This window comes from Pongo pygmaeus, chromosome 1 (genome assembly GCF_028885625.2).
Source record: "Pongo pygmaeus isolate AG05252 chromosome 1, NHGRI_mPonPyg2-v2.0_pri, whole genome shotgun sequence".
Classification (NCBI taxonomy): Eukaryota; Metazoa; Chordata; class Mammalia; order Primates; family Hominidae; genus Pongo; species Pongo pygmaeus.
In genome coordinates this window covers 179,167,469-179,239,557 of record NC_072373.2, presented here as the reverse complement: position 1 = coordinate 179,239,557, position 72,089 = coordinate 179,167,469, and the positions used below count along the sequence as shown (strand labels likewise).

The following is a 72,089-nucleotide window of genomic DNA, read 5'->3' as shown; positions in this document are numbered from 1 at the left end:
GGGCTCAGTCCCACAAAACTGTCCTCTCCTTCCCCCTAGTTGTACCTCCAGATCTCTGAAACTTCTGACTGACCAGCTTCAAGTTGGGGTTCCCACAACCCTCACTTTGGGTTTGATTAATTTGCTAGAGTGGTTCACAGAACTCAGGGAAACACATTTACCGGTTTATTAGGAAGGATATTTCAAAGGATACAAATAAACAGCCAGATGAAGACGTACACAGAGTGAGGTCTGGAAGGGTCCTGAGCACGGGAGCTTTTGTCTCCATGGAGTTGGTGTTGATCACCCTCCTGGCACATGGATAAATTTTTCTGCATCTTCCTGTCAGCCTCCACATGTTCAGCTCTCTGGAAGCTCCCTAAACCTTGTCCTTTGGGCCTTTTATGGAGACTTCATTGGTTGTCCATGACTGAAGCATGTCAAAATGTGATTGGACAAAAAGGATATGCTCTAAACCCAGCAAGGCCTATCTGTTCAGATTCTTCTTGGCCTCTCTGTTCAGTATTCCTTCCTCCAGAGTATGGTACATGACCCTCTCTGAAATGAGGGTCCTAAGACCCACAATGAGAAAGGTAGGGGAATATTAGAGTCCTGTCTAGGGGCAGGTGAAAGGAGGGCAGGAGAAAGAAAGATTCTGTTTCCTGAAACACCCAACATTATATTATAGAAAAGACTATAACAAGGGCTATGGGAATTATGAGCCAGGACCATGGACAAAAACCAATATATATCATAATGCCACACGTGGACATTTTAAAATCTCAGAGATGTGTCTGTTCTTAAAATGCAGCTGGGGTCCTGGCTTTGAGGTGGAAATAATGCAAACAACTGTAGATGGTGCAGTGTCACAAATGTGAAGGCCAGGAAAACACTGAAGTATTCCAATTATTTTGATATGTGTGTCCTCTAATGGCCAAGAGTAAAGATTCTCGCTTTTTAAAATCTTTGACTCAGCACTTTGGGAGGCCGAGGCCGGCAGATCACCTGAGGTCAGGAGTTCGAGACCAGCCTGGCCAACAAGGCAAAACCCTGTCTCTACAAAACTACAGAGATATTAGCCGGGCATGGTGGTGCACACCTGTAATCCCAGTTATTCAGGAGACTGAGGTGGGAGACTCGCTTGAACCCGGGAGGCAAAGGTTACAGTAAGCCGACATTGTGCCACTGCACTCCAGCCTGGGCAACAGAGTGAGACTCTGTCTCAAAAAAAAAGAAAAAAAAACTTTGAATTATCACCTTGGTTAAATGAATCACCATTATTTTACAGTAACTTGTGATCCTATTTTGAACAAATGTCTTCAACCTTTGCTATTTGACAAACTTTTTAAAATCAAAATTTCAAAATTCATACTTTTGACCTCAGCCTAATTTTGGGGGATATCAGGGCCCTGGAAGTCCATATCAGGCTTATTTGGTATATAAAAATCATACAGGAAGCATTGTCAAATATGAAATGGTGTTTAACTTTCTTCAGGTTGGCTGGGCACGGTGGCTCACACCTGTTATTCTAGCACTTTGGGAGGCCAAGGTGGGTGGATCACCTGAGGTCAGGAGTTTGAGACCAGCCTGGCCAACATGGTAAAACCCCATCTCTACTAAAAATACAAAAATTAGCCGGGCATGATGGTGGGTGCCTGTAATCCCAGCTACTCGGGAGGCTGAGGCAGGAGAATTGCTTGAAGCAGGGAGGCAGAAATTGCAGTGAGCCGAGATCATGCCATTGCACTCCAGCCTGGGTGACAGAGCAAGATTACATCTCAAAAACAAAAAAACAAAAAAAAAGATAGGGCTGGGCGTGATGGCTCACGCCTGTTATCCCAACACTTTGAGAGGCCGAGGCAGGCAGATCATGAGGTCAGGAGTTTGAGACCAGCCTGGCCAACGTGGTGAAACCCCATCTCTGCAAAAAGTACAAAAATTAGCTGGGCATGGTGGCAGACACCTGTAATGCCAGCTACTCGGGAGGCTGAGGCAGGAGAATCATTTGAACCTGGGAGGCGGAGGTTGCAGTGAACTGAGATCGGACCATTGCACTCCAGCCTGGCGGGGAGGGTGAGACCACTAACCCCCCCAAAACAAAAAAACTTTCTTCAGGTTATATTTGTATAAATACGTTATTAATATGTGTTCCAAAATTCCATAAGATTCCTAAAATTCTGGTATGTCTTAAATCAGTAATAATTGTGATTATTATGTTAAATTGTTATATGCCACATTTTTTTTTTTTTGAGATAGAGTCTTGCTCTGTTGCCCAAGCTGGAGTGCAGTGGCACAATCTCGGCTCACTGTAACCTCCACCTCCCAGGTTCAAAGTGATTCTTCTGCTTCAGCCTCCTGAGTAGCTGGGATTACAGGCACGCGCCAGCACACCTGGCTAATTTTTGTATTTTTAGTAGAGACGGGGTTTTGCCATGTTGGCCAGGCTGGTCTCGAACTCCTAACCTCAGGTGATCTGCCTGCCTCGGCCTCCCAAAGTACTGGGATAATAGGCGTGAGCCACCACACCCGGCTGTGATTATTCTCAATTTATTGCAATATAGTTATTTGCATAAACTCAATAGAATCTGTTTTATTTTGGAATAGGACACAATTGGAGACACTGGATTTACCAAGGCTTTGACAGGAATATCATATTTTTAGATATGCCCAGGCTGCTTTAAGGAATAGAGGTTAAGGCCAGGCATGGGCCCATGCCTTTAATCCCTTTGGGAGCCTGAGGTAGGACAATTACTTGAGATCAGGAGTTCAAGACCAGCCTAGCAACATAGCGAGCCCCATGTCTACTCAAAAAATAATTTAGGATGGGCATGGTGGCTCATACTTGTAATCCCAGCACTTTGGGAGGCCAAGCAGGATTATCACTGGAGCCCAGGAGTTTGAGACCAGCCTGGGCAACAAAGTGAGATCTCATCTCTACGAAAAAATGTAAAAAATAGCTGAGCAGGGTAGTGCATGCCTGTGGTCCCAGCTACTCAGGAGGCGGAGGTGGGAGGATCGCTTGAGCCTGGGAGTTTGAGGCTGCAGTGAACCAAGATCATGCTACTGCACTCCAGCCTGGGTGACACAGTGAGACCCTGTCTCAAAAAGAAAAATAAGTCTGCGCACAGTGGCTCACATCTGTAATCTCAGCACTTTGGGAGGCCAAGGCAGGCAGATCACTTGAGGTCAGCAGTGCAAGACCAGTATGGGCAACATGGTGAAACCTTTTCTCTATTAAAAATACAAAAATTAGCCAGGTGTGGTAGCAGGCGCCTGTAATCCCAGCTACTCGGAGGCAGAGGCAGGAGAATCGCTTAAACCCTAGAGGTAGAGGCTGCAGCGAGCCGAAATCACACCACTGCACTCCAGCCTGGGTGACAGAGAAAGACTCCATCTCAAAAAGAAAAGAAAAGGAAAGAAAAGAAAAGAAAAAAGAAAAGAAAAGAAAAATAACTTTTTAAATAATTTTAAAAATATTTTAAAGGAATAGAAGTTGACTTTATAGAGCTAATAAAACGTCTGGAAAGACTGACATGGTACCTTGTCTGTGCAGCTCCTTTACAAGTTTTCTGTTTTTGCAACAAGAAAAGAATGTCACTTTCTGGCTAAGCACAGTGGCTAGCGCCTGTAATCCCAGCACTTTGGGAGGCCAGGGTGGGTGAGTCCAGGAGTTTGAAATCAGTCTGGCCAACATGGTGAAACCCTGTCTCTAAAAATACAAAACTTAGGAGCGTGGTTGTGCATGCCTGTAATCCCAGCTACTTGGGGGGCTGAGGCAGGAGAATCGCTTGAACCCAGTAGGCAGAGGCTGCAGTGAGCCAAGATCGTTCCACTGCACTCCAGCCTGGTGACAGGCAAGACTGTCTCAAAAAAAAAAAAAAAAAAAAGTTCTAGCAAAGCCAATTTAAACTAACCTATATGGCCAATCACTATTCTTGCTGCACTTTATGCAAATAATCAGGCCAAGTATATTAAGACTAAAACTTATTTTGCAAATTAATTGGTCCTGCTATGATTTATCCTTGCTGAAAATGGGAAACTAGAGAGAGAAAAATTATGTTTTAGAAGAAGACTATAGTCCACCCACTATTTGATTCTAGCCCTGTTCATTGTTTGTGAGTTTTTGTTATTTGCCTACAATATGGATGAAATCATAAATTCTTTCCTGGCTACAAGTCCCTATACAATGTTTCCAAATTTTTCTTCCACTTTTCTGACTTGGACGCAATACAGTTGCTACCGTCTTTTTCCCGAGGCCCTCCAGGCTGAAGCTCATATGTTGTGACATACAAACTGCAGGCAAGAAAAACCTGTCAGATTGCCAGCATCTACTTCCACTTTAACTGAAGATGCTTCAAGTCTTACATCCAGACAACTCACCCAACTGCCCTGCAGACTCTAAGGAAACTGGTTTATAGATTGTACCAAACATTAACCTTTGTTTTTCTTCTGTTTGAAAGCCCATCTGCGATGCCATCTTCTGATATGGGCAGCTTTTAGTGTGTGAAACTTCTAGGGAAGTTTCTGACAGGGTAATGTTGGGGCCAGGAAACCAATACCACAAAATATGGCATTTTGACATACTGAACTGAAGAAGCCTCAAGGTCTTTCTGACCTTCCCCCAACATGCACATATACTGTCTCACCCAAAGTCCCTATCTGCCTAACATCCAGACTCTCCAAAAGGAACAATTATTTTTTCTTCCCTTCCCTATAAGACCAAGACTGTAATCACACCTGAAGCAACCCCTTCACAAGATAATGTACAAGTTAATCTCTGTTCCCTGATTCATTTATTCTCCCTAGCAATGCCCTCAACGGAATTCGTCTTCCCCCTCTCACAACCTGTTTTGCCAGAATAGCTTACAAGTTTCTGAATCACACTGCGGAATGGGCAATCACCCCATGATTCTCCCCATGTACGCACATTAAATAAATGTGTATGCCTTTTCTCCAATTAATCTGCCTTTTGTGAGCTGATTCTTCAGTGAACCTTTGGAGGGCAGAGGGGAGGTTTCCCTTGACCCGTAAAGCCTCAGTGTATCTGATTTACTCTGTGAGAAGGACCACTGAGTTGTAGGCAGAGTTCCTGACCCTCCAAATTATAAAAACGAGCTTTTTAATCCAAGCCTCTCCAAGCAGAAAAAACAGCCATCATTGAATAATCTTTCAAAATAGAATGTCCTATAGAAAATATACATTCGCCATAAAAATAAGGACTAGGCCATGCATTCCTTGGTTCCCACTGCCACCACCCTAGTTCAGGCCCCAATATTAGACCATCGCAACTGAGTCCTAACTACCTTTTCTCTGCCTCCAGTCTCTTCCATTAGTCCATTTCCCCTTGCCGCCAGATTGCTGTTTCTAAAACACAGAGCTAATCATATGACTCTCTTGACTAAGAAAAACAGAAAAACAACTTCAGTGGCTCTCACAGCCTACTGGATCAAGTACAAACTCCTTTGTTTAGTATTCAATGTCCTCCATTAACTGGCCCCAAACTACCTCCCAACACACACACACATACACACACACACGCATACACATACACACATTCTTTCTCTAAATTTCAGCTTCCCTGAATGTTATTCTTAGAACACAGCGAACTTTCATGTCATCAAATATTTGTATGTGTTTTTCTCTCTAAAATGCCCTTTGGCCTGCCAGTCTTCTCTCTCTCTCTCTCTTTTTTTTTTTGAGACAGGTCTCACTCTGTCACCCAGGATGGAGTACAGTGGTGCCATCTCAGCTCCCTGGAACCTCCGCCTCCCAGATTCAAGGAATTCTCCCACCTCAGCCTCCCAAGTAGCTGAGAGTACAGGTACACGCCACCATGCCTGGCTAATTTTTCTATTTTTTTTAGCAGAGTCGGGGTTTCGCCATGTTGGCCAGGCTGGTCTTGAACTCTTGCCCTCAAGTGATCCGCCAGCCTCAGCCCCTCAAAGTGCTGGGATTACAGGCGTGAGCCACTGCGCCTGGCCCAAGTCTTCTCTTTTTAAGACCCAGTTTAGGCTTGGCACTAATATAAAAATTAGACGGGAGTGGTGGCCCACGCCTGCAGTCCCAGCTACTCCGGAGATTGAGGCGGGGGGATAGCTTGAACCTGGGAGGTGGAGGTTGCAGTGAGAGGAGATCGCGCCACTGGACTTCAGTCTGGGTGACAGAGTGAGACCTGTCTCAAAAAAAAAAAAGACTCGGTTTATTTTACTGCAGTTTCAGAGTGAGAAAAAAGAAAAAGATCCAGTTTAAATGTTCCTCCTAATGGTTAAAATTATGATGTCTGGTCCACCTGGGTCCAATCCAGGATTACTTAATGGGTAACCTTGAGCAAGTTACCTAAACTCTCTTTCCTTTAGCTTCCTCATTTATATAATGTGGGAAATAATAGTAACTACTTCTTAGAGTTGTAGGTCATAAACCAAATAATACATGTAAAACATTTAGAACAATGCCAGGCATCTGATTAGAGCTCAATGAATGTTAGCTCTGATTTAAAATAATGATAAATTAATAATGAATAAAGAAATAATACATAAATGCCCTATTTCCTGAGAAGATTTTATTTATCCAAAGAAATGTAATAATTTCTATCACAATACATTCATAGTTTATACTGCTTATAACATTTACTTTCACATCTTTTCATACAATTTCTGGAAGATAGAATGTGTTAAAAAATTATTTGTTTAAAATGAGATCGTATTTACTATTCAAGGTTGTTTTTTTTTCTTTCTTTCTTTAGAGATAAGGTCTCACTGTGTCAGCCAGGCTGGAATGCAGTGACATGATCATAGCTCACAGTAGCCTCAAGCTCCTGGGCTCTAGCAATCGTCCTACCCCAGCCTCCCGAGCTGCTAGGCAGGTGTATGCACCACGCTGGATTTTTTTTTTTCTAGAGACAGGGTCTCACTATGTTGACCAGGTTGGTCTCAATCTTCTGGCCCCAAGTGATCCTCCCATCTTGGCCTCCCAAAGTGTTGGGATTATAAGCATGAGCCACCATGCCTGGCTCGTTTTTTTGTTTTTTTTTTTTTTTTGAGAGGGAGTCTCGCTCTGTCATCCCCCAGGCTGGAGTGCAGAGACACAATCTCAGCTTACTGCAACCTCTGACTCCCAGATCGAAGTGATCCTTCTGCCTCAGCCTCCTGAATAGCTGGGATTACAGGCGCCTGCCACCATGCCTGGCTAATTTTTGTATTATTAGTAGAGACAGGGTTTCACCATGTTGGCCAGGCTGGTCACAAACTCTTGACCTCAAGTAATCCAACCACCTTGGCCTCCCAAAGTGCTGGGATTACAGGGTGAGTCCAGCCTCTGGCCAGGTTTTTTTTTTTTTTTTTTTTGAGATGGAGTCTCGCTCTGTCGCCCAGGCTGGAGTGCAGTGGCACAATCTTGGCTCACTGCAAGCTCCACCTCCCAGGTTCACGCCGTTCTCCTGCCTCAGCCTCCTGAGTAGCTGGGACTACAGGCGCCCGCCACTACGCCCGGCTAATTTTTTTGAATTTTTTTAGTAGAGATGGGGTTTCACCATTTATTTATTTATATTTATTTATATTATTTATATTATTATAATATTTATTTATATTAAATAAAATAAAATATTTATTGCTTTTTTTTTCTTTTTTTTTTTTTGAAACAGGGTCTCATTCTGTTGCTCAGGCTGGAGTGCAGTGGCTTGATCTCGGCTCACTGCAACCTCTGCCTCCCAGTCTCAAGCAATCCTCCCACCTTAGCCTTCTAAGCAGCTGGGGCTACAGATGTGCACTACCATGCCCAGCTAGCTTTTGTATATTTTGTAGAGATGGGGTTTCACCATCTTGCCCAGGCTGGTCTCAAACTCCTGGTCCACCTGCCTCAGCCTCCCAAAGTGCTGGGATTACAGGAATGTGCCACCACGCCCAGCCTGCATACCTAATTATATAAATTCTATGTTCCTCTGGTAATCCAACAAATGTCTACATGCCATCAGAAGTAGCCCAACCTACTTCAACTAGTCTTCATTGGAACTAAAAATCAGAGCTATAAAGGCCCTTAGAGTTCACCTAACCTAGCCTAACACTGCTGAAGTTAGGGAAGTAGTTCTAGAGAGGAGACACTGACTCAAAGTCATGGAGTATTTCAGTCATCCACTGCTATGTAACAAACTACCCCAAAGCTTAGTGGGTTAACCCAACAACCATTTTATTATTTCTCGTAATTGTGTGGGTCAGGTATTCAGTCAGGGCTAGGCAGGTCACTTCTGCTGTTCCACATGAAGTCAATTGGGGTCACTGCATGGTATTCACTCACATGCCTTGAGCCTTCACTCATATTCCTTAAGCCTTGGCAGCAGTGGCTGGAAAGCTGGCTTCATTTAGGCCCTTCTATCTCTCCATGTAGTTTTAATATGATCTCTCCAGCCAAGTACGTGGTGGGCTCCAAGGGACAGTGTTTCCAAGAGGCAGGAAATAGTAGTTACCAGTCTGAATTTCCTGGGCTTGGAAAGTAGCGCAGTGTCACTTCTGCAGTATTCTGTCGATCAAAGCAATCACAGAGCCACCCAGACTCAAGAGGAGGCACTCCTTGATACTCTTACCCACCTGTCAATGGTAAGAGTATCAAAGAATTTACAACCATCTTTAATCTGTAACAGTCGGCCCTCGGGCCACAAATTATTTACATTCCTCGCACATACAAAATATATTCACATCTTCAAAGGACCTACCCAGCAAAATTCAGCACATTACAGCATCAGACTCAGGATCGAGGTCCATGATCTCATCATCTGAATAAGTTCCAGATGTGGAGGTGGGCTCCTCAGATGTAGTTCCTAGGGTGTAGCTTCTTCTCAACCTGAAGACTTGTGAACTAAAGAGATAAGTTATCTGCTATCTGCTCCTTATATAACCAGCTATAATGGTGATAGAGGCATAAGAACTGCAATAGACACTTCTGTTCAAAAGAGGTGGTAGCCTGGCATGGTGGCTCATGCCTGTAATCCCAAGACTTTTTTTTTTTTTTTTGAGATGGAGTCTTGCTCTGTCACCCAGGTTGGAGTACAGTGGTGAGATCTTGGCTCACTGCAACCTTCACCTCCTGGGTTCAATCGATTCTCCTGCCTCAGCCTCCCAAGTAGCTAGGATTACAGGCGCCTGTCACCATGCCCTGCTAATTTTTTGTATTTTTAGTAGAGACGGGGTTTTGCCATGTTGGCCAGGCTGGTCTGGAAATCCTGACCTCAGGTGATCTACCCACCTCAGCCTTCCAAAGTGCTGGGATTACACACGTGAGCCACTGCACCAGGCCTGTAATCCCAACACTTTGGAGGCTGAGGAGGGAAGATCCCTTGAGCCTAGGAGTTCGAGACCAGCCTGGGTAACATAGGGAGACTCCATCTCCACAAAAAAAAAAAAGAAAAAAAAATTAGGCCGGGTGCGGTGGCTCACGCCTGTAATCCTAGCACTTTGGGAGGCCGAGGCAGGCGGATCACGAGGTCAGGAGATGGAGACCACCCTGGCTAACACAGTGAAACCCCATCTCTACTAAAAATACAAAAAATTAGCCGGGCGTGGTGGCACGCGCCAGTAGTCCCAGCAACTCAGGAGGCTGAGGCAGGAGAATCACTTGAACCCAGGAGGTGGAGGTTGCAGTGAGCCAAGATTGCGCCACTGCACTCCAGCCTGGGTGACAGAGCAAAACTCCATCTCAAAAAAAAAAAGAAAAAAATTAGCTGGGCATAGTGGCACGTATCTGTGGTCCCAGCTACTTGGGGCAGAGGTGGGGCGTACATCAGGAGGATCGCTTAAGTCCAGGAAGTGAAGGCTGTAGTGGGTCGTGACTGTGCCACTGTGCCCCAGCCTAGGTGACAGAGCAAGACTCTGTCTCAAAAAACAAAAACAATAAACAAAAGAGGTGGTGGTGGGGAACAAAAGCACACGGCAGTCACTGGTGCATAGAAATTCTGAAATCTAGCTAGGCATATTTTGCCAGTTCTGCTCCCTACAGATGATTCTCTGTGAATTTTGATTCTGCCCTCTGAGTCATCCTTCCTTTTCCATAACAAATAGCCCATTTTTGTAGCTGAGCAGTTTTCTTAGTCTGCTTTCTGCCCTACTAGGCCAGAGGAGGAGAAAGGGGGGGATCTAAAGACCTCTTCATTTTGTACTATCTCAGTAGATTTCAGGCCAAGCTAATGTAATCTTTGTAAAATTTGGGGAGTTTCCCATATGTCAAGTTACACTTCACTCCATTAGCAAAGCACCACACCCACAAATGTCTTTCAAATAGCCTTTCTCTACCTTGGGCCTCCTGTAAAGCTGCTGCGGCACCACAGCAGTAAGACTCTGAGAAACTCAGTTGTTTAGCACAGAAGGTCTACAAGGCACAAAATTAAGTTCCTTATAATTTTTTCCTTAGAAATGATTTTGAAAGTATCTATGAGACACTGCCTTAAATCTTTCTGATTTCTTAACAGAAGGTTTTACATTGCGTGCTTGACTTGTCTTTGCCCTGTGATATCATTTTACTGGCAACACCACGGTGTTAATTGTTACCCTAAGGCCATTTCTTCCTTTTTTTTTTTTTTTTTGAAGCCAGAGCGTCTCAACCTGTCACCCAGGCTGGAGTGCAGTAGCGCAATTTCAGCTCACTGCAACCTCCGACACCAGAGTTCAAGCAATTCTCATGCCTCAGCCTCCCAGGTAGCTGGGACTACAGGCGCACACCACCACACTCGGCTAATTTTTTGTATTTTAGTAGAGATGTGGTTTCACCAGGTTTCCCAGGTTGGTCTTAAACTCCTGGCCTCAGGTGATCCACCCACCTCGGCCTCCCAAAGTGCTAGGATTACAGGTGTGAGCAACTGCGCCCGGCTCCTTTGAGATTCTTATTTGAACTAGAAATATTACCCTGGGCCCTTCTCATATCTCATCATAGCCAACTAGGAAAAGACAGATGACACTGTACTTTCTGCCTGGAATCTCCCCAGCCAGATCCATAAGTTCATTAGGTACCTTTCTATTTTCCATGTTACCTCAAGGGACAGCATTGCCAAACTTTCCTCCAGCTTCCAATAACAAGTACTCACCAACAATCTCCTCTAGGCCTTTCCAGCATGCAGTAATAGACTCCTCAAGACCGTTCAGATCTCCACCCATTGCTCAGTCCCAAAGCCAATGTCATATATTTTGGGTTGTTATGAAACCACCATTGCAAAATTGTAACTGAGACAATGAAAGAGAGCTGACCTAACCAACCCCATCTTGCTTCTAACCTTCAAGCAACATGGAGTTGGTTGGGTCACATCTCCAAGTTATTCATTCCTGGGCATAGGCTGAACTAATTTTGGGAGGAACTTAGTTTATAGTTTTGTTTTGTTTTGTTTGAGACAGAGTCTCGCTCTGTCACCCAGGCTAGAGTGCAGTGGCGCAATCTCACCTCACTGCTTCCGCTGCCTCCAAGGTTCAAGCAATTCTCCCTGCCTCAGCCTCCCAAGTAGCTGGGATTACAGCTGCCCGCCACCACGCCTGGCTAATTTTTGTATTTTTAGTAGAGGCGGGGTTTCACCATGTTGGCCAGGCTAGTCTCAAACTCCTGACCTCAAGTGATCCACCCACCTCAGCCTCCCAAAGTGCTGGGATTACAGGCATAAGCCACTGCGCCTGGCCATAGTTTATAGTTTAAAACAAAGATGATAACAGCCCTTTCCCAAAACAAACTTCCTTCTTGTCTGGGGACTAGACTGCCTTTGTAGGACTAACAGATTAACCACAAGATTACAAATTATGGTTTAGGAGTCCTGCAGCTGGAAGCTACAAGATTCTGACCCTCCCTAAACTGTTCCTAAAATCAGTGCTTGAGATATTTTGCAGACCCTGCACTTGACGGATCAGCTGACACCACCCGGATTGATAAAATGGCTCATATGATCTTGTGGCCCCCAACCAGGAACTGACTCAGCTCAAGAAGACAGCTTCACTCCCTATGATTTCATTTCTGACCAGACCAATCAGCACTCCCGGCTCACTGGCTTCCCCCCACCCAACAAGTTGTTCTTAAAAACTGATCCCTGAATGCCTGGGGAGACTGATTTGAGTAATAATAAAACTCCAGTCTTCCGCACAGCCGACTCTGTGTGAATTATTCTTTCTCTATTGCAATTCCCCTGTCTTGATAAACTGGCTCTGTCTAGGCAGCGGGCAAGGTGAACCCATTGGGTGGTTACAGTTACAGAAGCACCCAATTTCCAGGTGTCAAATTCTGTTCCAGATATCAGTTATTGTATAACAAACTATCCCCAAACTTAGTTGCTTTATTTTAAAAAATGTATTATTTCTCTCAATTCTGTGGGCCAATATTAGGGGTGAGGCTTGGATTGCCCATTCTTCTGCCCCACCGGGAATTAACCGGGGTCAGTTGATGGTATTCAGCTAGCAGTTGGGACAGTCCAGAGGTTCCAAGACTGCTCCGCTTCCATGATTGACATATTGGCAAGGACAACTGAAAAGCTGACTCAGCAGGGCCCTTCACCCTCTCATGAAGGCTAGGCTCAGCCAGGTCCTTCTAGTCTCAATGCCTATCCATGAGGTCTCTCCAGAAGAAATGTCAGATATCTTACATGACACCTAAGGACCCCAAGAAGCAGTGTTCCAGGAAATAGAACGTGGAAGCTTTTAGTCTTTTAAGGTCTGGGCTTGGAAACTGAAACAGCATCATTTCTACCGTATTTTATTCATCAAAGCAGTTACAGAGTCTGCTCAGATTCAAGGGGAAAAGATAACTAGCTGGGATAGCCCACAGTCTAATAAGGTGAGTAGATATCTTGAAAGATAATGCTAGATGCTAATAGAGAGGTGTACCAAATGCTGGCAGAACACAGGACTAGGAAATATCTATAGTGGGGAAAAGGGAGGATCAGGGTGGGCTTCCCAGAGAAATGACTATAGTGTTGAGTTTTAAAAGATGAAGAATACTGGGTGTGGTGGCTAATGCCTGTAATCCCAGCACTTTGGGAGGCCGAGGCAGCCAGATCACTTGAGCTCAGGAGTTTGAGACCAGCCTGGCTAACATGGCGAAACCCTGTCTCTACAAAAAATATAGAAGTTGCCCAGTGTTCTGTTACCTATTGTTCAAACACTAAGCAAATCATTCTGCTTCTCTGTACTTTTCTTTCCCTGAAAGCTCCAAGGACTGTCCCTTCCCGTCTTGGAATACAGGGCCCCATTTGTCAAAAATTAGCTTGACAAACATAATATTCTATCCACAACTTTGCCCTCATTTTTCTAATTTTTTTATTGCACAAACTATTTTGAAACAATAATATTAATGAGAAAGAGAGAGAATATTATTGACAATCCTCTCCTATTGAACCATTTTGATTTTTCTGTATTACCTTGGTGACCATTGTCTCCAAGTCCCAAAATTCTAGTCTCTGTCAACATGTCATTTTTTCATCGTTTTAATGAGAGAACACATTTCATTGTATTTTCTGTATTTTTAACTAAATATTATATCCCAATAAAGTTTTATGTTTCATTCATGCATATAGCCAACAACTATACAGTTCCTACAATGTGCTAACCTTTTTTTTTTTTTTTTTTTTTTGAGACAGGGTCTATAGAAGCTCATCATTAACAGAAAAAATAAAATAAAGGGACAGGGTCTCTCTCTGTTGCCCAGGCTGGAGTGCAGTGGCATGATCACGGCTCACTGTAGCCTCAATCTCTCAGGTTCAAACTCTAGGGCTCAAACAATCCACCTTTTTCAGCCTCCAGCATGGCTGGGACCACAAGCATGTGCCACCACGCTCCGCTAGTTTTTTTTATTATTATTATTTGTAGAGACAGTGTCTCCCTGTGTTGCCCAGGCTGGTCTCCAATTCCTGGACTCAAGCTATCCTTCTGGCTTGGCTTCCTAAAGTGCTGAGATTATAGGCATGAGTCACTGTGCCCGGCCTTTTTTTTGTTGTTTTTTTTTTTTTGGAAATGGGATCTCATTCTGTTGCCCAGGCTGGAGTGCAAGATCATAGCTCACTGCAGCCTTGAACTCCTGGGCTCAGGCGATTCTCCTACTTCAGTCTCCTGAGTAGCTGGGATTACAGGTGTGAGCCACTGTGCCCAGCTTAGACTATTTTAGATGCTGAGGATTGCTAGTAGTGAGTAAGAGAAGGCCCTTGCCCTGTAAGCTTAATTCCAGTGGAAGAGACATGCAATGAACAATTCATAATAGCAAAATGTCAGGTGTTATCAAGAAAAACAAAGCAAGGTAAGAGAATAGAGACTGACATTGTGAAGTATGACCATTTCAGAAAATAACCTCATGGAGTGAATATATGATTACTGTACTTAATCACTTCTCTATGATTGAATAGATTGTTATTTTTGAGATTGTCTTCAGTGAACATCTATATACATAATTATACATATTTTTCCTTATTTTATTTTTATTTTAAAATTTTAAAATTTTATCCCATGTGGGAAGCTGAAGATGAAAAATAATTAAAATTTTCCCCCAGGGAAAGGACTACGGGCAGTTTTAGCTCCTGATTTTTGCTGCAGAATACTGTAATCACCATAATTAATATTTTAGATGTCTAAATGTTACCAAGAATTTAGATATGTTCTATGTGTAGTTTTCCAGTGTATCATGACATTTCTCTCTACTATACCTTCACTCAAGCTCTTCTCTCTCCTTAAGTCCTCCGTCTACAGTCAGTCCCACCCTACCCAGCTGCTCTTCCTCCTCCTTCTCATACAAAACTTGAGTGTCATCTCCTCCAAGAAGACTTTTTAACTCCTGTAGATCAATGTTTCTCAAACCTTTTTTTTTTTTTTTGAGATGGGGTCTCGCCCAGGCTGGAGTGCAGTGGTGTGATCTTGGCTCACTGCAACCTCTGCCTCCCGGGTTCAAGCGATTCTCCTGCCTCAGCCTCCTGAGTAGCTGGGATTACAGGCGCGTGCCACCATGCCTGGCTGATTTTTGTTTTTTAGTAGAGATGGGGTTTCACCATGTTGGCCAGGCTGGTCTTGAACTCCTGACCTCAAGTGATCCACCCTCCTCGGCCTTCCAAAGTGCTGGGATTACATGTGTAAGCCACAGTGCCTGACACTTTTTTTTTTTTTTTTTTTTTTGAGACAGAATCTCGCTCTGTAGCCCAGGCTGGAGTGCAGTGGCATGATCTCGGCTCACTGCAATCTCCATCTCCCGGGTTCAAGTGATTCTCATGCCTCAGCCTCCCAAGTAGCTGAGACCACAGGCAAGTCCCACCATGCCCAGCTAATTTTTGTATTTTTGGTAGAGACAATATTTCACCATGTTGGCCAGGCTGGTCTCAAACTCCTGGCCTCAACTGATCCTCCTGCCTCAACCTCCTAAAGTGCTGGGATTACAGGCATGAGCCACCATTCCCGGACATTCTTTTTTTTTTTTTTTTTTTAAGACAGGATCTCATTCTGTCAGGCTGGAGTGCAATGGCCCCATCATAGTTCAGTGCAGCCTCAACCTCCTGGACTTAAGCTCAACTCCCAATGTGTTGAGATTACAGGCGTGAACCACCATGCTTAGCCTCTGAAACCTTAATGTGCATACAAATCATCTGAGGATCATGGTAAAATGTATATTCTCATTTAGTCAGTCTCAGGTGGGGCCTGAGAGTTTGCATTTCTAACAAGCTCAGAGGATATTCAAATTAGTGCTGATCAACAGAGCATCCTTTGAGTAAGAAGGCCTTAGAACAGCAACTCTCAAACTTTCCATTTTTGGATTAAAAAGTATTGAGTTCCTTCTTTTCCCATATGCAAAAGAAGAAAAGAATAAGAAAATGTTTTGAGAGAGAGACAAAAAAGAAAAATATTGAGAGGCCAGGCTTGGTAGCTCACGCCTGTACTCCCAGCACTTTGGAAGGCTGAGGCAGGAGGATCACTTGAGCCTAGGAGTTCAAGACCAGCCTGGGCAATATAGTGAGACACTGTCTCTACAAAAAAAATAGCTGGGCATCGTGGCGAGTGCCTGTAGTCTCAGCTACTCAGGAGGCTGAGGCAGGAGGATAGCTTGAGCTAGGAGGTCAAGGCTGCAGTGAGCTGTGATCACGCCACTATACTCCAGCCTGGGTGACAGAGCCAGCTCAAGCCCCTGCCTGTAAAACAAATAAATAAAATCTATTAATATTTATCTTATTAGAAATCAAAATTGAGAAATATAAAAATATTTATTTAATCTGTTTAAAAGTAATAAATTAAGCCCAATAAATGTTAAGATAAATAACATGTTTATGAAAAATAACTATATTTTCCAAAACAAACAAAAAAGTTCTACATTTCTGCAATATCACTTTAATATCTGGCTCATTTTCTTGGAGAAATATGCCAGCAAAAAATATTTAATAATAGGCCGGGTGTGGTAGCTCACACCTGTAATCCCAGCACTTTGGGAGGCTGAGGTGGGCAGATCACTTGAGGTCAGGAGTTTGAGACCAGCCTGGCCAACATGATGAAACCCCGTCTCTACTAAAAATACAAGGAATCCAAGGGAAGTTGATCTGATGTGGAAAGACATAATGTTACTGCTAGATCAGACACTAACCCCAAATGAGAGAAGTGCCACCATAACTGCAACCTGAGAGTTTGGCGACCTCCGGTATCTCAGTCAGATCAATGATAGGATGACAACAGAGGAAAAAGCAACTAAGTCAAAAAGCGAAAAGGGAGCTTACTAACTCAAAAATCTTAAAGTATGGGGCTATTCTGTTAGAAAAAGGTGATTTAACACTAACCACTGAAAATTCCCTTAACCCAGCAGATTTCCTAACAGGGGATTTAAATCTTAATTACCATACAAAGTTCCGACCAGACCTAAGAGTAACTCCCTTCAGGACAGGACGGATAGATGGCTCCTCCCAGGTGATTGAGAAGAAAAGAAACACAATAGGTATTCAGTAATTGATAGGGAAACTCTCGCAGAAGCACAGTCAGAAAAATTGCCTAATAATTGGTCTGCTCAAACCTGCCGAGCTGTTTGCACTCAGCCAAGCCTTAAAGTACTTACACAATCAAAAATCTCTATCTCAATCCTGACTCAAAAGGTTACCTACAACATCTCTGAAATGAATTTGCATAAGAACGGTTGTTTATGGGAATGCATCTTGATGGGGCAGCTGGGTTGTTATGAAATACTCAGGAACCCAGCCCAGCTCTAGGACTCACCCCTGAGCACAAAGGCAATGTTGGGCACGCTGGTAAAGGATCACTAGAATCCAGCAGCCTGGACCTTTCTTTGTGGTCAAGAAAGACGGGAAAACAGGTGCAAGACTGCTACATCGGTAAGCGTAACTAATCCGATAAGCAGAGGTCCATGGGTTGTTATGCACCCTGGAAAGGAATAAGCATTAGGACCATAGAGGACGCTCTAGGACTAATGCTCATCAGAAAATGACTAGGGGTGCTGGCATCCCTATGTTCTTTTTTCAGATGGGAAACATTCCCCCCAAGGCAAAAACGCCCCTAAGATGTATTCTGGAGAGTTCGGCCCAGTCAGAGTGAATGTACCTTTTTCTCTCTCAGACTTAAAGCAAATTAAAATAGACCTAGGTAAATTCTCAGATCACCCTAAGAATTAAGTTAGGACAATCCTTTGATCCGATATGGAGAGATATAATGTTACTGCTAGATCAGACACTAACCCCAAATGAGAGAAGTGCTGCCATAACTGCAGCCCGAGAGTTTGGCGATCTCTGGTGTCTCAGTCAGGTCAATGATAGGATGACAACAGAGGAAAGAGAACAATTCCCCACAGCCCAACAGGCAGTTCCCAGTGTAGACCCTCATTGAGACACAGAATCAGAACACAGAGATTGGTGCCGCAGACATTTGCTAACTTGCGTGCTGGAAGGACTAAGGAAAACTAGGAATAAGCCTATAAATTATTCAATGATGTCCACTATAACACAGGGAAAGGAAGAAAATCCTACTGCCTTTCTGGAGAGACTAACGGAGGCATTGAGAAAGCATACCTCTCTGTCACCTGACTCTATTGAAGGCCAACTAATCTTAAAGAATAAGTTTATCACTCAGTCAGCTGCAGATATTAGAAAAAAAAAACTTCAAAAATCTGCCTTAGGCCCGGAGCAAAACTTAGAAACCCTATTGAACTTGGCAACCTCGGTTTTTTATAATAGAGATCAGGAGGAGCAGGTGGAACGGGATAAACGGGATTAAAAAAAGGCCACTGCTTTAGTCATGGCCCTCAGGCAAGCAGAATTTGGAGGCTTGGAAACGGGAAACGCTGGGCAAATCGAATGCCTAATAGGGCTTGCTTCCAGTGTGGTCTACGAGGATGCTTTAAAAAAGATCGTCCAAGTAGAAATAAGCCGCCCCCTCGTCCATGCCCCTTATGTCAAGGGAATCACTGGAAGGCCCACCGCCCCAGGGGACGAAGGTCCTCTGAGTCAGAAGCCACTAACGAGATGATCCAGCAGCAGGACTAAGGGTTCCCGGGGCAAGCGCTGGCCCATGCCATCACCCTCACAGAGCCCTGGGTATGCTTGACCATTGAGGGCCAGGAGGTTAACTGTCTCCTGGACACTGGCAGCCTTCTCAGTCTTGCCCTCCTGTCCCGGACAACTGTCCTCCAGATCTGTCACTATCCGAGGGGTCCTAGGACAGCCAGTCACTAGATACTTCTCCCAGCCACTAAGTTGTGACTGGGGAACTTTACTCTTTTCATATGCCTTTCTAATTATGCCTGAAAGCCCCACTCCTTTGATAGGCAGAGACATCCTAGCAAAAGCAGGGGCTAATATAAAATAGAATTATGAGAAGAAAAAAGGGTAAATATATATACACACTCTAAGTATGCTTACCTAGTCCTCCATGCCCACGCAGCAATATGGAGAGAAAAGGAATTCCCAACTTCCTAGGGAACACCTATCAAATATCAGGAAGCCATTAGGAGATTATTATTGGCTGTATAGAAACCTAAAGAGGTGGCAGTCTTACACTGCTGGGGTCACCCGAAAGGAAAGGAAAGGAAAGGGAAATAGAAGGGAACCGCCAAATGGATATTGAAGCCAAAAGAGCCACAAGGCGGGACCCTCCATTAGAAATGCTTATAGAAGGACCTCTAGTGTGGGGTAACCCCCTCCAGGAAACCAAGCCCCAGTACTCAGCAGAAGAAATAGAATGGGGAACCTCACGAGGACATAGTTTCCTCCCCTCAGGATGGCTAGCCACCAAAGAAGGAAAAATACTTTTGCCTGCAGCTAACCAATGGAAATTACTTAAAATCCTTCACCAAACCTTTCACTCTGGCATTGATAGCACCCATCAGATGGCTAAATTATTATTTACTGGACCAGGCCTTTTCAAAACTATCAAGCAGATAGTCAGGGCCTGTGAAGTGTGCCAAAGAAATAATCCCCTGCACTTCAGGCCATACATTTCAATCCCTGTATCTTTACCCTCCTTGTTAGGTTTGTCTCTTCCAGAATCAAAGCTGTAAACTACAAATGGTTCTTCAAATGGAGGCCCAGATGAAGTCCATGACTAAGATCTACTGCGGTCCCCTGGACTGGCCTGCTAGCCCATGCTCTGATGTTGATGACATTGAAGGCAACCCTCCCAAGGAAATCTCAACTGCACAACCCCTACTTCGCCCCAATTCAGCAGGAAGCAGTTAGAGCGATCGTCGGCCAACCTCCGCAACAGCACTTGGGTTTTCCTGTTGAGAGGGGGAACTGAAAGACAGGACTAGCTGGATTTCCTAGGCCAACTAAGAATTCCTAAGCCTAGCTGGGAAAGGTGACTGCACCTACCTTTAAACACGGGGCTAGTAACTCAGCTCACACCCAACTAATCAGGTAGTAAAGAGGGCTCACTAAAATAAAAATTAGGCTAAAGCAGGAGGTAAAGAAATAGTTAAATCATATATTGCCTGAGAGCACAGAGGGAGGGACAATGATCGGGATATAAACCCAGGCATTCGAGCAGGGAGTGGCAACCCCCTTTGAGTCCCCTCCCATTATATGGGAACTCTGTTTTCACTCTGTTAAATCTTGCAACTACAAAAATAATAATAATAATAAATAAATTATATTTTATAATTAACTCACACTCTTTGGTCTAAGGACACTTCCCAAGGGCTCCTTTCCAAAACCAGGTTAGGAAGATCACTGAATAGCTACTACCTTACATGTGAATATACGTTTATGCGAAAGGCATTCAAGATAAGCCTTCTCCCATTCCCTTTATCTGAGAATAGCCATGTGACATCAGGCAAGTTACTTAATCTCTCTGAAGCCATATTTGTATTTCTGTAAAAGATGACTATCACTATACCTTCCAGGTCTGTTTATTTGTCCAGTTCTGTCTAATAAATGGCAGTTATGATTATACACACTAACAACTGTGGCTGGGTGAGGTAGCTCACGCCTGTAATCCCAGCACTTTGGGAGGCTGGGATTGCAGGTGTGAGCCACCATGCCTGGCTGTACACAAATTTTAAAAATTAGCCAGGTGTGGTGGTGCATGCCTGTGGTCCCAGTCACCTGAGAGGCAGATGCGGGAGGATAGCTTGAGCCCAGGAGATCGATGTTGCAGTGAGCTATGATCTTTCCACTGCACTCCAGCCTGGGTGATGGAGGGAGACCCTGTCTCTAAAAATAAATAAATAAATAAATGAATAAGAAAAAAAAGTGTTAAAATATTCACATACGATTAGCAGTAGGCATACATAACATAATATAATAATAGATGCCTTTTTTTTAATCATTGCGTATATTCCAACTGAATGAGATCAGAGACAGCCTCATGAAGAAAGTGGTATTTCAGGATAATTTTTTTTTTATGTCAGACCCATAATGTACTGACGTTGCAACAAGATTCCAGGGTGGCACATCTCACACATGCACGTGAATACCCAGTCATCATGCTTATGAATTACAAAATAATCTGAGAATCTTAAAGATGCTTGATTTCAACAGAAGGGAACAGGATGGCAAAAGTTAGAGGATAGAGGTGGAAAGGCATACTGAAAGTCAAGGCTATGGAAAGCACTGTGATGTGGCTGGAATGTAGGATGCCAGGTTGGAATTGGAGTCACTTGGTTAAGTGTAGACAGTCAACGAAACAATTAATCAAGTCCTGTAACATTTGCTGATTTCCAAGGTATAAATACTCTCACTATGGGCAATTTCAAGCTACCAATCTGGCATCATTAAACACAGAATTAGGGAGAGATGTTCAGCGGCTTGTCATTATAAAGTATTTCTACCACAGAGATACACTAGAAGGAAATAACCTCAATAACACAGATAATAGTGAAATACAGTAAAGTAGTCAGAAAGCCACTAGTTTTGGGTATTTATTATGTTTGTTTTTAATATACCTGTTTAACTGTAAGTTTATATAATTTAATTTTTAATAATGACTATGTTTAACAACAAGGTCACACAATTCCCGAAATTCTAACAATTGGCTCATATGGGCTAGTATGAACCAACTCTAGCACATCTGTTTATATCTTACATCATTTGTAATATGGGGATATCAGTAATGTCCATTTCATAGAGTTTTGAGGGTTGAATGAATTACCAGAGAAGGCAAATAAAACACATGCTGTCAAACAGAGAGTGTTTTATAAGTGTTTGCTATGATGGCTATTACTCAACTTGGGCCAAAGACAATGTTATTTTCACATCTGATTAGCTTGTAAGTATCCAAAAGAGCCATGACTGTGTTAGGCCCTAGTCACTCGGCAGATCATCTAATTAGCATTAAATGAACAGAAGTAAAGCATTTGGGACAGTGCGTGACACATAGGAAGCACTACATAAGTGACAGATACAATTTTATTCTGGTAGTTTTATTCATTATTATCAAGACCACATGGCTGGGCATGGTGGCTCATGCCTGAAATCCCTGAAATTTGGGAGGCCAAGGCAGGTGGATCATTTGAGGTCAGGAGTTCGAGACCAGCCTGACCAACATGGTGAAACACCGTCTTGATTAAAAATACAAAAAATTAACTGGGCATGGTGGCCCCCGGCTATAATTCCAGCTACTCAGGAGGCTGAGGCACGAGAATCACTTGAACCCAGGAGGCAGGGGTTGCAGTGAGCCAAGATTGTGCCACTGCACTCCAGCCTGTGTGATAGAGTGAGACTCCGTTTCAAAACAAAAACAAAAACAAAACAAAACAAAAAAAAAACTTCTATCATTTTTTTAAACTATGTTAAAATTGTAGCTGATATTTTACTCATCTACAAGAAAATAATGGTCAATAACAATTCAGCTTTTCTAAAATATCATTTCCCCTGAGCTCAGGGGAGTATGCAACTGTTATTCTCTCACCAGACACAGAGGTCTAAAGCTGTACCTTTGTGAGGTAGTGATATATATATGCTCATGGAAGCAAAAGTTAAAAATAAAAGTAGAACAAAGATAAAGGTCTGAATGTAGCCCTGCTAACTGTTCACCTACTTGTCTCATCTACTTGAGTTTGAGCTATTTGAAGGCAGGGACCATGTCCAAGCCATTAACGGGCTTCAAATGCTCCTCCCATCTTCTGGCGAACAACCAACCTTGTTTGTTTGTTTGTTTATTGAGACAGAGTCTCACTCTGTTATCCAGGCTGGAGTGCAATGGCGTGATCTCGGCTCACTGCAACCTCTGCCTCTCGGGTTCAAGTGATTCTCCTACCTCAGCCTCCCGAGGAGCTGGGATTACAGGCGCATGCCACCATGCCCGGCTAATTTTTGTATTTTTAGTAAAGATGGGGTTTCGCCATATTGGCCAGGCTGGTTTCGAACTCCTGACCTCGTGATCTGCCCACCTCGGCCTCCCAAAGTGCTGAGATTACAGGCGTGAGCCACTGCGCCCAGCCCAAGCTAGTTTTAGACTTAGCAATATCACTTATTTTCACAAGGCACTGTAGAACTTCTCAAGGGCTTGTGTCAGTATTATCCACCTGTGGAAAAAACGTTTGAAAAACAAAACTTAAAAAAATAAATCTGGCCTGGCAAGGTGGCTCACGCCTGTAATCCCAGCACTTTGTGAGGCCAAGGTGGGTGGATCACCTGAGGTCAGGAGTTCGAGACCAGCCTGGCCAACATGGTGAAACCCCGTCTTTACTAAAAATACAAAAAATTAGTTGGGCGTGGTGGTGCGCGCCTGTAATCCCAGCTATTCGGGAGGCTGAGGCAAGAGAATTGCTTGAACCAGGGAGGTAGAGGTTGCAGTAAGCCAAGATCGCACCATTGCACTCTAGCCTGGGCAACACAAGTGAAACTCTGTCTCAAAAAATAAAAATTAAAAGAAATTAAAACTAAATAAATCTATGTCTGGCCAGGCATACAGTGGCTCACACCTGTAATTCCAGCACTTTGGGAGGCTGAGGCGGGAGGATCGCTTGAGCCCAGGAGTTCGAGACCAGCCTGGGCAACATGGCAAGACCTCGTCTCTACCAAAAACAAAAACAAAAACAAATGCAAGGCATGGTGGCGTGCACCTGTAGTTCTAGTTACTGGAGAGGCCTGAAGCAGGAGGAACACCTGAGCCCAGGAGATTGAAGCTGCAGTGAGCCTCGATCAAGCCAGCCTGGGTGACAGAGTGAGACCCTGTCTCCAAAACAAACAATGTCTACAAATTCTAGCACTGTGTAAATATTACGTCAAATAATTTTATAAATTATTATTAATAAAAATTTCTTTAGGTGTGACAATAATTTGTGGGGTAAATTTTCTCACTTTGTAAAAATTCCAGGGTACCTCTGATTTCTGGTAAATTTAGCCAATCATAAATTAAATGAGTTCCTGGAAGCTCAACAATTCCAAAACCAAAATTATGAGTCACTTAGTTTGTTCTTTCTTTCCTTTCCTTCTTTCTTTCTCTCTTTCTTTTCTTTCTTTCTCTTTTCTCTTTCTCTTTCTCTCCCTTCCTTCTTTCCTTCCTTCCTCTCTCCCTTCTCTCTCTCTCTTTCTCCTTCCTTTTTTTTTTTTGAGACTGAGTCTTACTCCCTCGCCCAGGCTAGAGTGCAGTGGCTCAATCTGGGCTCACTGCGCTACAACCTCCACCTCCCAGGTTCAAGCGGTTTTCCTGCCTCACCCTCCCGAAGAGCTGGGACTACAGGCGTGCACCAGCACACCTGGCTAGTTTTTGTATTTTTAGTAGAGATGGGTTTCACCATGTTGGCCAGGCTGCTCTCGAATCCCTGACCTCAAGTGATCCACCCGCCTCGACCTCCCAAAGTGCTGGGATTACAGACGTAAGCCACAACGCCTGGCCCAAAATTATGAGTCTTTTCAAAAATTTTACATCAGAAAGGTGATATTTAATGTGGAACTTGAGTGCATATAAATAAGATAGTGACTTCGTAGAATAGGGACTGCAGAGTAAGAGTGTTCAGACCCATTCGATTTTAATATAGCCCTACCTCTAAGAATCCTTTCTGTTCCTCACTCAAATGAACTAATTGCTGTCTTCCGGTTCCTCTAAAAACCTTGGGGTCCGTGGCAGGGTGTGGGCTTAGGACTCATCTGATTACTTGTCTTCCCAGGTGGTCTCTGGGTTCTATCAGGAACAAGCCAGGTATGATCATCCTTTTCCCCAGTCCTTAGCGTGGGGTCTGGTATACACACGCACACACAACTTCAGTAAATGGTGAATGAAACGAAAGGCAGTCAAGATCCACCTGTTGAATGAACGTCTATCAGGAGCACTGTCATTCTTCTTGCTTCCTTCTTTTGCATATGTTTGAGCTGCTCATTCAACCAAGGAGAGAGCATACTCTAACTTGGGCAGTGTGCCAGCCTTGCACAGAGGGACAGATGATTCAGCTTGATCAGGTTGTGACAGAGAAAAGCTCAGGGTCTGAGAGCACAGAGACTAACCCAAACTGGAGGGTCAGGAGAGTCTCCCCAGGGGAAATGAAGTTGCATCCAGAAGGATTCCTGAGAATAATGATTAGCCTGATAAGAAGCAGAAAGGTTGGGAGTGGAGAGAAGTGGGTTTCTGTGAGAGAAACAATATGGACAAAGGCCCCAGGCAGAGGCAATAGTATTCCAGATAACGAAAAGCATTTTAGAGAGTCTAGTTTAGAATTTGTGAAGGAGGTGACAATGCTGCTAATGAGATTGAAAGGGAGTCAGATTTGTAAACCATTTAAGGATTGTCTTAAGGACAGCCTTGAGGAGACATTGAAGGTTTTAACAGGAGAATGACATGATCCGATTTAAATTTTAAAAAGATAACTCTGTCAACTGTGCCAACAGTGAATTGGATGTGGGCAATGATGAACTCAGGAACAGCTGAGAGTCTATTACAGAAGCCAAGGTGAGAGAGGATGGTGGCTTGGACTTTGGTGCTGGGACTGGAAAGAAATGAACAATCTGATATACAACTGGAAGAATAATCTCTCCGGCTGTGATGTGGGAGGATAAGGACGTGATTGGAGAGGTAGGGAGGGTTCACTAACGAGCTAGGACTTTATTCTGAAGGGATAAAGGGGAAGCCTTTTAACATTTTAATCATGGGACTGATCCATTCCGATATGGGTTTATATAAATAGATCGCTTGGCGGAGGGTGGTGAGAAGACTGTCAGGCAGTGCACAGGTAAGAACTGAGCCCTAGACGGGGCGGGAGCAATGAATGTGGGGAGGCGTGGGACACGGGAGATTGGTTTCGGAGTCAGGTACCGAGCCACGCAGTCAGAGAGAAGCAAAAATTGACGCAGCACCAGGAACAGCTGCTAGTGGAGAAGGGGATGGGCGCCGCCGGAGCCGCCCTCGCCTCCTGGCGCCGGGGGCGGGACCAGAGCACGCAGGGCGCGATGACGCAGGGCTCGAGCCGGCCTCGTTCTGGCTGCCGCCGTCTCGCTGAGGCGGAGTAGGATGAGGCCAGCGGCCGTGGCTCCGGCGTCGGCGGGGGCAGCAGCAGCTGAGGCAGCAGCTGAGGCAGCCGCGACGGCCGCGCCCCCCCCTGCTGACCTGGATTAGGCCCAGCAGCTCCGTGGCCGCCGCCGCCCCGCGGGGGGGCGGGGTGGGGAAGTGCTTCGTCTCCCCGCCCCCCCCCCCATCGCTGCCTCGCAGGAGGCAAACGCCGCGACCCCAGCGGAGCCCGCGGCCCAGCCTTGAGCCCCCACCCCCGGGGGCTGGCATGAGCGGCCCCTCGGCGGCACCGTGGGGCGGTGGAGTCGCCTCCGCCTGATCCCTGGCCTGCCGCCGGACCACACCTCGCCAACCGAGGCGGACCGCGGAGCGTGCGAACGACCCCACCGCTGCTTTCTCCTCCCCCAGATCACGCACCCCAGCTCCGGAAGATGGGGAACTGCCTCAAATCCCCCACCTCGGATGACATCTCCCTGCTTCACGAGTCTCAGTCCGACCGGGCTAGCTTTGGCGAGGGGACGGAGCCGGATCAGGAGCCGCCGCCGCCATATCAGGTAGGGGAGGGTGTGTGTTGCGGGGAGCGAGTAGAGGCAGCTCTGGCGGAGATTGAGGGGGCTTCGGGGCTGTCTCTGCCCCTGGCTTCGGCAAGGCCTGGCCTGGGCGGCATTGACCCCTTAGGGCTGGATCTGAGGGCATTTGCTCTCTGATCTCAGAGTAAGGTTGATTCTTCGCCTCCCCTCGGGCACCGTATGGAGATGATACCCTCTGCCCTTGAGTTCTGGGATCAGAGTATGTGATCACATCCCCTTGGCCAGTGTCTGGTGGTTCGCTTGTGGAGTTTGGGAGTGACATTTTCCTGTCTTTATGTCTGAATCGTATGATTTCCTCATCGCACCGCCAACTGGATTATGGGTTCTGGATAGGTGGTTGCCAAGCACCACCCCCCCACCCCGCCACATTTATGTTTTCATGTGTGGTCATCCTCTTACCCCCCTCCCTCGTCTTTTTGTTAATTGGATCTGGCAGGTTTTCCCTCTGCTTGGGAGACGGATCTCCAAGTGGTGATTTTAACCCTAGCGACATCGAGTTACTTGTTTATATATGTATATATACATTTTAATCCCTCCTCTTTTTGCTCCACCCATATGACACACCTTTTAAACGTGCTGACTTAAGAAAACTTGATTAGCTTGAACTTTGGAAACCTTTAAACCTGGCTTGGGAAATTCCTTCGGTTACTCGTGTTCTCCCTTTGTATCAAAGACTCTCCTAAATATGTTTTACTGCTTTTTGTACAACAATCAGTAGTCCCAGATGTGTTGCAGAATTCGAGTGAAGACCTCTTAAACTCAAAATAGGTATGTGGATGTTATAATCCACAGTATATGTGTGAAATCCTTTCCTGTACTTTTTCCATTTTAGAGGATATTGAATACAACCTTTTCCAGAGGGCTTCAATAGTAGTAGTGCTTAATTTTTTCTTGAAGAGTTTAGTTTTCTGACTGGGTAGGCTCCTTTGTTGTTTCATGTGATGACATCATTATCTAGTGTTTTCTTTTCTCATTCCTGTGTAAACCAATGTCTCATCACACCAGAAAAACCTGATCATATATGTTCGTTTTCTGAATAAAATTCTTCTAGGGCATTTCACATATACCAGTAAGGTCCAGTCTTGATTGTGGTATACAGAAGCCTCCATGACTTCTCTCTCTTACATTCTATATTCCAGGCCTACCAAATACACCAGGCTGTTCACAGCTTTGTTTTTCCCCAGTTTCTCTCTGCTTGGAGCCCTTCCCCCAGGTCAGCCAGGTGGACATCTAATCCTCTTTGAGAACTCAGCTTTCATGTCTGAAGTCCCAGCATTCCCTTCCCTCCCAGCCCGAATCCCTTGTGTCCCCACTGAAACCTCTACACTTCCATAAGCAATATCTGTAACACTTTAGTGTTGTATCTTTGTTAGATATGTGTCTCATCCTTGCATTCGCCTCCTTCAGTGCAAGCTGCGTGAAGGTAGAGAATCTTTGTTTCCGGTTTGCTGTTGTATCCCTCGCATCTGCCTCAGTAGGTACTCAGTAACTGGGAGATAAATTACGAGTAAAAGCCCTTGAGAACAGGGACTCTCCCCTCGCTCAGTTTCTGGCACATAAGCACCTAAATGCTGAATTAATTAATGAAGTTGAATTTAGTATTTTCTGTATTTACACAAATATTTTTTCCAAAGTAAATTGTCACAAGGGTAGTCTCTTAAAAATCAAAGCTGTATCTGGGTGTCTTTACAAGTACCTTTGAGTGAGGCAAGCAAGCTATGTTTATCCTTCACTCTCTTTCCCTCCTATATTTACTATACAACAAAAGTGCTTATTTAACTTTTTTTTTTTTTTTTTTTTTTAATGAGACGGAGTCTCGCTCTGTCGCCCCGGCTGGAGTGCAGTGGCACTATCTCACGGCTCACTGCAACCTCCACCTCCCGGGTTCTAGTGATTCTCCTGCCTCAGCCTCCTAAGTAGCTGGGATTACAGGTGCATGCCACCACACCTAACTAATTTTTGTATTTTTAGTAAAGACGGGGTTTCACCATGTTGGTCAGGCTGGTCTTGAACTCCTGACCTCAAGCAGTCCACCCACCTCAGTCTCCCAAAGTGCTGGGATTACAGGCGTGAGCCACCACATCTGGCCTGAAGTTTTTATTTTAAAATCTCTTATGCTCCCTACCCTCACCCCCTTCTATTTTTTAAAAAATAGAGACAGGGACTCCTATGTTGCCTAGGCTGGTCTTGAACTCCTGGCCTCAAGCAATTCTCCTGCCTCCTATCCCCTTTCTTAATTGAATATCTTTGACTTGTTCTCTTTCTCCTATCCTTATAATAATTGTACTATTAAAGGTACTAGAATTTATGGAAACTGTGTTTGTCTTTTCCAGAAGAACTAGATGATGATGAGGGATGAGGGGTTTTTGGTGTCATGAAGGAACTTTTTTTGGAAATGTTATATTTTTGACAGTGGGAGTTTTTTATGGTTGCAGTTTCCTGAAGTGAATGACGCAGACTAATATACAAATTCAGTATCAATTGGAAGAAAATTACTTTAAAAGATGGGAGCGTAAAAAGAAACTTTTGGAGAAAAAGTATTGTCCCCCACCCCCAAAGAAATAAGATCTGTTTTAGGAATGGTTATTTTAGATGATCTGAGAAACAGCAATCCAAGGTTATTTATTCATTTATTTGAGTTGAGAATCTCCCTCTGTCATCCAGGTTAGAGTGGATTGCTCACTTGGCAGCCTCAAACTCCTGGCTTCAGGTGATCCTCCTCCCTTAGCCTCCCAAAGACTGGGATTACGGGCGTGAGCTACCTCACACAGCAGATTTATAGTATTCTCAGTTGATAAAAGTAACTTTTTCAAGAAATTGTATGTAATTAACAGTGAATAGCTGATTGTAAAGGAACATGTTCTCTTGAGGTGAGTAGTTAAAAGATGTCATTGTTTGCTGCTTTATATGTACAATGTACATATAATGACAAGAGCCAGTTCGTTATTTCCTATTAACATCTGACAAATTTGTTTTTATTTATTTTTGCCTAAAAGTAAATCCCTGCACCATTATGATCCAAGTTTGTAGGAAGTGCGTATTTCTTTCCATGGTTTCTTTTGTAGCCTCCTAACAGTTCTCCCTGCTTTCACCCTTGTCCTCACTAAGGCCTGTCCTCAATACAACAGCCACAGTTATTTTGGTAAAACTGAGCACGACAGTCTGCCCAACCCTCTGTGTGGATCCTTGTTTCATTCAAAGTAAAAATCAAATTCCTTACAGTGTCCCATAAACCCTACATAATCTGTACCCCTTGTTCCCACACATGTCCCTTGACACCTACAGCTAACCCCTTTGTTGGCTTCCCTCCGGCTTCCCCGGCCTCATTGCTATTCTAGGACCTTTGTCCTCCTTATTCTGGAATACTCTTCCTCAGATTTCATGGCTGACTGACTCCCTTACCTCCTTCAAGTCTTTTCTCACTGCCACCTTAAACCTTCTCTGACCACCCTTTTGGAAAGTGCAACCTGCCCTAATACCCTGGAAGCCCCTCTCACCCTGTTCTGTTTTCTGCCCCAATACCATTTATTACATTCTAACACACGTTAGAAAGTTGCGTTGTCTATTACCTGTCTTCTCCCACTAGGTAGAAAGGAGGAAAGGGGATTTTTTTTTAATTGGTGTTTCCTAAGTACTTATAACAGGGCCTGGCACATATTAGGCATTCAGTAATTTGGTTGAATGAATGAATAGATTTCTTTTAAATGAACTAATGGATTTGAGGCAGGTATAGTTGAACTGCTTACAAGAACTCTGCATATTCCTAGTGCCATTTTTGCTTCTATATTGTAGATCGGGTTTTTTGTTTGTTTGTTTTGTGACTGGGCCTCCCTGTGTTACCCAGGCTGGTCTCTCTCTGTGTATATATGTTTGGTTTTTTTTGTTTTCTCTTTTTTGAGACCAAGTCTCGCCTTGTTGCCCAGCTAGAGTGCAGTGGTGTGATCTTGGCTCTGCCTCCTGGGTTCAAGCGATTTTCCTGCCTCAGCCTCTGGAGTAGTTGGGACTACAGGCATGCACCACCAAGGCCAACTAATTTTTGTACTTTTGGTAGAGATGGAGTTTTGCCATGTTGACCAGGCTGGTCTCAAACTCCTGCTGACTTCAGGTGATCTGCCCGCCTTTGCCTCTCAAACTGCTGGGATTACAGGCATGAGCCCCTGAGCCTGACCTTTATATTTTTTAAATTTAAAAAATAGAGACAGGGTCTCATTATGTTGCTAGTCTCAAACTCCTGGGCTCAAGGGATACTCCTGCCTCAGCCTCTTGAGTAGCTAGGGTTACAGGTGCACTTCTACTCTGCCTGGCTCAGGTTTAAAAAAAAAATTATTTCCTTTAGAGATGAGGTCTTGCTGTGTTGCCCAGGCTGGAGTGCAGTAGCTATTCACAGGTACAATTATAGTGCATTGCGGCCTCCACCTCCTGGTCTCAAAGGATCTTGTGGCTTCAGCCTCCTAAGTAGCTGGGACTACAGGGGTACACCACCGTGTCTGGCTGTTGCAGATCAGTTTTAAGGAATCCTAAAAAGTCAAATTCCAGTAATATTAAATACAGTAATTGGTTTAAACTAATGTGTTAAGTGATTTAGGGGTTTTTACCCTGTATATATATCACCACAAGATATTTATGTAATGGGAAAGTACTTGGGGGAGAAAAAGGAAGTACTTGAATCCCTATTCTTGAAGTATTGGATGCGAAGAGATTTAGGGTGTTTGTCGAATTAGAAAGTAGAAACAAATTTGTCGCACCCTCTACCCAACTCCCTTATTCCTAAATGTTAAAAAATAATACAGAGGAAATCTGCCCAGCCAAGGCAATGTTGGAAGGACAGTGAGTGGGAGGATAAGCCAGGAAAGGCTGAAGAAGGGAGGTCCATGAGAGGGGGAGGCCAGGTAGGCAGCCCAGCCCTGAAAGACATATGTGAAACAGCTTGAGGTACCCCTCTGTCACTGTCAAGAGCTTTGTTATGTGCTAAATTGAGAGAAGCACTCTATTAAAAGAGTGTAATACTCATTAAACAACAAACCATGTTACATTTTCTGATCTGAATATATAAAAATAAGGATAGGTATCTCTCAATTTTGCAGTAGTTACATAGTTTGAGATTCGCCAGTCTTCTTCCCCGACCTATACTTTTTGATTAATAGATTTGAAATTTTAAAATCCTAAGAAAATAAGTTTGTATAGCATTGAATGCAAGTATAGCTCTGCTTTTAGAGTCAGATGGTCCTGTGTTCAAATTCTGGCTCTGCCGCTTACATGTAAAATATGAAAAAGGAAAGAATTTATCAGATTGTTTTGGGGAGCTTTTTTGACAAATAAGAAAATGTAACATTTTAGATATTTCAAATTGCGCCTGCATAAAGCTTTCTTCAAGATACTTTTTTTTTTTTTTTTGGCTGGGCACAGTGGCTCACGCCTGTCATCCCAGCACTTAGGTGGCAGAGGCGGGAGGATCACTTGACCCCAGGAATTCAAGACCAGCCTGGGCAACAAAGTGAGACCCCATCTCTATTAAAATACCAAACAAAAACAAAAAAACAAACAAAAACAAAAACCCTCTTTTTTTGTTAAAAGGATTGGTTTATCCTGTAGAATACACTAAAAATAACCCCCTTCCTTGTAAAAAATCTAGAATGTACTGCTTATTTTTAAGCATGCAATGCTATAATGTTTTGTGGGGGATGGGCTTGTTTTTTAGAGATGGAATCTCACTTTGCCCAGGCTAGTTTGGAACTCCTGGGGTCAAGTGATCCTCCCACCATGTCTCCCAGTGTTGGGATTACGGATGTGAGTCACTGTGCCCTGCCTGTAATGGTATATTAATGCCTCATTTTCCTGATAACTTACGAAGTTAAATTTAGATAATTAAAGGGTTGTGTTTTTTTATTGGCATTTTGTTTACCATTTTGGTAGAAAATATCCCCAAATTTATTTCACATATCTTGGCCTTATTATACAGTTATTCAGCTTTTAACAATTTACCTTTTTGAAGTTTTATCCCTCCCCTTCTTCATGTTCAAGAAGTTCAACCTTCTTATTGAGGGGCAGATCAACTAACTCCACCTTTGTTAATAAAGCCTTCACTGACCGTTTTTTTTCCTGTCTCTGCTGATTTGTCATGTACAGTTTTTTTGTGTTTGTAACATTTATCTGGAAGTCATATATTGCCTTATTAGCTTTTGTTGCTTTAACAGTTGTTTTTCCACATCACAATTTCCTCAAGAATGAGAATGATACATTAAACTTGTAAGATATCTTAGTGGAGTAGAATGTTACCTTCCATATTGTAGACACTCAGTGAATATTTGATGATAGACTAAATTAGAACTGTGACTTCTTCACCTTGTAAGGTCACCATCATAATTGAAGTCCTCATCAGTTCTTACAGCAACATAATTGATGTCTCCTCCTCATTCATTTCATATTTCATACCATGTTGCCAGATAAATTTCATCCCTGATCAGATCACTTGCCTCATAATCCTTGATGATGATGATGATGATGATGATGATGATGATGATGATGATGATTATTTGGAACAGAGTCTTCATTCTGTTGCCCAGGCTGGAGTGCAGTGGTGCCAGCTCAGCTCACTGCAGCCTCCGCCTCCTGGGTCCAAGCAATTCTCCTGCCTCAGCCTCCCGAGTAGCTGGGATTACAGGCATGCACTGCCACACCCAGCTAATTTTTGTATTTTTAGTAGAGATGGGGTTTCACCATATTGCTCAGGCTGGTGTGCAACTCCTAACCTCAGGTAATCCACCCGCCTTGGCCTCCTGAAGTGCTGGGATTACAGGCGTGAGCCACCACATCCGGCCCTTAATGATTCTTTATTAGGACTAACCACTGAAGATATCTGACAGCATTCAAAGTCATGATTTGGCTCTATGTATACTTTTTCAGCTCTTCATAGCCTTGTGCTTCCTTTTATACAACCTGTATACTCCAGTCATACTGAGCAGTTTGCTGTATTCCATGTATGTCTTCTGCTTTCCTGTCTTTGCCCATTCTATATCCATTGCCCAGAATGTTCTTCCTTAATCCTTCCCAGTCTCATTTCTGATATCCAGGGCCCAGTTCAAATGCCAAGAATCCATGAATTCTGATTTCTCCTACATACGCTTTTCTTAATCTGAACTCCTTTATTACTTCATGCACCATTCTTAGGACACTTTACTCTTTTAATTTTAATTATTTGTGACAGTGTCACATCTACTCTTTTAGAATTCAAGTCTGGTTCATTTTCGCATTGCTAGAACTACGATTTTCACAAAGCAGGCACTTTAGTGAATGTAATGATCAGCATTTTGCTGTAAGAGTGTGTGATTGTATGGTTGTTAGTGTCTATTAAACATTCCCAGAATCCTGTGCTTTAGTGTTTGGACTGTCACTTCTAATTTATAAAGTACGTTGAGCTTTGGGAAAGTTAATTTCATTATATATTTTTTGAATTTTTTTTTTTTTTTTGAGACGGAGTTTCGCTCTGTCACCCAGGCTGGAGTGCAGTGGCGCGATCTCGGCTCACTGCAAGCTCTACCTCCCGGGTTCACGCCATTCTCCTGCCTCAGCCTCTCCCGAGTAGCTGGGACTACAGTTGCTTGCCACCATGCCTGGCTAATTTTTTGTATTTTTAGTAGAGACGGGGTTTCACCGTGGTCTCGACCTCCTGACCTCATTGATCCTCCCGCCTCGGCCTCCCAAAGTGCTGGGATTACAAGCGTGAGCCACCGCGCCCGGCCTAAATTTGGTTTTGTGAAGTTCAGCTTGCCTAGGTGACTTTTATAAATAAGTAACCAGTTATTTGTTATTTGTGTGACTCCGTTGTTGCAGGTTTTTTCTTTGTTTCTGCCTGATCTCTCATTCTGAATGTGCTTTAATAAAGGCTGATTTTTTGGCATTAAGATTGTATGCATCATTAAGATTAAGACAGTCTGTGTTCAGAGTTTAATTCTAGAGCTAATTATAGGGTAACTTGAGAAGATGGGATGATGAGTTACTTGGTACATAAGATATGAGCACTTGATTTTCTTAAAATATTTTTTAGGTAATACTTAGTAGAAACCTTTGTTGTAGAATTTTGATCTTTAAAAGTTTTAATAGAAATACTTAGGTAGATTGGGATTCTTTTTCTTTCTTTGAGACATAATCTTATTCTGTTGCCTAGGCTGAATGTAGTGGCATGGTCACGGCTCACTGCAGCCTCAACCTCACGGGCTCAAGCCATGCTCCCACCTCAGCCTCCTGACTGGCTGGGACTACAGGCGTGCAGCACCTTGCCTGGCTAATTTTTATTTTTTGTAGAGACAGGGGTCAAGCAGTCCTCCCACCTCAGTCTCCTGAGTAGCTGGGACCACAGGTGCATACCACCACACCCAGCTATTTTTTGTATTTTTAGTAGAGATGGGGTCTCACTATATTGCACAGGCTGGTCTCAAACTCCTGAGCTCAAGCAATCCCCCCACCTCGGCCTCCCAAAGTGCTGGGATTACAAGTGTGAGCCACCATGCCTAGCCAACAGCCTTTTTTTTTGGAGATGGAGTCTTACTCTGTCGCCCAGGCTGGAGTGCAGTGGTGCAGTCTCAGCCCACTGCAACTTCTGCCACCCGGGTTCAAGCGATTCTCGTGCCTCAGCCTCCTGAGTAGCTGGTATTAGAGGCAAGCACCACTACACCTGGCTAATTTTTTGTATTTTTAGTAGAGACGGGGTTTCACCATGTTGGCCAGACTGGTCTTAACTCCTGACCTCGTGATCCACCCACCTAGGCCTCCCAAAGTGCTGAGATTACAGGCGTGAGCTACTGGGCCGGACACCAACAGCCTATTTTTAATAACCCATATGAATACAGGACAGAAGTATATCCCTAACTCTGTACCTGAAGTAAGGTAATACATAAAAGACATATTTGCAAATGACTTGAGGCAAGAAAATAAATATAACACATCTCTAATTCTGATTGTATCTACAATCAACCTCTTATCACTTCCCTCTTCATGTGCAGAATTTACCTTGGCTGAGACACAGTCAAGAAAGAAGACAGGTGGCCAGGCACAGTGGCTCACACCTGTAATCTCAGTACTTTGGGAGGCCAAGGTGGGCGGGTCACCTGAGGTTAGGAGTTTGAGACCAGCCTGACTAACATAGAGAAACCCCGTCTCTACTAAAAATACAAAAATAGCCGGGCGTGGTGGCACATGCCTGTAATCCCAGCTACTTGGGAGGCTGAGGCAGGAGAATCTCTTGAACCCAGGAGGTGGAGGTTGCGTTGACGCTAGGTTGCGCTGTTGCACTCTAGCCTGGGCAACAAGAGTGAAACTCCATCTCAACCAAAAAAAAGAAGACGACAGGCTGCGTGCAGTGGCTCATACCTGTACACCAGCACTTTGGAAGGCCAAGTGGGGAGGATTGCTTGAGCCCAGGAGTTCGAAACCAGCCTGGGCAAAATAGCAAGATCTCATCTCTACAAAAAAATAAAAAATTAGTCAGGTGTGTTGGCACATGCCTGTAGTCCCAGCTACAGGCTGAGGCAGAAGGAGTGCTTGAGCTCAGGAGTTGGAAGGTATAATGAGCTGTGATGGCACCATTGCACTCCAGCCTGGGCAACAGAGTGAATGGGGGCATGGGGAAGGCCAGGTGTGGTGGCTCACACCTGTAATCTCAGGTGTGATAGGTAGGCTGAGGCGGAGGATTGCTTGCATCCAGGAGTTTGAGACCAGTCTGGGCAACACAGTGAGACTCCCATTTCTACAAGAAAAAATTTAGGCTGTAAGTGGAGAGTTATTCAGTGGGTAGAGTTTTCTGTTTTATAAGATGAAAAGTTCTGGAGATGGATAGTGTTAATGGCTACATAACTTTATGAATATATGTAATACCACTGAACTATACACTGAAAAATTGGAGCTGGGCTTGTGCCTGTGGTCCCAGTTAATCAGGAAGCTGAGGCAGGAGGGTTACCTGAGCCCAGGAGTTTGAGGCTGCAATGAGTTATAATTGAGCCACTGCATTCCAGCCTAGGCAGCAGAGTGAGACCTTATCTCTTAAAAAAAAAGGAAAAAATAATAGGCTGTAAACAGTTGATTCCTTACCAGTAACTTTTAATATTGAATTAACAAATATTTATGGTATTTTTAACATGCTCAGAGTTCAGGCTTTTCTCACCTGTGATCTAAATGAAAGTGAGAGTGAGGTGTTGAGAGAAGCCGGTGGAAATGTGAGTGAAAGATTGAGGAAGAGCTGGCTTAGATAGCCACAGTGTGTAGTTATTTTTTTTTTTAGAGACAGGGTCTCACCTTGTTGCCTAGGCTGGAGTGCAGTGGCTATTCACAGGTATAATCATAGCACACTACAGCCTCAAACTCTTGAGCTCAAGCCAGCCTCCTGGTTCAGCCTCCCAAGTAGCTGGGACCACAGGCTCATGCCACCACATCCAGTCAAAGTGTCTGAGATTTTTGTTTTTCAATTAGATTCCTCAGGTTAAATGGAAATATGTGGTTTTTTTTTGTTTGTTTGTAGAGACAGTGTCTCATTATGTTGGCCAGGCTGGGTCTTGAACTCCTGGCCCCAAGCGATCCTCCTGCCTCAGCCTCCTAAAGTGAAGTGCTGGAATAACAGGCATGAGCCACTAGGCCTGGCCAAAGTTGAAAAGTAAAGTGATAAGGGAGAAGTAAATGTATTTTGTCCTCTTGGAGAATTTGCTTGACCTATTGATTGTTATATTTAAATTGACCTATTGATTTTTATATTCAAATTGGCCTTTGGAACTCTTAGATGAGTTCCTTATTTTGACAATGAATGCGTGTGTCCCTATCTTTTAATTAAATTGCCAGCCTAGAGTGTACTCTCAGGGGCCAAACGAGTAATTATCTTGTTACTTAATCTAGAAAGCATACTGTAAGGTAACTGAAGGATCTGAAAGTGTGGGAGCGAAGAAAGCAACCCTCCAAATATATTTGTTTCTAAAACTCTTAAAATTTTCTGAACACTCATAAAGTTGAATGGCTTTAAGAAGAGTGAGACTTTATAATTGACCCAGTTAGTTAAAGTTACATGTAATTTTGTATAACAGTTTAAACCTTATTTTTGTGGAAGAAAAAGAAGCTGTTTACCATAACTGAGTAGCGAGGCCTTAAGGGTAAGAAATAGCATGCTTGATACCTAGTTTCTTCTTTTTTTTTTTTTTTTTTTTTTTTTCTGAGATGGATTTTCGCTCTTGTTGCTCAGGTTGGAGTGCAGTGTCACGAGAAGATACATTTACTGTATTTTCTTTTTCCTTTTTTTTTTTTTTTTTTTGGCCTTGAGATGGAGTCTTGCTCTGTCACCCTGGCTGGAGTGCAGTGGCACGATCTTGGCTCATTGCAACCTCTGCCTCCTGGGTTCAAGCGATTTTCCTGCCTCAGCCTCCCGGGTAGCTGGGATTACATGCGGCGCCACCACGCCTGGCTAATTTTGTATTTTTAGTAGAGACAGGGTTTCTCCATGTCAGGCTGGTCTCGAACTCCCGACCTCAGGTGATCCGCTTGCCTCGGCCTCCCAAAGTGCTGGGATTACTGGTGTGAGCCGCCGCGCCCGGCCTCTAGTTTCTTCTATCAGTTAGCAAGTATGTTTTAAGCTCCACGGGGAAGGGAGAAATGAGGAGTCTCTTACCCCTAGGAGCCTACGGTTAAGGGACAAGACATGAAGCAGTTATGAGGTCAGCATGAGATAGTATGTAATCAAGTATTAAATTGTTTCATATATAGTTTTGAAGTTGTGTGATCAGTTTGTGATAGGGCAGTGAATCACAAATGTACTTTTTAGCTTCTGAATCCTTCGGATAATCTTACTTGGAACTTGGGTATAAAAAATGAATAAAAACAACAGAGCTGCCCTGATTAAATTGAGTGGTGGAGCTTGGAGTCAAAAAGATAGCCTTCTGTATTCACAGGTTCCACATCCTCTGATCTATCCAATCACAGAAAATATTTGGGAAAGAAAACAATAAAAAATAATACAAAAGATAATACAAACTAAAAAAAATGTAGTGTAACTATTACATAACATTGTATTAGGTATTATAAGTAATCTAGTGATGATTTAAAGTATATGGAAGGGTGTACACATTGTGTGCAAATATGCCATTTTATATAAGGGACTTGGGCATCTGAGGATTTTGGTTTTCAAGGATTTTGGAGTCAGTCGGGTGGGACTAATTATTAGATGGTGGACGTGAATTTGGAGGTCATTGAGTTGTGTAATTTTGTACAGTAAAAGTTATGTGTGTGTAAGTTTTAATTAAAATGTATTATACAGAAACTAGTGTATCTTTAACAGGATATCTTGAGTTTCTTTTGATTGACTGATTGATTGGTGGATTGACTGAGATAGGGCTCTTGCTGTGTTGCCCAGGATAGCATTGGGCTCAAGTGATCTTCCTGCCTCAGCCTCCCAAAGCTCTGGGATTACAGGTGTGAGCCACTGCACCCAGCAGGTTTCTTAATTACATAGGCTGGTGCACTTGCAAAATATAGCCACAGCTATAATTTCCAAGCCCCCAAAAGGCTCCCTCCTGCCCCCTCCAACAGTTAGTACCTTTTTTCCAAAGGTAACTGTTGGTCGTTATGACCTCCTATCACCCATATTTGTTTTGTGTGGTCATGAATTTCAAACTGAATAACATTCTAGCATTGTTTGTGAAATTTGTGTTCTTACATAATGGTAGTAGTTCACATTCTTTTTCATTGCTATGCAGTATTCAAAATTGTGTAAATGTACCACATTTTATTTATTCATTCCATTATGTGTATTTGGGTAGTATCAATTTTTGGCTATATCAATAAAGATGCTGTGAACATTATACCTGAGCACCTATTTTGAGTATATATCCAAGGATAGAGTTACTGGATAATGGAGCCACGTGTATATTTAGTTTCTCCTGCAGCATTTTATTACAGACATTTTCAAAAATAAAGAAGAGTTGACAGAATTGTTTGAATACCCATATTCATTCCTACCACCTAGATTCTGCAGTAAACGTTTTGCTGTATTTGCTTTCACACATAACCTATTCATCATTCTCCTGTCAATCTATCCTGTTGATGTGTTTCAAAAATAAGTTGCCAAATAGTTTTCCAAGTGGTTGCACTAATTTTCTGCTTGTACTGACAATATGAGAGTTTCATTTGTGCCACATCTTCACCAGAAACTGGTATTGTCAATCTTTATTTTTGAAACTTTTTTCAGCCTTGAAGTATAATTATATATACTTATGATGTACACCATGGTGTTTTAATATATGTATACATCGTGAAATGATTACCACAGACAAGCTAATTTACAGATCCTTCACCTTACAGTTATGATTTGTTATTGTGAGAATATTTAAGATGCATTTTCATAGCGGTTTTCAAGTATACACAATACATTATGCTAAGCTGTAGTCACTATGTTATACAACAGATCTCCGGAATTGTAGATCTGTTTTATTTTAGACATTTTAATAGGTGTGTAGAAGTATAGAAATGCAGTTGACCTTTGAACAACATAGAGTTCAATAGCATGGGTCCACTTACAGTGCTAATTTGTTTACACAAGTATGTTGGAATTTTTGTTTGAGATTTGTGACAATTGGTTTTTTTTTTTTGCACGCTTAATTCACTTTATTTTTCTTGTATAAAAACCCTATGTTGTAGCCACAGCTGGAGCCTGGGTCCACTGCACGGAGACTGGTGTGGGTCTTGATGAGGTGGTCAGTGAATTCCTGATAGGGAGACTTGGTAAATACAGTCTCCTTCCAGAGGTCGGGGGTCAGGTAGTAGGTCTTAGAAATGGCATCAAAGGTGGCCTTGGCGAAGTTGCCCAGGGTGGCAGTGCAGCCCTGGGCTGAGGTGTAGCAGTCATCGATACCAGCCATCACGAGCAGCTTCTTGGGCACAGGTGCGGAGACGATGCCAGTGCCCCTGGGTGCAGGGATGAGGCGCACCAGCACAGAGCCACAGCGGCCTGTCACCTTGCAAGGGACGGTGTGGGGCTTGCCGATCTTGTTCCCCCAGTAGCCTCTGCGCACGGGGACAATGGAGAGCTTGGCCAGGATGATGGCCCCACGGATGGCAGTGGCCACCTCCTTGGAGCACTTAACACCCAGACCGACGTGGCCATTGTAGTCCCCGATAGCAACAAACGCCTTGAACCTGGTGCGCTGGCCAGCACAGGTCTGCTTCTGCACTGGCATAATCTTCAAAACCTCATCCTTGAGAGAGGCCCCCAGGAAAAAGTCAATGATCTCTGATTCCTTAATGGGCAGGGAGAAGAGATAGATCTCCTCCAGGGACTTGATCTTCATGTCCTTGACCAAGCAGCCCAGCTTGGTGACGGGCATCCACTCCTTATCCTCGGCCTTGCCTCCGCGAGCTCCGTGGCCTCGGCCCCAGCCCCGGCCCCATCCACGGCCGCGACCCCGGCCCTGGATGCCACTGCTGAAACCTCCGCGGAAGCCACTGTGGTTCCCCATCCCAGGGCCACCAGGGCCTCCAGGCCCCCTTGCTGCACCAGCGTCATCCGCCATTTGGTGTTTTCTTGGAGAAGAAAGGATTTGTGACAATTTGAATAAACTTAGGTGATTTTCATTTTTTGAAATATCAAAAAATTAAGGTATGTCTTGATGGATGCATAAAATACGTAGATACTACTCCATTTTATCATTTACTACCATAAAGCATTCACATCTATTATAAAAAATTAAAATCTGGGCTGGGCATGGTGGCTAACACCTGTCATCCCACACCTTCGGGAGGCCGAGGCAGGAGGATCACTTGAACTCAGGAGTTTGAGACAGCCTGGGCAGGATAGCAAGACCTCGTCTTTACAAAAAATCAAAAGAATTAGCTGGAGCCGGGCGAGGTGGCTCACGCCTGTAATCTCAGCACTTTGGGAGGCCAAGGTGGGCAGATCACTCGAGGTCAGGAGTTCGAGAGGAGCCTGGCCAACATGGTGAAACCCTGTCTCTACTAAAAATATAAAAATTAGCTGGGTGTGGTGGTGCTTTCCTGTAATCTCAGCTACTCAGGAGGCTGAGGCAAGAGAATTGCTTGAATCCGGGAGACAGAGGTTGCAGTGAGCCAAGATCGTGCCGCTGCACTCCAGCCAGGGTGACAGAGCAAGACTCCCATCTCAAAGCAAAAAAAAAAAAAAAAAAAAAAAAAAGAGAAAAAGAAAATACAGTATAACACTGTAAATATATTTTCTCTTCCTTATGATTTTCCTAATTTTTTTTCTCTGGCTTATTTCATAAGAATGCAATATGTTATACATGTAACATACAAAATATGGGTTAATCAAGTTTGTGTTATCCATAAGGCTTCTTTGGTCAACAGTAGCTTATTAGTAGTTAAGTTTTTGGGAAGTCAAAATTTAGGCCAGGCATGGGACATATACCTGTAATCCTAGGTATATGTCTTGGGAAGCCAAGACAGCAGATCATTTGAGCTCAGGAATTCGAGACCAGCCTGGGCAACACAGCAAAACCCTGTTTCTACAAAAAATACAAAAGTTAACTGGACGTGGTGGCGGGCGCCTATAGTCCCAGCTACTTGAGAGGCAGAAGCAGGAAAATTGCTTGAGCCTGGGAGGCGGAGGTTGCAGTATGCCAAGATTGCATCATTGCACTCCGGCTTGGGTAAAGGGAGTGAAACCCTGTCTCAAAAAAAAAGAAAAATTATATGAAGGTTTGCGACTGCACTGAGGGTTGAGACCCCTAACCCCCATGTTCAAGGGTCAACTGTATTTCATTGTGGTTTTAATTTGCATTTTCCCAGTGAGTAGTAGAGTTAACCTTTTCAAATGCTTGTTGGCCTTTCGGGTATTGTCTTTTGTGAAGTATTTTGTCCAGTTTTTATGTGTGTGTGTGTGTTTTGTTTTGTTTTGTTTTGTTTTTTGAGACGGTCTTGCTCTGTTGCCCAGGCTGTAGTGCAGTGGCGCAATCTCAGCTCACTGCAACCTCCGCCTCCCAGGTTCAAGCGATTCTCCTGCCTCAGCCTCCCAAGTAGCTGGGATTGCAGGCACCCACCACCAAGCCCGGCTAATTTTTTTTGTAGTTTTAGTAGAGATGGGGTTTCACCATGTCAGCCAGGCTCGTCTCGAACTCCTGACCTCATGATCCACCCGCCTCTGCCTCCCAACGTGCTGGGTTTACAGATGCGATCCACCACGCCCGACCTTGTCCAGTTTTTAATTGGGTTGTCTGTCTGTTAAAAACTTGATTTGTAGGAGTTTAAAGTATAATTTACTAATAAAAAAGAATGGTAATTGTTCTCTGCATAATATTTAGAAAATAAGGCCGGGCACAGTGGTTCAAGCCTGTAATTTCAGTGCTTTGGGATGCCAAGGTGAGAGGATCCCTTAAGGGAAGGAGGTTGAGACCAGCCTGGGCAGTATACTGAGACCCCATCTCTACAAATAATATTAAAAAGTTAGGTATGGTGGCATGCACCTGTAGTCCCAGCTACTTGGAAGATTGAGGCAGGAGGATCGCTTGAGCCCAGGAGCTCAAGGTAACAGTGAGATATGATCACACCACTACACTCCAGCCTGGACAACAGCAAGATCCTGTCTCTTAAAAAAAAAAAAAAAAAAAAGGAAAAGGAAATAAAGAATAGAAGGAAAGTAGAGATTGTGTTAGATCCTAGAATATAAAGATAAATAAAATGATCTCCATGTTCTCTGTACCCGCACTCTAGAGAGGGATGTAGGTAAATGGATATAAAATACACTGCCATAAATTTTATGAAGAAGAATGTTTAGGGTGCTATAATTTGCTCAACACTTCATTATTTTTGCTTTCTTGATATTTTAAATAATACTATGGATGTTTAATCGATAAAACACTTCTTGTTTTAGAATATTTAATTAGTATAAATTTTTTTAGGAATTGCTGGATCTGGCCAGGCCCAATGACTCATGCCTGTAATCCTAGCACTTTGGGATGTTGAGGCGGGAGGATTGCTTGAGCCTAGGAATTGGAGACTAGCCTGTACGACATAGTGAGGTCCCATCTCTAAAAAAAAAAGGGAAGGAATTGGAAGGAATTTGCTAAATCAAAGGATGTGAGGATTTTAAAGCTCTACACAATCAAACAATCGGATCATCCTAAATAATTTATTGAAACTGTGGAAAAATAATGTTCCACAACGAAGCATACCTCTTTGGTGACCAAAACGTGGCATTGATGAATATTGGGGGGTTCCCCCTAAAACTTTAACCCCCTTTGTGTTAGCACATTCATGAGATAATTCTGTTGACTAGGTTATAGTTTTGTTTTTTTTTTAATCAAAGAATAAAACATGGTCTCCTTGATTAGAGTTAGATATCCCTTGCTAGCTCCTTGAATGAATGAATTTTTTTTTTTTCTGTTTTTGAGATGGAGTCTTGCTGTGTTGCCCAGGCCTGTAGTACATTGGCACGATCTCTGCTTACTGCAACCTCTGCCTCCCAGGTTCAAGCAATTGTGCCTCAGCCTCCCGAGTAGCTGGGACTACAGGTGCATGCCACCATGCTTGGCTAATTTTTTTGTATTTTTAATTTTTTTTTGAGATGGAGTCTCGCTCTGTCACCCAGGTTGGAGTGCAGTGGCACGATCTCGGCTCACTGCAAGCTCCATCCCCTGGGTTCAAACGATTCTCCTCTCTCAGCTGCCTCCCAAGTAGCTAGGATTACAGGCACGTGCCACCACTCCCAGCTAATTTTTGTATTTTTAGTAGAGAGGGGATTTCACTATGTTGGCCAGGCAGGTCTTGAACTCCCAGACTCAAGTGGTCCGCCCACCTCATCCTCCCAAAGTGCTGGGATTACAGGTATGAGCCACTGCACCCGGCCATTTTTTTGTATTTTTGTAAAGGCAGAGTTTTGCCACGTTGGCCAGGCTGGTCTGGACTTCAGGCTGCCCTGGCCCCTTAAAGTGCTGGGATTACAGGCATGAGCACCCAGCCTAGTTCCTTTTTCAAATGGATAGCACATAAGTATATGTTGGCTCTTACTAACTTTACTCTGGGAGAAAAAAACATAGCTCCAATTTTCTTTTCATTATAGGCTCTTTCTTGAATAGAATACTTGCATAGAATAACAATAGCTTATACATTGGTGAGGGGAGTGTTTACATTGCCTCCAACATACTGTTTAATGCATAACATACATTATTTTATTTAATTATCACGTAGTATCTTTAAAGAGGAACTATATTATTTTTAATACTATTTATATGCTATATAATATGTATATATATGTTTCTACTACTTATATATCATGTAATATGTACATTATAGCTGACATAGAGACTAAGCAGTTTGTACTCTGGATAAATTTGTTACATTTAATTTTTTATTTTTCTTTTTAGTGACAGGGTCTCACACTGTTGCCCATGCTTGAGTGCAGTGGCACAATCATAGCTCATTGCAGCTTCAAACCCTGGGCTCAAGCGATCCACCTGCCTCAGCCTCCTGAGTAGCTGGGACTAGAGGTGCATGCTACCACACCTGGCTAATTTTTGTCTTTTTGGCAGAGACAAGGTCTCGCTGTTTTTCCCAGGCTGGCTTTGAATTCCTGGGCTTAAGCAATTCTACCTTGGCTTCCCAAAGTGTTGGGATTACAGGCGTGGGCGACTGCACCCAGCTGTGTTTCACTTTCTTGCTGGTGTTCTTTGAAGCACAAAAGTGATTAATCCTGATAAAAGCCAGTTTGTCTATTTTTTTCTTTGGGGAGCTTTTGATATTTTCAAGGAGGGGGTCAAACTTCATTCTTTTGCATGTGACTAGCCTGATGTTCCAGCACCATTTGTTGAAAATTGTTTTCTTTTCTCGTTGAATTATCTTGGTATTCTTGCCAAAGATCAGTTGTCTATAAATATGAGAGTACATTTCTGGACTCTTCTGTTCCATTGGTCTATATGTCTGTCCTTAGGCTAGTACTGTACTGTAGCTTTGTAAGTAAGGTTTGAAATCAGAAAGTGTGAGTCTTTTTTTTGTTGTTGTTCTCCCTTTTCAGGATTGTTATGGCTATTCTTAGTCCCTTGTATTTCCATGTGAATTTTAGGATCAACTGTCAATTTCTGCAAATGAGCCAGCTAGAATTTTGATAGAGCTACATTTAATTTTTTTTAATGAACCTACATTGACATATTCAACGATTGCTCAAACATTATCACCCCAAACCCACTGTTTACCTTAGAGTTCATTCTTGGTGTTGTACATGGATTTGCCATGTATAATGACATGCATCCACCATTATAGTATCATATGTGTAGTTTTACTGCTCTAAAAATTCTCTGTGTTCCATCTGTTCATCCCTGCCCGCAACAGCTGACAACCACTGATGGTTCTGTTGTCTCCATAGTTTTGCCATTTGCAGAATGTTGCATATTTGGAATCATACAGTATGTAGCCTTTTCAGATTGGCTTCTTTCATGTAGTAATATGTATTTAAAGTTCTTCCATGTTTTTCATGGCTTGATAGCTCATTTATTTTTTAGTGCTGAATAACATTTCCATTTGCATTGATATACTGTAGTTTATCTATTTACCTACCGAAGGACACTATAGTTACTTCCACATTTTGATAGTCATGAATAAAGCTCCTGTAAACATTTGTTTCTGGGTTTTGGTTGGATGTATTTTTCAACTCCTTTGGGTGAATACCAAAGGGTGCAATTGCTGGATCAAATGGTAATAATATGTTTAGTTGTGTGAGAATTATCAAACTGTCACCCAAAGCATACCATTTTTGTTGTTGTTGTTTTTTGAGATGGAGTCTCACTGTCACCCAGGCTGGAGTACAGTGTGGCGTGATCTCAGCTCACCACAACCTCCACCTCCCTGGCTCAAGCGATTCTCGTGCCTTAGCCTCCTGAGTAGCTTGGATTACAGGCACACACCACCATGCCCAGCTAATTTTTGCATTTTTAGTAGAGACGGGGTTTCACCATGTTGGCCAGGCTGGTTTCAAACTCCTGACCTCAGGTGATCCTCCCTCCTTGGCTTTCCAAAGTGCTGGGATTACTGGCGTGAGCCACCGTGCCTGGTCGCAAAGCATACCATTTTGCATTCCCACCAGCAGTAAATGAGAGTTTCTGTTACCACACATCCTTGCCAGGACTTAATGTCAGTGTTTTGGATTTTCACCATTCTGATAGGTGTATGTGGTATTTTTTGTTTTAATTTGCAGTTCTCAGTGCTTCTCTGTACCTCCCACCCACCTTATTTGGGACAGGATGGCTGGAGGGGCTGGAGTTGGGTAGTTCTCTTTCCCCAGGTAGGTTAAGCTCTGGTAAAAGTTTCTCCCAGAACTTTATATTAAATTAAAAGTTTCGCATGAGGATAAGACTTATTAGGAGCAGAATGCTCTGGCATATTTAAAATGGTTTATTTTCCTCTCCGCCTCCTAGAAGCACTCATGTGAGGACCTGGTAGAGGTTTTAGAGGTAAAAGTGTGGGGGCCCCATATGATTGGGTCCACTTGGAGTTTTTATTTTAATTTTTTTTTTTATTTACGTTTTTTGTTTGTTTTTTTGTTTTGGAGAGTCTTGCTCTGCGGCCCAGGGTGGAATACAGTGGCACAATCTCAGCTCACTGCAACCTCTGCCCCCTCCGATTCAAGCCATTCGTGTGCCTCAGCCTCTCTCGAGCAGCTGGGATTACAGGTGTACACCACCATGCCCGACTAATTTTTGTATGTTTTGTAGAGATGGGGTTTCGCCACATTGCCCAGGCTGGTCTCAAGATCCTAGCCTCAAGTGATCCGCCTGCCTCAGCCTCCCAAAGTGCTGGGATTACAGGCATGAGCTACTGTGCCCAGCCTTGACTTTTTAATAATAGCCATTCTGACTGATGAGATGGTATCTCATTGTGGTTTTGATTTGCATTTCTTTTCTTTCTTTCTTTTTTTTTTTTTTTTTTTGAGACAAAGTCTGTCTCTGACGCTCAGGCTGGAGTACAGTGGTGCAATCTTGGCTCGCTGCAACCTCCTTCTCCCGGGGTCAAGCAATTCTCCTGCCTCAGCCTCCCAGGTAGCTGGGATTACAGGCACCCGCCACCACGCCCAACTAATTTTTGCATTTTTAGTAGAGATGGAGTTTCACCATGTTGGCCAGGCTGGTCTCGAACTCCTGACCTCAGGTGATCCACCTGCCTCGGCCTCCCAAAGTGCTGGGATTACGGGTGTGAGCCACTGCACCCAGCCAATTTGCATTTCTCTAGTGATCAGTGATAATCGGAATGGCATGCAATTTACAACATTAGTTGTTTATTTCTGGAATTTTCCATATAGTATTTTCAGACCATGGTTGACCACAGTTAACTGAAACCTTGCAATAAGTGGGGACTACTGGAGATCCTCTTCATTTTAAAGATGAAGAAATAGGTTGGGCAGTAGAGCAGGGCAACTAGGAGAAATGCATTTAAACAATAGGGATAACTGCACAGTGAGGCAGAAAATGTTATATAATACACTAGATTTGGCTCAAAGGCAGTCACAGGAGCCTCTAGGAGTTCATTTCCAGTAGAGTCCAGGAGAGGAATGGGATATTGGAATTCAGTAGGTTATACAGTGATACTTGAAGTAATGAGACTTCTTTAAAATGAAATGGGTCTTCTAAAAATGTTTCATAAATCCTAAAGGTAGGCACAACATATGGCGCATAAATTATCAGAAACACCCATATGTATAACATCTCTTTTTTCATTTGGAAGTAAACAGCCGTTCCTCAGCAAATTTCTCGAGCTAACAAAATGTTTTTAGCGTCCCCATGTCTTCTTTTCTGTTCTCAGTTGGTGATTTCCTTTCTTTTGCCCTTCTCCCTGATAGGCAATCTGTGCTCTCTGGCTAACCTTTCTCTCTTGAATTTATAGTGTAGTTATTACTAAGGCACCAATTCCTATCAATTAAGGCTCATTTCAGTGTAATGTGGATGTGTTTTATTTAGTATTATGTCCACTAGGCCTTTGTGTATTTAGCGTTTGCACCACTCCCCACCCCATTTTCATGTGACAACTGGAGGTCTTCTTCAAAAAACTACCAGAAAAAGGACACGTATCCCATCCTTTATGGCTTTCTTACAACACCAGAAACTATCCAGCCTTGTTTTGTCCTGTTTACTGTAAGATCCTAAGCCAGTGGTTCTCAACCAAGATGAATTTGCTCTCCAGGAAACGTTTGGCAAAGTCTAGAGACATTTTTGGTTGTCACAGCATGGCAGGGAAGAGGGCGCCACTGGCATCTAGTGGATGGAGAGAACTGCCAAACACCCTGTGATGTACAGGACAGCCCTTACAACAAAGAATTGTCTTACTAAAATGTCAGTATTGCCCAGGTTGAGAAACCCTTCACTAAGCAAACCCCTTTTCCTCTCTAACCTCAGTTAGGTCCTTAATTAAGTTTGTTTCTTCAACTGAAAAGTGGAGGTTATTGTACTTTTTCAAATGGTTGCAAAGATAAATGAATTTAAGGCATGGAAATATTTAGCACAGGATCTGACACACAGTGGCACTCTGCTGAAAGAATAAATTAGGGTTTTAAAAAAATGTTGTATAATGCAGCTTCTCATCCATCCTGATTTTCCTGCAAAAATTCTCATGTTAAAAGTTTTGATCCATTATCACTGTAAATCTCTTACATGTTATAGAAATTCCTGTATTTAAGCTTCTAAAATTTCCTAGACTACCTCTTAAATAATGTTTTGATTTTTGGTCATGAAAGCAATGATTATCATACCACCACTGGAACAAATCTTTTTAAGTAAGAGAAACCTTTTCCTGTTCTTTTCTAAAGCACTTCAGTGAATTAAAGATTGGTGAGGAGTGTAGGTCAAGTTTAAGTCAATCAGTAATTGAATATTTTCTGTTGTCAAAGAGTTAATAAGTTCATGATCAAATAGCATATGTAGGAGAAGACGTTAGAAAGATTTCAGAAACACTAAGCTTATCCCATTCTCTTTGTGCTTTTAATTTTATGTAGCAATTCAAGGCCGTCAATAGTTGTAGTCTTAAAAGCCCCTAAAAGCAGAAATGATATTACCGTCAAGAACTAGTAAACCATACATTAAAGATTTGTGGATTGTTTAGATTTTTATGATGTACCCCTGTTTGCAAGGTGGTGTTAGTTAGGTCCTATGAATTAGGAGTTTGTAAGTTTAGTTAATTGGCTGAGGCCCATTGTTGATATGTTAATTTTTTTGTGAATTAGTTTTTAACATACGGATCCTGCACAAGATAAATTTATACCTTTAAACATTTCAGTTTTTTGGTATCATAAATGGTGTTCAAACTTTTTATTTTGGCTTCCAGTTCATTGCTGGTATTTACAAATACAATTGATTTATGTGTGTTCTTTTAACCTGCAACCTTGCTGAATTCATTTTAGGAGGTTTTGGTTAGAGTCCTTGGGATTTTCTAAATAGGTTCATGTCTGTTTGTCTGTCTTTAATTAAAATTTTTTAGGGTGTGTTTTTGCAAAGCATTAATATTCAGTTTTGGGTGTTTTCATTCTGAGACTGATTCTCAACCTGGCCCTCTTTTAAACTTTCACACCTTCTCCCTTTTCAACTTCACTCCCTTCCCCAGAAATCACTGAAATGACTTCTGAGCACATTGTCATTTTATCTTACTGATTCAAAATTATTATTAGATACGTTTATCATACCCTGGAGGTAACAGAATAGTGCATCCAGAGTCTTGAATTATATAGGACAATTGTGTTAGTAGGTGAAAGCTGTTAGGCTTTTGGATTCTTGGATTCTTACACCTACTTTTTATTGATTTTTTTTTCCCTCATTGTCAGTTCTTCATCTGCTGTTGGTGTGTCTGCCCTTAAAGTACCTCTTCGTACTTCTAATCATTTGGCATGTTGGAAAACCAGATACTACTCAAGCTCATCACAGTATTTTCTAGCAACTCCCAATAGAGAGATCCCAGAGGCAGTGGCAGTTGAGTAAAGTTGCATTTTCACTTGTGAATAAACTATTCTGGGGTTTAGACACATAGGTACTTTATATTTTTTTAAGTTAAAAAATTTTTTAAAGTTTGGAACAAATTTGCTTAATAAAGTCAGTTTTAGCGGGAAATTCACATGCACATGAGAATTGAAAGAAAGAACCTTTAATGTTGATGTAAGCTTATCATTCCTTTTTCACATATACCTCACCACCTCCTCTGTGTTTAATTATCTGGACTTTTTTCTCATCCCTAGATTTTGTTTCTCAAAAATGTTTCTCCCTTAAAACACGTTTTAATGATCTCTGTAAGATCTAAGTTCTTAATCTCAAAGTAATCTTTAGATTGAGGAGTACTAAAATTGAGATCCACAGACCCCTTTAAGGTCAGGGATAGAACTGCTTTCAGTGTGATTGATTTCCGTAGTAATCTTATGTGTTTTATTCAAAAACGTTATCTGAAATAGCTTTCATTGGACTGCATAAGGTTTCCATGGCAAAAAAAAGTTTTAAGAATCCGTGAGAGGCAATCCCAGAGTGAGCTCCTGTCATTGCTGCCAGAAACCACAAAGCCTTTTGAGAGTTCTGAACTCTGAGTCACAGAGTTCTGATAGGTATGTGGTATTGTAATTCAGTTGAATTTTGCTGTTGCAATATTTAGGTAAATTGTCAGACATAATTAAGATTTGCAGCACGAAATGGGCCCATATATATATGGAGTCTTGCTCTGTTGCCCAGGATGGAGTGCAGTGGCACGATCTCAGCTCACTGCAACCTCCGCCTCCCAGGTTCAAGTGATTCTCCTGCCTCAGCCTCCCACCACACCCTGTCTGTGATAAGATTTTTTTTTTTTTCTTGAGACGGAGTCTTGCTCTGTTGCCCAGGCTGGAGTGCAGTGGCATGATCTCAGCTTACTGCAAGCTCTGCCTTCCGGGTTCACACCATTCTCCTGCCTCAGCCTCCCGAGTAGCTGGGACTACAGGCGCCCGCCACCATGCTCAGCCTGTGATAAGATTTTTAAATAAAAATTTCATGCTTGTCGCTGTGGCTCATGCCTGTAATCCCAGCAGTCTCGGCTCACAGCAACCTCCGTCTCTCCGGTTCAAGCGATTCTCCTGCCTCAGACTCCCGAGTAGCTGGGATTACAGGCACATACCACCACCCCCAGCTAATTTTTTCTATTTTTAGTAGAGATGGAGTTTCACTATGTTGGCCAGGCTGGTCTCGAACTCCTGGCCTCAGGTGATCCACCCGCCTTGGCCTCCCGAGTAGCTGAGGCTACAGGCATGTACCACCACTCCTGGCTAATTTTTGTAGGGATGGGGTTTCGCCATGTTGCCCAGGCTGGGATTACGGGTGTGAGCCACTGCACTTGGCCCCAAAACAATTTTTAACGGATGATGCTGGGACACCTACATATAACTACATAATTAAGTGAAGTTGGGCCCCTTTCTTACTATATGCAAAAATTAACTCAGAATGGTTCATACACCTAAATGTAAGAGCTAAAACTTTATAAACTTCTTAGAAAATATAGGAGCAAGTGCTCATGACCTTGGGTTTGACAGATTTCTTAGGATACTGAAAGTAAAAGTAACCAAAGTTGAATTTCATTAAAATTTAAAATTTGTTCTTCAAAGAACATCAAGAAAGTGAAAAGATAACCCATAGGATGCAAGAAAATATTTAGGCTTTTTTTGTTTGTTTGAGACAGAGTCTCCCTCTTTTGTCTAGACTGGAATGCAGCAGCACAATCTTGGCTTATTGCAACGCCACCTCCCAGGTTCAAGCAATTCTTGTGCCTCAGCCTCCCAAGTAGTTGGGATTACAGGTGTGCACTACCACCCCCTGCTAATTTTTTTTTTTTTTTGTATTTTTAGTAGAGACAAGGTTTCACCATGTTGGCCAGGCTGGTCTTGAACTCCTGACCTCAGGTGATCTGCCTGCCTCAGCCTCTCGAAGAAAATACTTATAAATCATTGGTCTGATAAGGGACTTGTGTCCAGGAGATAACAAAAAGATAATTTGCTGTTAGAGAGGGCAAATCAGAATCACAATGAGATACCACGTCTTATCCACTTGAATGGTTATAATAAAAAAGATAAGTTTAAGCAATGCTGTAGAGAAACTGGAACATTCTATTTCCCTTTTTAAAATGCACACTTCATTGATTTCCATTGTGTTCAGAGTTACACAACTATCACTTACCAGTACAGCTCTGGATGGGATTGTAAGATGGTGCAGGTGCTTTGGAAAAGCTTGGCAGTTCTACAAAAGGTTTTGCAGAGTTCCATTCATTGGTATATATACCCAATAAAATGAAAACATGTACAAAAACTAAACTTACACATGAATTTTCATAACAGTATTATTCACAGTAGCTAACAAGTAGAAACAACCCATGTCCATCAGTGACTAAACAAAATGGTGGTGGACTATTCAGCGATAAAAAGGAATGCAATTCTGATACATGCTGCATCATGGGTGAACTTTGAAAACATGCTAAGTGAAAGGCGAGCCACAAAAGACCACATATTAGTATGATTCCGTACACAGGCGTACTTGTTTTATTGCACTTCACAGGGTTGTGTGTGTGTGTGTGTGTGTTTACACAACTTGAAGGTTTGTGGCAGCTCTGCATGAAACAATTCTTTTGGCACCATTTTCCCAGCAGCTCACTTCCTTTCTCTGCTACATTTGGTAATTCTCGTGCTTTCAAACTCTTTCATTATATCTTTTACGGTGATCTGTGATCAGTTTTATTAGGGTGGTGTGGAACGAAACCCACACATCTGAGTAATGCTTATCTATGAAATGCCCAGAATAGGCAAATCTATAGAGACAAAAAGCAAAGTAGTTAGTAGTAGCCTAGGGCCGGGGAGTTTGGGGGAGTGACTGTTAATGAGTACACTTTCTTTTGGGGATAATGAAAATGTTCTAAAATTGATAAGTGATGGTTGCATAGCTCTGAACACACTGGAAACCATTGAAGTGTGTATTTTAAATAGGGAAATAGAATGTGAATTGTATCTCTAAGGTGTTACAGTTAATGGAAGCCTTTCACCTTTTCGTGATACTGTATTTCCTCAATGCTGAGATGTGCTTTTTAAGGTTGGGCTTGGCTGCTCACTCCTGGGATCCCAGCATTTTGGGAGGCCAAGGCAGGAGGATTGCTTGAGCCCAGGAATTCTAGACCAGCCTGGGCAACATGGTGAAAACCTGTCTCTACAAAATTTATTTTTTTAATTAGCGGGGCGTAGTAGCATGGGCCTGTAGTCCCAGCTACTCAGGAGGCTGAAGTGGGAGAATCACTTGAGCCCGGGGGGTCGTCAAGGCTGCAGTGAGCCAAGATTGTGCCACTGCACTCTAGCCTAGGTAACAGAATGAGACCCTATCTCAAAAAAAAAAAAAAAAAAAAAAATATATATATATATATATATACACACATACACACACACATTTATCAGGAAGATAGATGTGATGCTAGCTTTTAAATCTCTGTGTCTAATTGTTCAGGAACTGCATCAGTGCTAATCTGGGGGTTTTTGTTTTGGTCAAGATTTCATGGAACATCAGAACATTGAGACCAACTATTCTAAATCCTCCATTTTATGGTCTTAAATGTAAGTCTGGCAAAATTCAGAGAAAACATTTCCCAGTAGGAGACTGCAGCTGGGAAGAAGGTGGTGCCAGCAGCAGCTTGTAAGGATATAAAGAGAAAGATCAGAAGAGCTGGCTCTTATTTCCTACTGGAGGAAAAGATACAGCTTTTGGTGACAAGCTGCGTGCTTTAGCAGTGACTTTATTTTTCCTTCACCACAAACCAGACTTGTACTATTTCCAGCCTCAGCACATTATTTAGGCACTTCCCCACTGCATTGTTTTCGTTTCTGAAATTGTATCACATTCCCTAAATTGAATCCAACTTTTAATGTAGTGCCCTTCAGACAGACACGTTTTACATTCACCTGTTTTGTGTCTTTCTTCGCTTAAACCACCTAAGATTAGGACCCGATACATTCTTGACAACATCCATCATTTTATAGGTGCTTCATTTATATATTAACAGACAACTGGAATGCTTCAGAGATTTTTCTCATCAGATCAGACCTTGCTGTTTTTGATGTTTGACCCTATCTTCTGGCCGGGTGCGGTGGCTCACACCTGTATCACGCCTGTAATCCCAACACTTTGGGAGGCCGAGGCAGGTGGATCACTTGAGGCCAGGATTTGAGACCAGCCGGGCCAACATGGTGAAACCCTGTCTCTACTAAAAATAAAAAAATTATCTGGGCATGGTGGCGCGTGCCTGTACTTCCAGCTACTCGAGGTTGAGGTGGGAGAATTGCTTGAACCTGGGAGGTGGAGGTTGTAGTGAGCCAAGATCGCACCACTGCATTCCAGCCTGGGTGACAGAGTGAGACCCTGTCTCCAAAAAAAAAAGACTCTCTCTTCTGTCCTGCTTGAGCATATTTTATAACCCTGTCTTCCATTTCTGTTCTACCCCCTTCCATGCTGCTGCATTTTTCCACAATGCATATTTTAATTTTAAATTATTCCTTTTCTCCTTTTCTTAAAGGCAGATGATTTCCTTTGGATTCTCGCTCTTTCTCTCTTTTGCATGCAGACATATGGAGAACTAAAGAAAGTATTAAGGAAAAGATTGTTTAAATTTATTTGAAATTTGCTTCTCTGTGAATTCCATCTTAAAATTTAAACTCGCAGGGCAAGCCCATGTGTCTCCTAATCAACAATGAGGAAATGGTAGTTAGGTAAGACTGTATAAGACATTTAAGTAGATGCTAGTGGAAAAGAGAAGTGAGGAAGTCAGAGGAATCAGGAAGGATGAGATATCTATCTCCAGTGACTAGAGCTGTCATTAGAGAAGAGCCCATATATTAAGCCCTTATCTTGGTAAGTGCTTTACTTATCTGCTTATTCCTTACAATACTTTTTTTTTTTTTTTTAACGGAGTCTAGCTCTGTGGGCCAGGCTGGAGTGCAGTGGCGTGATCTCAGCTCACTGCAACCTCCGCCTCCCAGATTCAAGCAATTCTCATGTCGCAGCCTCCAGAGTAGCTGGGATTACAGAGGTGAATGACTGCACCTGGCCTCCAATGCTTTATTAAGATAGGTATTTTGTCTGTTATGCTGATGAGGAACCTTAATGCTCAGAGATATTAAGAAGCTTGCATAAGGCCACATACATAATTAAATGCCAGAGCAGAAATTCCAGGGAATGCCTGTACTCTTTCCATTATGCATTTTTGTTCATTAACCTAGATAGGGGGCATAGAAATTCTGAGTTTGAGAAGCATGTGGAAGGAAGTATATTTGGTTTGGTTTTGGACCTATTGAAGTTCCTGTGGGATGGGTAGGTGGAGTTTTGAAAGAGACAACAACCCAGGTATTTTCACTTGGGAGAATGTTGGGTGTAATTTATATCAAGTTTTCCTTTTTGGTTTTATTGTTATTTAATCCAAATCATTAGCAGTTTTTCTTTTTTCTTTTTCTTTCACTTTGTCACCCAGCCTGGAGTGTAGTGGTGTGATCTCGTCTCACTGTAGCTCAACCTCCTGGGCTCAAGCGATCCTGCTGCCTCAGTCCCCCAGGTAGCTGGGACTACACGTGTACATCACTACTTCTGGCTAATTTTTGTATCTTTTATAGAGACGGGGTTTCACCATGTTGCCCAGGGTGGTCTCAAACTGCAGGGATTACAGGCATGAGCCACTGTGCCAGGCGCATTAGCAATTTTTCATAGCATATCTACAAAGTTCTAATATGTATATAATGTATATTACACGAACATAAGTGCTTTGATTTAGGTTATTCAGTTATATAATTATGTTGAGTCCCAACTATGTGCCAGATACCGTGCTGAGTAGGTAGTAAACATTGGTAAGCAAAACAGACATAGCCCCTGCCCTTATCAAACTACCCAGATAGCCTGGGCACAGTGGCTCTCACCTGTAATCTCAGCACTTTGGGAGGCCAAGGCTAGAGGATTGCTTGAGGCCAGGAGTTTGGTCAGCCTGGTCAGCAAGACACTGTTTCTACCAAAACAAAAAAATTGCTGGGCATGGTGATGCGTACCTGTAATCCCAGCTACTGGGGAGGCTGCAGTGGGAGGATTACTTGAGCCTAGAAGTTGGAGGTTGCAGTGAGATGTGTTTGTATACCTTTTGTCATTAGGTCCATATTTAGGCCCTGAAATAGGCTAATCAAAATATTTAGTTTTTAGTTTTTGTTTTTTTTTCATTTGTTTTCAGTTGGGGACGAAACACAGTAGCTTTGCAAATATAAAGTGGGAGCACAACCTAGCACTGGCATTGGTGGTCCTCAAAACAGTCCCCAGGTTTGGTGATTCAATAGGAGGACTCATAGGACTTAGTATATAATCTTACTCACATCTATGATTTGTTACAGCAAAGAATCAAAGCAAAATCAGCTAAGGGGAAAGGTGCTTTGGTCCAAAGGGAACTAAGCACAAGCTTCCAAGAGTTATCTCCTAGTGGAGTCACACAGGACATGCTTAATTCCTTCAACATATATGAAAGGTTTTCTGCCAGAGAAACTCATTTGGAGACTCAGTGCCCCAGGTACTGATTAGGCACCCACTGCCTAACATATGACAAAATTCCAGATTCTCAGAGGGAAAGCAGGTGTTGAACATAAACCATATAGTGTCCGCAGTTAGGGAATCGTGGGAACGACCTGCAAATCCACATCTTTTTTTGTTGTTAAGATGGAGTCTCACTCTGTCGCCCAGGCTAGAGTACAGTGGCAAGATCTTGGCTCACTGCAACCTCTGCCTCCCGGGTTAAAGCAATTCTCTTGCCTCAGCTTACTGAGTAGCTGGGATTACAGGCGTGCACCACCATGCCCAGCTAATTTTAGTATTTTTAGTAGAGATGGTGTTTCACCATGTTGGCCAGGCTGGTCTCGAACTCCTGACCTCAGGTGATCTGCCTGTCTCGGCCTTCCAAAGTTGTGGGATTACAAGCATGAGCCACCATGCCCAGCCATCACATCTTTTAAAATTGTTGTTTTTATACCCCTGTCTAATCTTCTACTCACTCAGTGTCTGTTAGCCAACAATTGAATCAAGATTCCATTTTGCTGCCTAGAAAATCAGTGGCTGTCTAGTTACGAAACAGTTGATAACTCAGATATCAAGCCATTTTAAAACAAGTATCATGGGAATTAAAATTTAAAATTAGGCATGTGTGGTAAGAAGGGTGAGGCCACATTCATCTTTAAAATATCAGGAGGTCTTAGTCATTTCCTTTCCTCTATGGTTTTCTGAAGCATGTAAACTGAAATTAGATTGTTGAATCATTTTAAATATCTAAAAGATATATAGAGGGTTCCTTTGTTTTAACAAAAAAATACCAAAGGAGAAAATATACTCATAACATGAATTAAAATATAGTTTTTATTTTCTTCTTTAATGTTTATTAATGTTTCCCCATAAAGTAGAACTTTCCCTTTTGTGTTCTGCTTTCTGTATTCTCTACACATATGTGAACCACAAGACTGAAGAAATCTAACCTCTGAAAAACCCATAGTTGGAGTTTATTTTCTCTAAAACAATTTAGTTACTTTGTTTGTTAGGTTCAAGGATTTACGAGACCCTTTATATTATCTTAGTCTTAAGCCAGTTTGTTCCCAGTTTGCATGTGGATGACAGCTCATCAAAACTGGTCAACTAGGACTGAGGCTAAGATTCAGGAAGGTAGTCTAGACTGGAAATGCTAATTCAAGGGTTGAAGAACTCAGAGCTGGCAGAGATTACAACAGAGGCCAAGAGTTTGTAGTATTCAAAGAGAAGCCAGAAAGCCAGGACCAAAGTCAAGGACAGTAGCACTTAGCTTAAAGTCTGCAAAGCAGAGAATCATGATGGGGAGAATCATGACGATGGGGAGATGTTAGAATAATTTACAAATATTGGCATTTACAGAGCTGTTATCTCATGATTATATCAGTTCTCTAAAGTGGGTGCTGTTATCTGCTTTATTCAAAGACATTAAGAGACTTGGTCCAAGCAATCACAGTAAGTAGCCGAGCTGAGACTGAAATCTTACAATTTAATTCTTCAGACTGAAAATCTCATCTTCTGAGATAGTAGTGTTTTTCAGGCTGTTCTGTTGATTCTGAGGATTCTCCAAAGGTAACCAAGGTGAGGGCTTGGGGATGGGGAGCCTCATCCCTTCCCAGCTTCATTCCATCAGAGTTGCTCAGTTTTAAATATTATTATAGGCCAGGCACCATGGCTCACCCCTGTGGCCCCACTACTCAGGAGGCTGAGGTTGGAGGATTGCTGAGCCCGGGGGGTTGAGTTTACAGTAAGTTGTGTTTGTGCCACTGCACTTAAGCCTGGGCAACAGAGGGAGATCCTATCTCAAAAAAAGGTGGGGGTTATACACACGATTCCTTTGAATGAATTGTTTTGTTGTGTAAAAAATCAGTTGGATTAGGAGCAGCAGAATTCTAATTTCAGTATTGTCAATTAGTGACTGTAGGCAAGCTTGGTCCTATGAAAGGGGAAAGTTAGTCTTAGATAACTTTCAGATTTATTTTTGTCATAGTCCAGTCCATTTAAAAAGTTTTTAAAATTATTTTTAGAGATGGGGTCTTGCTATGTTGTCCAGGCTGGTCTCTTATCATGTGGAAATAGTTCATTTAACATTCCATGCCAGTTCAGTGAAGTCTGTGTTTATATCCTTTAGGCAGAATGAGAATGTTTTGTTGTGTGTATGTTTTATTCTAGTAGCTGAAGTTAAGGCAGGGTGAAACACAGTCATACAGCCAAACACTAGCCCAGCTTCCTACCCTCCCAGGGCCCCCTTTCCCTTCTATCTCTGACCAAAAAATAAGCCCTCGAAAGCTTTTTAAAAAATAATCCTTGTCCTCTATATTTTAATATTTTAGGAACAAGTTCCGGTTCCAGTCTACCACCCAACACCTAGCCAGACTCGGCTAGCAACTCAGCTGACTGAAGAGGAACAAATTAGGATAGCTCAAAGAATAGGCCTTATACAACATCTGCCTAAAGGAGTTTATGACCCTGGAAGAGATGGATCAGAAAAAAAGATCCGGGAGTAAGTTTTAATTAATTTGTACATTTCAAAGTTTTATTTTCAGATTGCTTTTGAAAAATTTGCCTTTTCTACTGCACTTTAGAAAGTCAGGCATTTAATATATTGAAACACTTCGCTTAATGCAAGAGAATGTTTAATTTTTTTTCATAGTTCTATTACTGGCTACTAGCAAGAGAATGCTATGTAGTAATTAAGAATTTTCACAGACCGAGCACAGTGGCTCATGCCTGTAATCCCAGCACTTTGGGAGGCTGAGGTGGGGGGATCACTTGAGGCCAGGAGTTCGAGACCAACCTGGCCAACATGGTGAAACCTCATCTCTACTAAAACGAAAATTAGCCAGGCATGATGGCATGCACCTGTAATCCCATCTACTTGGGAGGCTGAGGTGGGAGAATCACTTGAAACTCTGTCTCAAAAAGTAAAATAAAATAAAATAAAATAAGAGAAAGTTAATGTTAATGAAGAGAGCTTTAACTTACAGCAACCCAGTAAGTAGGCTGAAGTTAGTGTTTCTGTTTTTACAGTTATTAAAATGAAAATTATCTTACTCTAGGATTACTCTAAATAGCACAAGGAAACAAAGTTGGGTGAAGTTAGTGTTTCTGTTTTACAGTTATTAAAATGAAAATTGTCTTAGTCCAGGATTACACTAAATATTGCAAGAAAACAAAGTTGATCTAACTGATGCTTTTCTACCTAAAATAATCCCATTCTCCTCCAGGTATCTGCTATAATATGTAGCTGTTTACAAGCACAGCAGTAGACTTGATACATATGTAATCCATTTCTTTGCTCTGTTGATTGCTCCTAAGTCCTGCAAATTCTCAGGGGATTGAAATAAGAGACTGTGGACAGATCAACATTAGGAAAAAATTGAGTTTGCATGCTTTGGTGATAAGATGACAGGCAAAGCATTCTGATATGTTACTCAGATTAACACTGTCTTTAATGGGATTTAAAGAGTTTTCTGAATAGGACACTTCTGAAAATGCCTTCTGATTTCTCTCCATTGCTCCCAACAGGTGTGTGATCTGTATGATGGACTTTGTTTATGGGGACCCAATTCGATTTCTGCCGTGCATGCACATCTATCACCTGGACTGTATAGATGACTGGTTGATGAGATCCTTCACGTGCCCCTCCTGCATGGAGCCAGTTGATGCAGCACTGCTTTCATCCTATGAGACTAATTGAGCCAGGGTCTCTTATCTGACTTCAAGTGAACCACCGTTTTGGTGGTTTTGATCTTTTGTCACTGAGCCCAAAGAGCCAGGGATTAGGAATTAAGATCATGCACAAAAGTTTCCTTAAAATTCCTGGATGGCTGCAGATGTTGGGGGGAAAAGTATGTGATATTTTAGAAACTTAGTGGGAAAAGTAGGGTGGTATTTTTATGTAAAGCCTTGACCCAATGTTTAAAAATATAATTGTATTTAGATCTTGTTATTGCTCCAGTACATAGGAATTGTGTAAAGTGTTACAGCAGCTGTATTTGTTTAAATTGTGTGTATTGAAGATTAGGAAAAAGATAGTAGTTATTTTTCCTAAATGAAATAACTTTCTTCTCTTGCCCTTCCCCACCCAAATTTTTTTCTGAAGTTGCTGGCATTTGGGTCAAGGTTTTATTAAAAGCTACATTTTATAACACTGGCACACACAAAAAAGTAGTTTTAAGCTTGTTTGCACAGTTCTTTTTTTCCATTGGAAATGGAATTCATTGCCTTAGGTCTTTTTAAATAGTGTATTATTATCGTTGGGGCTGGCTCTATGCTTGAAAACCAGTTTATTTATAACCTGTTATAAGTGCTATATTCTGTTTGCAGTTAGGAAATGCAGAATTCAAAGTGATCTCCTAGCTTGTAAGCAAACTGAGATGCACTATCCCTTTTCTATAAAAAATAAGTTAATGTGTCAAGAAACCACCTCTATTAAAGTGGGGTTTAATATTACCCTTTCCTATGTGTTTTATCTAATTATTTTGGTTGTTAATATGGTGATAATGGAAAATCAAGTTAAATTTTAAATATTAAGAATTCTGATTTATTGAGATTGAATTACGCCACCACGTTTATGTAAAAATGAAGGTGGCACCGTGGTGAGACCTAATGAGAAATAGTTACTCAGTTGTAAAAATTTTGATTTATTCTCTTTCTTCTGACCTCCTTCCCTCTTGTCTTGAACCATAGCAAAAGGATACTGCATCTCTTATTACTGTAGTGCTGAGGTTATTGAAGTTATATAAAACACATCTCAGTCTCTGTTTCTTGGAAAGGTATCTATCACATCCTACTAGCTGACTGACAAAACTAAGCAGGGAGAATAAAGATAATTGTATTTTATGTTTTGCACACAAACGCAGAATTTGTATAACCATACGACTTCATAGTTGTGATCTCAAAAAAGAAGGAATTTCTCCTTTGTTTCTTGCAGTTAATGTAAGAATACTTTAAATCTCTAAGCTTCTGAAGTGTTAGAGGTAGAGATGGTCTAGTAAAGATGTAGTAGTAATGTTTTATCCATTTAGCATGTGTTTATTTTTTCATATGTACTCAAAGGTGACTTATTGGTTCACCTCAGTGATATTACAGCTAAAAAAAATGATTCATTAGCAAAAGGAAAAGTGGTCTCAACCTAACATCAGAAGTGTTTCTTATTATTATTTTATATTGAGTTGAATATTGAACTCTAACACTTTTCTACATACAAAACACAGTGTCATGAAGGTTATTCATAATTGCATTATAGAGGAATGTAGTATGTCATAAGTACTTTGTAAAGATTTGACATTCAACTGTAGTATCCATATGTTGCTTAAATTTCCTTATGAGCCCCATGATGGAAAGACTTAATTTGAGAAAAATTGAAAGAAATTAGATTATCAGGTTCTGTTAAATTGTTACATGTATCTTGCTTAAATTTCTGTTTATTAATTTATATCCACCCAATTACATAAAGCAAATTTGGAGGAAACAACTGAAGTTGTGCAATATTTTCTGATAATTGCTTTTTTTATTCTTGTGTTTTCTACTTAAACATAATGTCTGTGTCATCAAGTATTATAGTCAGACTTTCTTTTTTTCTAGATTGTTAAAATTGGCAAATGAACTTTTTTAAAAATCATCTTCCATGTTGCAGTTAGTCTTTCTTTTCATTACAAGTCTTTCACAGAAGTTTGGTGGTAATATTGAAAGAACTAGCATTGGGCAGAATGTGTCTTTTTTAGTCACTTTGTATTCTCAACATACAATGTTAAGAACCATCAATTTTGACTTTTACTAAGTTGTTAAATAAAGTTATAATACAGCTGTGAAGGGCTAAAGTTAGAGTTGATTACATAAGTATTCCCCATATAATCTTTTAAAAAGTTGTGTATGATTATTTTAAAATCTCTCTCTATATATATACCTGTGGGAAGTATTTTTTATTGTTTGGCATTTAATATCATTTAATCATATACTTAGGCTTGATAGCACCAAAGTTTCTAAAACCAAACAATAGCTGTAATCTCTTGATTTAGATATGGGCAAGATATGTTCAAGCTTGGCTGTGGGATTTGAAATTTCTGAAAAGCCTAACCAGGAAGAAACAAAAGAATCTTACCCTTTTGAATGCAAAACCTAAGAAGTTGAAATACTTTTAAAAAATTCTGTGAGTTTCTTGATAGGGAATCTCCTCAGTCGGTACTAGGAGACTCACCCCCTGCTATTGGTGTTTATCATGTGATATAAAACAGTATGATTTCACGCAATAGTAAGCATTGAGGTAACAGATCCCCTGCATACAAGTCTTCTTCATAAAGAAGCATTCATTTTTAAAAAGGAGCAACACTTAATAAAGTATAGTAATCCCCCTTATCCACGGTTTCTGCCATTTCACATACTCACACACTATGGTGCAAAAAGGTATTTTGAGAGTGAGATACCACATTCACATTAATTTTTTTTTTTTTTTTTGAGATGGAGTTTCGCTCTTGTTGCCCAGGCTGGAGTGCAATGGCACAATCTCGGCTCACTGCAACCTCTGTCTCCTGGGTTCAAGCAATTATCCCGCCTCAGCCTCCCGAGAAGCTGGGGTTACAGGCGTGTGCCACCATGCCTGGCTAATTTTGTATTTTTAGTAGAGGTGGGGTTTCTCCATGTTGGTCAGGCTGGTCTTGAACTCCTGACCTCAGGTGATCCGCCCGTCTCGGCCTCCTAAAGTGCTGGGATTACAGGCGTGGGCCACTGCGCCCGGCCTCACATAACTTTTATTACAATCTATTACAACTTTTGTAAATACAGTTTTTAAAAAACAATCTTGGCTGGGCATGGTGGCTCACACCTGTAATCCCAGCACTTCGGGAGGCCAAGGCAGTTGGATCACTTGAGGTCAGGAGTTTGAGACCAGCCTGGCTAACATGGTGAACCCCGTCTCTACTGAAAAGACAAAGATTAGCCAGGCATGGTGGTACACACTTGTAATCCCAACTACTTGGGAGCCTGAGGCAGGAGAATCACTTGAACCCGGAAGGCGGAGGTTGCAGTGAGCCGAGATCGCACCACCGCACTCCAGCCTGGATAACGGAGTGAGACTCTGCCTCAAAAAAAAAAAAAGACAAAAACTTACTGTTTTACCAATGTTGTTCCTAATCTCTTACTGTGCCAGATTTATAAATTAAACTTTATCATAGGTATGTATGTGTAGGTATGTATGTTGTACTATCCACAGTTTGAGATATGCAGCGGGGTTCTTGGAGAGTATACCCCATGGATAGAGCGGGTAATACTGTAGTCAGAAGGAGAGCTGCCTAAGGTCTTGAGACTGGAGAAGGGGTAAACAAGAGAAAGTATGTTTCTTCAGCATAAGGCACAAAAATAGTTGATGGCTATCTCTGCTTACAAAAGCAGTGGGTAGCAGTCATGGAGTCAACTGATGAAACTTGCGTGTAAATGCATCTTAGTGTAATAACCTCACCTAATTTTTTAAGCCTTAATTTTAAAATTTGTGGACACAAGAAAAGTTGGATTTTAAGTTAATATCTCTTCAAGTGATGTTAAATTTACCTATCTGAATTTAAATAAACACTCTTCTATGTTTTTTAATTTTAATTTTTATTTTTAAAATATTTTTTTCTTTTTAAGTATCAACTGCTCTTTCACTGGGTGGGAAGAGAGAGAAGACAATTTGACCCGTCCTTCTGTACTTCTTTTTTTTTGAGACAGTCTTTCTCTGTCTCCCAGGCTGTAGTGCAGTGGTGTGATCATGGCTCACTCGGCTCACTCATTTTGTCTCTCTAAGCCACATTTTCCTTACCATGGGAGTGTTGGTAGATCAGTAGTTCTCAGAGGCCAGAACAACCGGAGCACAATTACCTAGGGCTCTGGATGTTTATTAGTAATGGAGACCCCCAGCATATCAGAGTGGGAGAGGAGAAACAACTTTTTGAGACAGGGTCTCTGTCTCCCAGGCTGGAGGGCAGTGGCACAACTGCAACCTCCACCTCCCAGGCTCAAGCGATCCTCCCAAGGAGCTGAGACTACAGGCACATGCCACCACACCTGGCTAATTTTTGTATTTTTTTTTTTTTGTAGAGATGGGTTTTTGGCATGTTGCCCAGGCTGGTCTTGAACTCGTGGGCTCAAATGATCCTCCCACCTCAGCCTCCCAAACTACTGGGGTTATAGGTGTGGGTCACTATACCTGGCCATCTATCATTTGTAACAGGTTCTCCAAGTGATTCTGATGCACTAGCAGGTTTTGGAACCATTAAGATGATCGCTTCCCAAACTTGTGAAATAAGGTTTGGTTCATTTTTTGTTTCCTGAGAAATTAGAAGCAGTATTGGGCACTTGTTGGTTATTCAGAGATGGATTGTCCAGGCACGATTATCTAGACTTTCTGCTCTTCATTTGTCCTTTTGCTATGTCCTTGCTCTTTAGCATAGATACAGAGCATCCAGATAAGTCTCTTTACAACCTATTTTCTGATTCTACAACCACCTTCCATCAGAGGCACCAGTGAATTATAAAAAGGGTTTGAGATTTATTTGCACATTTTAATTGTCCACATTGTTTTTGTTTGCTTTATCACACTGATCAGGCACAAGCTTTTGTTTTGGAGACAGGGTCTCACTGTGTCCCCCAGGCTGTAGTGCAGTGGCTTGATCAGGGCTCACTGTAAGTTCAGACTCCTGCGCTCAAGTGATTTTTCTCACCTCAGCCTCTCGAGTAGCTGGGATTGACTGCAGTTGCGCTCAACCACGTCCAGCTAATGTTTTGTTTTTTTGTAGAGACTGAGTCTCAACTATGTTGCCCAGGCTGGCCTGAAACTCCTGGCCTCAAGAGATTCTCCTGCCTCAGCCTCCCAAAGTGCTGGGATTATAGGCCTGAGTCACTGCTCCCAGCCTGGCACTGCCTTAGGACAATAGCTGGATGCATCTGATTAATGTTATTAACTGACTAAAGCCATTTATTGTTTCTTCACATACAGTTTTTTAATAAAAGTATGGTCGAGATTACCTTTTCATTACATTTCTGTTTCTTGAGAAAAATTACTGTTCACTGGCACATTTAGTCATCTTCAGGTGCTTCCTATAGAAAGTTTGTTTTTCTCTTTGAAGGAGTGTTAGCAATAGGCACATGTTTTAGGCATCTAAAACTGATGGTGATGAAAGGAGCAGCACCTATTTGCTTTGAACCCCTTCTCTAATATTTGTGCTTGTGGGTTCCACATCTCTTAGCACTGAGAAAAAGAAGTTGAGGAAGATAACTAAGGGGCCTCCTTAAGTGTCTTGTCATGGCAGTGCGTACTCTGAATGCCTGTGAGATTTGGTTGGCTATGCAAAAAAAAGTTCAACTTCTCACTGGAGGCCACCACAGTAGCTAATCTGGTCAGTTAGGATCCAAAAACAAGTTGTAAGCATTGTGTGTGAATTGAGAAGCCTGGACTATGCTATCAGAAAGACACTGAGATTGGCTTCCAGCATTATCCAAATGAGGTGCAGGAATAGGCTACATTCTGCCAACCCCAGAATTAGAGCCAGGCTTTCAGCTTTGAAACAATGCAGAATGATGATCCTCTGTGCAAAAGCTTAGCTGAACTCGGTAAACACATTATAAGTTAACAGCTACAACTTCACAGTGTGCAAGGTGTGGGGAAGGGAAGAGGTTTGATCTTTGTGCCGCTTGCTTACACTCATCACTATCTATAGTGTTATCTTGACACGAAGAAGAATAATTCATAGGCGTTCTCTTTTTTTTTTTTTTGAGACAGAGTTTAGCGCTTGTTGCCCAGGCTGGAGTGCAATGGCGTGATCTCGGCTCACCGCAACCTCTGCCTCCCAGGTTCAAGCAATTCTCCTGCCTCAGCCTCCCGAGTAGCTGGGATTACAGGCATGCACCACCATGCCCGGCTAATTTTGTATTTTTAGTAGAGACGGGGTTTCTCCATGTTGAGGCTGGTCTCGAACTCCTGACCTCCAGATGATCCGCCCACCTCGGCCTCCCAAAGTGCTGGGATTACAGGCGTGAGCCACCATGCCCGGCCAGCATTCTTATTTCTGGTTGTGAGACAGGTGCTGTTCTAGTAAGGCATTTTCAGATGGGCTGTTTTTGCAAGTCCTGCTCCCAGGGCTCGCTCTTAAACTTTGAGTTAATGGCTTTGAAGATATACTTGAAGTAAGAAATCCTGGTCCTGGGCATGGATTTAATAAACTGGATTTCTGATTTTTTGTGAAGAGCAAAGAACATGAAATACCTACTCATATTGAGTCTTAGCACTTAATTATAACTTAGCATATTGACAGCTTTTTTTTTTTTTTTTTTTGGACATAGCCTTGCTCTGTTGCCCAGGCTGGAGTGCAGTGGTGCAATCTTGGCTCACTCTGCCTCCTGGGTTCAAGTGATTCTCATGCCTCAGCCTCCTGAGTAGCTGAGACTACAGGGGCACATCACCATGCTCAGTTAAATTTTGTATTTTTAGTAGAGACGGAGTTTCACCGTGCTGCCCAGGCTGATTTCGAACTCCTGAGCTCAGGCAATCTGCCTGCCTCAGCCTCCCAAAGTGCTAGGATTACAGGTGTGAGCCACTGCGCCCGGCCAAGATGCAGCATTTTTATGGTTTAGACAAACCAGAAGCAATTGGTGCTGGAGACCAGCTTCCATGTTTAACCCTATATAATCCATTCTTCACACAGCAGTTAAATTAAGGTGAATAAATAAATTGATGTCATTTCCCTACTTAAAAGTTTAATAGCTTCCTGTAATGCGGAGCATAAAACTCAAACTCCTTAAAAGGGATGAGTTGGTTTTCTGCCTTTTCATTTGAATCAACCGTTTAGCCTCATGGGCCGTCTGTGTGCCTTCTAAAATGGCAAGTTCTTTCCTGTCTCAAGTCTTTTTGTGCTATTATTTCTGCCCTGCAGCTCTCTTCTCCACATTGTTCAGATAGCTGACTTCTTATCCTCTAGACCAGATACATCCCACTTACAATCATGAATTAGGAATTTTGTCCTCATGGAACATCATAGAATGTACTTGCACAAACCTAGATGGTATTTTTGCTCCTAGGCTACAGACCTGGACAGCGTGTTACTGTGCTGAATATCCTGGGAAATTGTAATACAGTGCTTGTATTTGTGCATCTAAACATAGAAAACTGTAAAAGATAAAAACAGTATACCTGTAGTTACCATGAAGGGAGCTTGCAGGGCTGGAGGTTGCTCTGGGTGAATCAGTGAGTGAGTGGTCCATGAATGTGAAGCCCTTAAGACATTATTGTACACTACTGTAGACTTTATAAACGCCACACTTGGGCTACATTGTTTATGATTTAAAATATTCTTTTTTCAGTAATTAACAGCTTACTGTACTTTTATAAACTTTCTAATTTTTTTTAACTTTTAAACTTTTGTAATATGTACCATATATAATTGTATGTGCTATAACTGTATACGACTGGGCCGGGCGTGGTGGCTCACGCCTGTAATCCCAGCACTTTGGGTGGCCAAGGCAGGCAGATTACCTGAGGTTGGGAGTTCAAGACCAGCATAGCCAACATGGTGAAACCCTGTCTCTACTAAAAATACAAAAATTAGCTGGGCATGGTGGCTCATGCCTGTAATAGCTACTCGGGAAGCAGAGGCGGGAGAATCACTTGAACCCAGGAGGTGGAGGTTGCAATGATCTGGAGTGCCGAGATCATGCCACTGGACTCCAGCCTGGATGACAAGAGCGGAAGTCCGTCTCAAAAAAAAATTTTTTTTAATGATTGGCAGTGCAGTAGGTGTGTTTACACCAACATCACCACAAACGTGAGTAATGTGTTGCCCTACAAATTTACCATGGCTATATCACTAGGGCATAGGAATTTTTCTTTTCTTTTTTTTTTTTTGAGACGGACTTTCGCTCTTGTACAGGCTGGAGTGCAATGGTGCAATCTCGGCTCACTGCAACCTCTGCCTCTGGGTCCAAGGGATTCTCCTGCCTCAGCCTCCCAAGTAGCTGGGATTACAGGCATGTGCCACCACATCCGGCTAATATTGTATTTTTAGTAGAGATGGGGTTTCTCCATGTTGGTCAGGCTGGTCTCGAACTCCCTACCTCAGGTGATCCACCCACCTCGGCCTCCCAAAGTGCTGGGTTTACAGGCGTGAGCCACTGCACCTGGCAGGAATTTTTCAACTCCATCATAATCTTATGAACCCACCGTCATGTATATGGTCTGTGATTGACTGAAACATCGTTATGTGGCAGATGACTGTATTTACTCCATAGCTCTAATTCTTTGTTAACTCCTATGACTTCACTTTCAGAACAAGCTGCATGAGAGCAGGACAGTAGGTGTTCAACAGATATGTATTAAATGAAGGGAAGGAGAAAATGGGGAAAAAGAGGTCCTTAGAAATCTGAGCTAGCTAACATCTCAAGGAGTTTCCTGTTGCAAAATAGGGATCTTATAAAGAAGAGTTTGGAGGGTGGCCAGGAGAAGGGCAACAAAGGCAAAGCTCTCCTTGAAGGTGCAGCTTGCTTCTTTCTTCCTTCCTTCCTTTCTTTCTTTCTTTCTTTCCTCTTTCTTTCTTTCTTTCCTTTCTTTTCTTTCTTTTTTTCTTTCTTTCTCTTATTTTCTTCTTTCTCTTTCTTTAATTCTCTCTCTCTCTCATTTTTGAGACAGAGACTCACTGTGTCACCCAGGTTGGAATGCAGTGGTGCAATCTTGGCTCACTGCAACCTCCACCTCCCAGGCTCATGCAATCCTACCTCAGCCTGCCAAGTAGCTGGGACCACAGGCGCATGCTACCACGCCTGGCTGATTTTGTATGTGTGTGTGTTTTTTGGTAGAGATGGAGTTTTGCCGTGTTGCCCAGGCTGGTCTCAAACTGGGCTCAAGCTATCCACCAGTCTCAGCTTCCCAAAATGCTGGGATTACAGGCGTCAGCCACTGCACCTGGCCTGAACATGCAGCTTTCTGATAAGCCTTGTCTCTAACCAGTACACCCACTGTTCTCATCCTCCCCTGTTCTTGGGAATGGGGTAAGTCATTCTTCCTGTATATCAACTTTTGAAAGAAAGGACGTAATAGTGGATTTATGGTGTTTTTGTTTGTCCAATACACTGCCTTCCCTTTTAGTAATACCCCCACTGAGCATATGTCTGAAGGTAGGCCAATTGTGGTACTTCGCTGCCATTCTAGGGCAGTGGGTCTCGAACTTCAGTGTACATCACATTCATCGGCAGGTCTTTTTTTTTTTTTTTTGAGACACAGTCTCCCTCTGTTGTCCAGGCTGGAGTGCAGTGGCGCGATCTCGGCTCACTGCAACCTCCATCCTCTCAGGCTCAAGCAATTCTCATGCCTCAGCCTCCCAAGTAGCTGGGATTACAGGGATGCACCACCACATTCGGCTAATTTTTGTATTTTTAGTAGGAATGGGTTTCACCATGTTGGCTAGGCTAGTCTCGAACTCCTGACCTCAAGTGATCCAGCCACCTCGGCCTCCCAAAGTGCTGGGATTACAGGCATGAGCCACTGCACCCAGCCATCTACAGGTCTTTTAAAACTCAGACTGTGGCCGGGCATGGTGGCTCATGTCACCTCAGGATCACCTGAGGTCAGGAGATCAAGACCAGCCTGACCAACATGGTGAAACCGCATCTCTACTAAATTAGCCAGGCGTGGTGGCACGTGCCTGTAATCTCAGATACTTGGGAAGCTGAGACAGGAGAATTGCTGGAACCCGGCAGGCGGAGGTTGCAGTGAGCCAAGATAACACCACTGCACTCCAGCCTGGATGAGAGAGGGAGACTGTGTCTCAAAAAAAAAAAACAAAAACAAAAAACAAAAAACACCTCAGATTTCAGGGCCTCAAGCCTACTGTTTTTAGGTCAAGGTGGGATAGAATTTGTATGTCTAAAAGTTCCCAGGGGATGCTAATGCTGATTGGGGACCACACTTTGAGGAGCACTTGCCTAAGGGATGGACATTTGAGCCAAGCCAGACTAATTGTCCTTATCTGGTATTGTTCGTACTGGAATTAGGAAAAGCAGCCCTTGGCTTCACTGGCCATATGCCATAAGGACATGAGACCTAAAGTGCCATGTACTCCTGCCATGCAGAGAAGCCAGATCAAAAGAATCTAACACAGGGGCAAAAGCCAAGAGATAAAGAAAGCTTAATTGTGGCACTAGCACCCCCGATTCAGTCACCCGTCAGGCCAAATCCACCATTGCCTTCGCATAGTAGAAGTAAGCCAATAAATTTACCTGAATATTGTATACTCGGGGCCATGCTAGGCTATTTATTTACATGCTTGCTGTTTATCCTCAACAACCCTTGTGAAGCAGTTGGCATTAAACCCCATTTTGCCTAAGAGTAAACTGATTATCTAAATAGGGTGAAGCAGTTCGATTAAGTTGAATATATTGTGCTTTTATCCACTACCCCATGTAATTAATTGAACTTAAAAGTTGGGTAGGCCGGGTGTGGTGGCTCAGGCCTGTAATCCCAGCACTTTGAGAGGCCGAGGTGGGAAGATCACCCGAGGTCGGGAGTTCGAGATCAGCCTGACCAACACGAAGAAACCCTGTCCCTGCTAAAAATACAAAAGTAGCCGGGGGTGGTGGTACATGCCTATAATCCCAGCTACTCGGGAGGCTGAGGCAGGAAAATCACCTGAACCCTGGAGGCAGAGAGGTTGCGGTGAGCCGAGATCACGGCATTGCACTCCAGCCTGGGCAACAAGAGCGAAACTCAGTCTCAAAAAAAAAAAAAAAAAAAAAAAAAAAAAGGCTGGATATTTTTAGTAAACCAGGCTTTCTCATACTGTGAATTTGCTCACAACCTCTTTTCCAGAGAACTGTAGGAAGTCATCTCAGTACCAGGAGGACAAAGCTGTGGCCCGTGGGTCACTTTGACCCACAAATGTGATGTGCTTAGCCAAGCACTCATAAGTGCTTAAACTATAAAACAGTTTTTAGTGCCTTTGGCATCATTTGCTTCCCAGTTTGCCAGTGATCCTCTTTCTTATTGTCTTATACCAAGCCCCTTCTAGCACATGACTTGCTATGCATCAAGCCTCAGTGCAGGCTTCACGTCCCATCTCTGGAATAGTTGACTGGAACTCCACCTATCCGAGTGGGGATTGGAT

General features: G+C 42.6%; 1 protein-coding gene, 1 non-coding gene and 1 pseudogene across 2 annotated transcripts; 1 reads left to right on the top strand and 2 right to left on the bottom strand.

The window, feature by feature from the left end:
• Positions 1–20,793: 20,793 nt before the first annotated feature.
• LOC129024061 (small nucleolar RNA U13) lies at positions 20,794–20,897 on the bottom strand. The gene has a single exon (XR_008497022.1). It is a non-coding gene; the product is annotated as a small nucleolar RNA U13 (small nucleolar RNA).
• A 4,860-nt stretch (positions 20,898–25,757) lies between these two features.
• Positions 25,758–62,590, top strand: RNF11 (ring finger protein 11). The gene is made up of 3 exons (XM_054500709.2): positions 25,758–26,386; positions 59,298–59,467; positions 60,493–62,590. Exons 1-3 carry the CDS (start codon positions 26,264–26,266, stop codon positions 60,662–60,664), a joined length of 465 nt encoding a protein of 154 aa, XP_054356684.1. The 5' UTR covers positions 25,758–26,263; the 3' UTR covers positions 60,665–62,590.
• LOC129043754 (small ribosomal subunit protein uS5-like) lies at positions 40,077–40,963 on the bottom strand (annotated as a pseudogene).
• Positions 62,591–72,089: the final 9,499 nt, after the last annotated feature.

Coding starts and splice junctions, on each gene's coding strand:
- RNF11 (XM_054500709.2), top strand. CDS start 26,264: ATGGGGAACTGCCTCAAATCCCCCACCTCGGATGACATCTCCCTGCTT. Junction 26,387..59,297: donor AGCCGCCGCCGCCATATCAG/GTAGGGGAGGGT, acceptor TTAATATTTTAG/GAACAAGTTCCGGTTCCAGT. Junction 59,468..60,492: donor TCAGAAAAAAAGATCCGGGA/GTAAGTTTTAAT, acceptor TGCTCCCAACAG/GTGTGTGATCTGTATGATGG.